At 42.3% G+C, this 72,089-nt stretch overlaps 1 protein-coding gene across 2 annotated transcripts; it reads right to left on the bottom strand.

Moving 5' to 3' along the window:
- Window positions 1-55,336: 55,336 nt before the first annotated feature.
- Window positions 55,337-58,348, bottom strand: LOC309355724 (vomeronasal type-2 receptor 26-like). 2 transcript variants are annotated; one of them, XM_081886806.1, is made up of 4 exons: window positions 57,485-58,348; window positions 56,906-57,127; window positions 56,504-56,630; window positions 55,337-56,409 (listed from the first exon to the last, which is right to left on the bottom strand). In XM_081886806.1, exons 1-4 carry the CDS (start codon window positions 58,283-58,285, stop codon window positions 55,508-55,510), a joined length of 2,052 nt encoding a protein of 683 aa, XP_081742932.1. In that variant the 5' UTR covers window positions 58,286-58,348; the 3' UTR covers window positions 55,337-55,507. The 2 variants fall into 2 exon arrangements, with proteins under 2 accessions (XP_081742932.1, XP_081742933.1); XM_081886807.1 differs by lacking the exon at window positions 57,485-58,348 and having other exon boundaries at window positions 56,906-57,141.
- Window positions 58,349-72,089: the final 13,741 nt, after the last annotated feature.

Genomic DNA, 72,089 nt, shown 5'->3' with positions numbered 1-72,089 from the left:
GTATAGACCTAAAATGTTCATCAAATTGAAAGAAATGTCAGAGCCCGGTCCTCCAATAACAGCTAGTTGGTTTAGTCTGTTTCAAGAGGCTGTGTTTAGGATTGGGTTGATGCAATATCCACTTTTGAAGTTGTATGCAATTGCTGAGAACTATTAAAGGACGCTTCTATGCTAATTTTATCAAATTATCGAAAGCTAATACTATTCCCAAAATTTTAATTTTTGTCATTAATATTGCTTCTTTCTGGCTCCTCAATCTCTCTTACCACTGATGAAAACTGATAAACAAATAGATGAAGAACCTAGCCACATGATGATGAAACAAAAAAACACCACAAGCACTATGCAAAAGAAGGAAAAATCATAACCCCCTCTTTCTCCCACCCCTCCTTCCCCACATTTTCTCCCCTCCACACATCACAATGGTTATGATAGCAATGAATCACACAAAATGTAACTGACCTGTAGATAGGACTCTATGAAATGAAAAAAAAAATGTTATATGCATCTTTGTTATCCATGAAAATAGTTCAATGAAAATGATTTTAATAATATTGCTTCTTTCTTGTAAACTTCCAAATTGAGTATTGCTATCCCCACATACCCCTGAGTACATAATACCTGTGGGATCTTGTAGAGACCAGTGATGTCCCTCATACGGAAAGAGGTGTCAGAACCAAGTCCTCCAATAATTGCTAGGAGGTTTTTTTGTGCCCCACATTCGTAGTTGGGGAGAAAACTATCTGACTTGAAGATCAGATCCAGTGTGGTGCGATAGGTCATCTTTGCATCATAAAAACTGTCAGAGATGTGGAAACCAAGTGTGACATTAGGTAGCATCTTGGGATTCTTGTTTATGTCATTTATTGCAAACACCAAGGCCAGAATATGCTGGTAGAACTTGGTAACGACACTGTCAATAATATTACTCTCATTAATTCAGAAGGTGAATATAAAATACACGAATTCCTTATTCTATAAACCTAGTAATTCCTGTTTGTTACTGAGCTGAATTCATTTGCAGCAAAAGCCAAGGGAAATTCATTCTGCTAGGACTTGGTCACCACCATGACAATAGACTTTTTTTCCTAATTCAAAAGATGTATCTCCAATGCATGAAGCTGTTATGGTATAACCCCATTAATCTATATGAGAAATTGAATTGAACAGGATTAAGAATTTCTTTTCCATTTGTTTCTGATTCCCTACAGTCAAGCATCACCATTATTGCCAGCCAAACCTTTAGTTATACTTTCTTACAGAAAATAATTTGATTTGTCATCTGTAATGCATAGTCTCTTTGTGATCTCTTGAGAAAAATATATCAATATATTTACTCTCTCTTTCCAGTGCATAATATACACCTAGAGTTGACTTCCTTGAATGCTGTATAACATGCTTTGACTTCTGTGGATTCTCCACACACACAAAGCATTACAACATTGGACACTACCCCTTATTTACTCTAAATTCACACAATTCATGCAAGTTAAGAGATCAAGAAAGGAAGATCCTTACTGTGGAATATCAAAGAGGTTCTGAGTAGGATGTTCCTTGAACGAAACTTCATGGAAAAAGTAAATGATCTGAGACGTAATCTCACCTATGAGGAGACCACCTGGCTGGTACCATTCATGTGGTATAGGCAGGGGATCACCTGTGAGACATTTCATGGGACCTACTTTGGACACAATAGAAGGCAGAAGAAGCAGTAGCCATGTTTTTCCTAACATGCTTCCCTCAAATCTTATTTCTAAATATGAGCTGCCTTGAACCTATCTCCTTACATCGAGCTTATAACAGGTAAAAGAAGAAGTGTGTCTGATATGGCCCAGCCAGCCTCTTGCACTTAATCCAAGCTTCCAATGGCACAGGTATTCATTCATAACCACTTTCAGACTTGTTTACTGACTGTTTCTTCCTGCCCTTTTCAAAGTCTCTGGAGATTTGACCATATGAGTAAATGATAGTGTTATGGATAATTGTGTGTGTATGTGAGGGTAAATTGCTTTCTAGGTTCTTTGATACTGAATGACACATATTGTAGGAAACACATTGTTTCTTGTCTTCCATTTGTGGCCAGAAGTCTTATCTGCTCCCTGAACAGATGGGAAATGGGACCTTGCTTCCAGATTTCCATGAGAAGCAGTCTCCAACAGGACTATGAGGCCTTATGAGCATTCTTTGTGGCATTCCCACTCCACAGTAGTATGCCTGGCATCTTCACGAAACAGCTTCTGGTGAATGCTGGAGATGCTCCAAAATACTGTTGCAAGATAGAAGGAAAGCAAATGGGAAATAAACAAGGGTTATATTGGGAAAGGTCCCTTGTTCTCCTCTGTAGGCAACTAGGAGGAACAATTCAGCATGCCATTTTGTTGTTGTTGCTGCATATGGCATGATTTCCTCCCTCCCTCCCTCCCCCCCCCTCTCTCTCTCTCTCGCTCTCTCTCTCTCTCTCACACACACACACACACAGAGTGTTTCTAACTCTTATTTTTCCTGCTAGCTTCTTTCTGTTTATCTCACATTATCTTATCCTAAAAGCCATTGTTTATTTTTGACTTGTAACTGTGCTCAAGGTTTCAAATCCGAACTCATCCATGAAGTTCACTGGGTGCATTACAAAGGCATCTAGGACTACAAACATATGCATATCTACTCAGATATAAAACTCATTGGGGCTCATTACCACATAGGTGTGATTGGAATTTCAACCTATACCACAGCATTGATTTCTTGCCATCTTATATCATGTCCCTCACTCAGACATCAGAGAGAGAAAGTTGATCGGGGTGGAGAAAATAAATTTTAAATTTAATTTTACTTTTCAAACAAAGATTTGAGGGAATGGATGAGTGGTCAAGAATGAGCACTCAAATCCAGATGGTTCTGCCCACTTTGGCCAAGAGGCTCCAACTTTAACAGAGGAGCACAGATAATTTCTGCCCTCCCTTCCCAACAGGTGGGCAGGGTTTGCGGCAGTTCTAAGTTTAAGCCGGTACCGCGTCGTAAGAAAAATAAGGCAGTAGACGTAGAGTGTACATTTGATAATTGGTTAACTACATACATGTCTTATATGGGGTTGGTGGTCGCTGCTTACCCTGATAGGGCTTGGCAACTGGCTAATTACCAAGCCAATATTTTGAAAGCTAGACAAATGGCGGGGGAGGCGACGGCATTAGCTTATGATGAAGAATTCCGCGAAAGGGCTGCTGAAGACCCAAAAGCATGCTGGGACATAAAAGATTTGGTCTGAGGTGGTGGCCCCTCACTTCCCAAAAAGGGCGCTGGGGGAAAAGTCAGCCAAGCCAGCTGCAAAGGTGCCGTGGGTGGTTTCCTCAGCCTGCTGGGAGTTTAACAATTGGTAGTGCAGCCAGGATAGGTGCCATTTCGATCACATTTGTGAGCTCTGTGATGGTTCACACCCATGTACTAAGTGGAACAGCGGGGCATGTGTTGGCTCACCTTGATGCCCATGCTGCTCTGGGCAGCATCTGTGCATGGCCCACCGAAGGTATTGGTTCTGCACCTGGGAGAGAATGACTTAGTGGTAGAAAAAGGCATTGCCCTGACCCTGGCTGCAAGGGCAGACGTCAAAAGCTTTCAGGCCATGTACCCAACAATGACCATCTGCTGGTCCAATCTCCTCCCCTGCCTGTGCTGGAGAGGGGTTAGCAGGCCCTCTCGCATCAATTATGCGGTGCAGGAAATCAACAGGGCCATGCACTATACCATGTGGCAACTTGAGCTTTGACTGCATGACTTGCTCCAAGGCCTCAAATATTGGGCAGACAGGTGTTTGTTCTTCAGCTATGGGTTTCTTGGCAGCAAGACCCCTTAGGGCTTTGGGTGGTGGTCTTTAGGCCCTGGCAAAGTATCCTTTAGTTTATCTTCGAGTTGGGGGGCATTTTCTGCACCCCCATGTAGCATTGTTTGCAGGGCCTGTTAAAGGGTGGGAGTCCCTGGCCCTAGAGCGGTGGCATGTAGGTCAAACTCCCAGCCAAAGTAAGGTGGGAGGGCACACTGTGTAAATTTGTGCTTTACAGTCCCTTCCCACTGCACTGCATTGCCCTGCACATCCTCAGTCCCAGTCGGTCTGAGAGGGTTACATGCCAAGGCCTATGTCAAGTTTCCCACATTCCGAAGTTCAATAAAGTTGTGGCCAATTTGAACCCATACTTTGGTCTCTTGTCTCATTTGGGGAGGGAGGGGGTAGGTTCCACCGACAGGGTTCAGCGCATGTCCTCGCAAAAGCCACAAGTACCAAAGAGATAACCTCTTTCCATGTGAAACGAGCACTATCGAGTGATGCATTCCATTGTTTGGTTGTGTGTTTGTTGAATCACATTAGGAAGCAGATGGAATACTAACTCCATTTAGCTGGTTATATGCCTTAATGAATTCAATGACCTGAGTAGACATGATGAGGATGACAGTCTTTGTGCAAATAGCATACCTCTGGCAAGAAAAAAGCAGCCATGCGGTTATCTAGAGATGCTGCTGGACTACAACTCCCATTATCCGTAGTCTTTGACTTGAGGTAATGGGAGCTGAGGTTGAAAAACATATTGTGCTGTTGCTGTGATTCCCCACCCCCACACCCTGTAATAATATTAATGGCAGATATAATGTCTCCCCTTAATCTCCATGCTAAGCACATCTAGCTCTTCCACCTGTTAATATTTGATATTGACCCATTTCCTTTAAGCTTGTTTTGTTTTGCTTCCTTACTTTATAATTCTGCCCCATTGTCCACTATTTTCCATTTTAGTGAACCTGATGTACATGGCAATGAGCACCAGAACTCTGCCCAAACTATTCCCTAGGAAAATGTTTCTTTAAAGAGATAGTTCATCTCGCAAAATGTCTTTTTTCAACAAAGGCAAAATCTGAGCATCAGCAGAAACTTTGCGTGCTGAGGTCCCCAAGACACCCCAACCCCAATAACTCAAACTTCACACATTATTTTTGTTTAAGGTTTTTGGCATAATTTTGGCCACAACTTTATTATCAATACAAATTGTGAGTGGTTGCTTAGGCATTGGTTAGACTATCTGTCCTCCCCGCCTTGGGGACAGCCCTGACTCCGTAGTCAGTGCGGAAGAGCAAGATCAGGGTCAACTGGAGCTGCGAAACAGACCCTCAGCTAATCCCCGCATGCTCCTTGGAACTTACACGGCCCGCACCCTGCACCAAGGGTTTGGACGAAGGGGATGGTAAGTTCCAGAATTCCTTTAACGGAATACCCGTGCAGCATTGGAGGGGCAGGCCCAGCCTATCCATACCCCTCCACCAACCAATTTTAACCAATGCCTAACCGCCACCCGAGCCCTTTACGCTCGCCGCCAACCACTCACAGACTAAACCACACCCTCAACTTGGATACCACTGCATCCAACCAGACATCATTCCCCAACGGGGAAAGATGCACCCCATCATCCCTGAATAATTCAGAGGCCCTGAACGAAATCAGAGGGTGAGGAATCACGAATCCGCCCAAACCAACCACCAATTTGCTTGCCGCTGAATTAATCCGCTTCCTAACTCTTTCGGTGGCCGCCGGGCAAGGGCTACCCCTCCAAATGCGGCGTTTCAGCAGCTGCGACCAAATTAGTGTGGTTGAAGGCACCAAGGCCGCCAAATCCCTCAAGTCCAGTAATATGGCAGCACGCAGCCCAAAGCAGGAAGAGGAAACCATATCATTCTCCCCCAGCTGCACAACTATCGCTGTAGGGGGGCCAGCGTGGAGGACCCGTCTGTGCATGAGAGGCAATAATTCTCTCCACTGCATCCCTCGTCTGGAAATCCAGGACACCTGCACGTGCTGCGGAAGGCCCAAGCCAGCTCCCAGACCAGATTGACGAGCTCTGACAGCGGCCCAGTGCACAATGCTGTGTCCCACTATCCAAATACGGATAGCGGCCAGACCTAGGGTTAAAACACAAAAATGTCAGTACACACACCACCATTATTTCCTCACATATACTTTGAATGCATCCGATCTCCAGCGACCCAGGTCCTTTATCCTCCTTGCAGACAAACCCCAATGGGCAGCTGTCGTTGCGGCACCAATACGGAAGGAGTGAGGAGCAAAGTCCGATGCTTTGCGGCCGCAGGCAACTACCACCTTACGCATCACCTTAGTGAACTGATGCCGGCCAAAAGGGTGCCCATTTTCATGAATAAACAAAGGCCCCTCGCCTGCCGGCCGCAAGGACAAGTATCTCTTAAGATCCTTTACGGGGCAAGGACCCTTCTCTCCTGTTGCCGAGAGCCGAATGACGGCTCCCCTACCCACCTGGTCGGTCTTCGAATTCCTGATATGCACCCTCAGGTCCGACTGTGACATGCTCACGTCCTGCAACAGCAAACCCCTGGAACCTCCATCCCGTTTTTGCTCCAGGACCACCTCGCCTACCCTCAGGGCCCCAAAGAATGCCAAGGAAAAGGCTGCTGAAAATAGACGGGCCTCAAACTTGGACCAACAGATACTCCGCAGTTTACTGCGCATCTGCATCAGCAACTCAAAAGTGATGGGACTTCTGGGAACAGTCCTCGATGGGGTGAGCCGTCCCCATCCCTCCAATGCCCGACGCACCACAAACTTCCTACATGGGTCCTTGTCAAAAGTGGCCCTGCTAAAGAAAGAAATTGCTGCCGAGTGAAGTCGCAGGGTCCTAGCTGCCCGGCGCATCTGGAACAAATGTGCCAGATACTTAAGCACCTGGGCAGTAGAATGAGGGGTGATGACCGCCCCCGCCGATTGGCCATTAAAGGACAGAAAATCAGCCCAGGCCTTCTTATAGGACCTTAGCGTGGAAGGGGCGACTGATGCTGCTACTCCCTGTGAAACTAAGTGTTGCCAAGGTTCCAGAGATGATCCGGGAAAATCTCCGGACGGTCTCGAGCCTCTGGCGCCAATGACCTGAATCGTTCCATCTGAAAACGGGACAGAGCATCAGCAATCTCGTTAGAAATACCCGGAACGAAGCGAGCAGAAAATACAATATTAAAACGCAGACAGTGCAAAACAAACACCCGAAGCAATGCCGAAACCCTAGGCGACCGGGATGACTGCTTAGCTAAAACAGTCACCACTGCCTGGTTATCGGACCAAAAACAAACCCGATGGTCCTTAAAATGCTCGACCCACAAGTGTACCGCAACCACTATGGGGAAAAACTCAAGAAATGTCAGGTCTCGAGTTATCGCTTCCCCACGCCAAGCCTGGGGCCAAGGTTCAGCACACCACCTGCCATCCCAAAACAAACCAAACCCCAGTGACCCTGCCGCATCCGAATGCACTTGAAAATCATTGTGGAGGTTCAAAGTGTCCTGCCACAGTGATACGCCATTAAATTCTTCCAGGAATTCCAGCCACACACGGAGGTCGGCTTGCACTTGGGCGGACAAACGAACCCTATGATGCGGTGCCTGCAGCCCCGAGGTAAGTTTGGCCAAGCGAGAGCAGAACGGGCGCCCCGGCGCCACCACCCTGCAAGCGAAGTTTAAGTGACCTAGCAACGACTGAAGCTGTCGCAAGGTAACCTTCCTCAATGGGAGCAGTTCTTCAATGACCTTCCTTAAAGCAACTAACTTATCTGGTGGCAAACTAGAGGTTTGGGCCACGGTGTCCAACAAGATACCCAAATAGGTAAGTTGCGTAATGGGACCCTCAGTTTTTTCTGCCGCTAATGGAACCCCCAGGTCTTCAGCCAGGGAAGCAAAGGCGCGCAGCAGAACCACGCAATTCCCCGTGTCCCTCGCGGAGGCCAGTAAAAAGTCATCCAAATAATGCGTAACCCCGCCCAAACCGGTTCTGTCGCGCAAGGCCCATTCCAGGAATGAGCTGAAACACTCAAAAGCCGCACAAGCTACCGAGCAGCCCATGGGCATAGCCTTATCAAAATAGAATCCCCCGTCAAACTGAAAACCCAGCAGCCAGAAATCCTCAGGATGAATTGGCAACAAACGAAAAGCCGACTCAATGTCGCACTTGGCCAATAGGGCACCAGGCCCAAACTTCCTTATCATCTTGATCGCATGATCAAGAGAGGCATACTTCACCGAACAGAGCTCCGGAGGAATTACGTCGTTAACTGACGTACCATTAGGATGAGAGAGGTTATGAATTAGGCGAAACTCCCCCGGGGCCTTCTTGGGAACTATTCCCAAGGGTGAAATGTGCAAATAAGGAAAGGGGGGGTGGCGAAAGGACCAGCCATACGACGTAAAGCCAGCTCCTTTTCAATTTTCTTACGCGCCACACCAGGCATGTCCTTAACGGATTTCTGGTTCCTAGGATTCTGGGCTACAGGGGCCACAACCACGGGGATCCTAAATCCCAGCGAAAAACCATTACTTAAATACGACGCTGACTCTCTGTCTGGGTAAGATTCCAGTAACGCCAGTAACGGCTGTAGCCGAACCGGAGTATAGGCCAAAGAAAAGATATCACTTTCCTGCTCCGGGAATAGGAGGCTGGGCAGGGACCTTGGGGGGCTGCTGGGAGCCCCCTCCCCTGCGAAAGGGCCGCCTGGCCGCGGAGCAAGCAGAAGCCGAGTGGCTCCCAGAGCATTTGTCACAAAGGTGTGCGAATTTACAGGCTTGACGTTGGCAAATGCCCTTATTAAAGTCCCAGCAGAACCACTTGCGCCCAACTTTTTGGGTGGCAGGCTTGAATTTTTGCAACTCAGAAGCCTTCTTCTCAATACGTGGTGCCACATAAGTGGTCCACACATCCAAGTCCTTCCTGTCCCAGCGGGCCGTTGGTATCTTGGCCGCCCTACGCCTAAAGTTCTGGTCATATGATAACGCAGCAGCCTCGCCAGCCATCGTAAAAGCTGAACGGACAATAGACAGATAAACCCAGAGGTGCAAAGACCTCCTGGGATACGCTGCAGAAATCACACCAGCAAAAACCTGGAAGCTATCCATCCAACGTTCAAAAGTCCTGTCAGCCTTTGCTACAATTGTCCGTCTTTTGGGAACGGAAAGGCCCTTGTCCAGCGGCTCCTGACCATCAAGCGGAGGAGCCAAGCTGAAAATATCCACGTAGCGGCCATCCAGAATCCTAGACCGCAATTTGGAAGACAAGTGGGCACCAGGAATAATATCCCTAGCAGAATTGGTGGAGACTCTTACGTCAGGCACCAGGACCCCTTCTCGACACTCCTGTACGGCGCCATACCTGGCCCTATGAGAATTTGCCCTACGCTCCCAAACCCACTTTGGCAGCCCCGACGACTCCCCGTAGCCCCAGTAAAGCTTAAGGGGGGCCCCCTCATCACTGCTAGAGCTGATGGAGGAAGTACCTGAAGTGGAGGACGATGTGTCCCTCCGTCTCTTCTTAGAGTGCCTCCTGGCGCCCCTTTTACGGCGACGATGCCCACCGGAAGAGGACCTTGGAGGAAGAGGAAGACTGTCTTCAATCGAAGAACCTGATGCTTCACCCTGTTGCACTGCACCTGGGGCTGACTGAACAGAGACAACTTGTGAATGAACTGGATTAGAATGCCCCAGCGCTGGGGACCGTACAGGTGAACCCCGTACAGTGCGGCCCCGGGTCGATGCGCTTCTTCTGGCGCCGACCCTGGCACGACCACGGCCCCTCGGCACTGCATCCTGCGATACAGGCAGCACCGAAGGTTGGACCTGCGGAGGATCAGGTAAGCCAACTCCGGCTGACAGTGGCTCCCCTTCTTCACTAGATGATGATGCAGGAGAGGAAACATCCACCGGGGGAGGTGGGAATGCTGATGACGTTGACGGGGTCGAGCAATGATGCAGCAGGCCATCCATCTCCGCCTCTACCCTTGCCAGTGTCGCCGGATCGCCAGACAAACGTGAAACCATAGCCTGGATGCGTTTCAAGGACTGACCAGGCTGCGGAGATCGCAAGGCCTGGGATGGGCCTTTTATAGGCCGCTTCGAGGAGCGGGCTGGAACAGGCCTTCCTGCTGCCTTCTTAGGAGCCATTCCTACTACTGGTGAGAAAAGAAAATAAAATAAAATTAAATAGAGAAAACAAAAACAAAAACAAAAACCAACTAAGTTCTTAAGATGCTAGAATCTGGAAGAAAATGAAGCAGAATGAATTAAATAGTTAATTAAATCTAAGACCTAGACCATAAAATGATGCACCAGTAGACAGGAGGCAACCACTTGCTTACAGAATATGCAACAGATCGGTAACCCAGGAGCCGCTAGGAAGAGCACCAGCCACCAAATCAGAAGCTGTCCAATACGGAAACAAACCACAACTTTGTGCTCTTTACCAGCACACACACCTACACTAGCCGTCCAGGCTGCGTGCAATTGAAGAAATTAATTGCCTGCAAACATATCAACTGCCACAAGAGGCCGCAGTAGTACCAATTATACACAGCCTAGGATAAAGCAACCACCAGGCCCTGTAATTACTAGGCCTGAACGCTAGAGGCCGCCACGTGGCCGAGAGGAATCAAAATGGCGCTCCCGCCTAGTGAGGCTGCAAAATGGAGGCCTCACAGCTCTCCGCTCACATCAATACACCTCTGGGGACAACCAGCGGCATCCAGCCCCCCAGCAACACCAGGCCGGCCTCCCAGGGCCTGCTCCAGGGCAAGGTAGGCCACCCCTAGCCAGGCAGCCAGCCGCAGGGAAACGAAAGCCCCGAATAGCGTTTACGCGGGGGGGGAGGGGGGGAGGAAAAGAAGGCCTGAAAACACAGGCCGCGGCACGTCGCGGCGCGAACGCGCCCACCCCCCCCACAAAGCGCGCACCCCCGGCTCTCACGGGGGATCGGGGCCCCGCTTGCCCCCGGAGGCCGATGCAGGCCTCTCCGGAGCCTCCGGAGGCCCAGGGAGCGCCAAATCGCGGGGAGGCCCCGGCGCCTGCAGGCCCGGGCGGCGGGCGGGGGGGGGGATCGCGCGAAAGCCGCCCAGGAGGCCTACTCCGGCACCAACAGAAGCCTGTGGGGAAGGGAGAGAACGAAGCAAGGACAAACTGAGAAAAAATGTTCCCCTGACTGGGGATCGACCCTGCAAGAGGGCAGGGGAATTGAGGGAAGCCCTCCCCACACGGCCCCTGGGCCCAGGCCGAGCACCCCCCCAACTAAATTAAAGGGTGTTAAAACAAACAGGAAAATTACATCAAGTGGGGGAGGATCTTTCAACAACAAATTAAAGAAAGAGGAGAAAATAGAGGAAGAAAAACAAAGGGGAGAGGTATACGACCCCAAACTTCTGCTGTAGTCACTCAGAGATCCGATGAGATCCGATGTCCACAGCAAAAGAGAAAGAGAAAGCTGTGGACCTTGCTTTAATAGCCACTGACCCCACCTCTAAGTTTGCAACATCAAATTTCCCCAGTAACCAGATCCTCCCAACTAAACAAGCCCTGGCTTTAACTTGCCTAGCAATCATGGGGTGCCTTGTATAGCCCCATCCGCAACCCGTGCTCTCCTTTTAGTGAGAACACGCTTTGCCAAGAGACATCGATATAATTGGAAATGAATATCTACCAATATTCTGCCCGCTCCTAAGGCATGTATAACTATGATAGAATGAAAATATAAGATTCCTTAATACTGTCTTCTTATTAGTTTCTCCCGGCTATTCAGTTCTGGTCGCAACACAATGATGTAACATTTCGGGCAAAAGATACAACCCAGTAAACCAGCAGTAGAGGCCAAGATGGAGAAGATCTCTACAGCCACCATGTCTTTCCCTTTTGTGCTCAGGTAAGTCGGAATAAAGGACAACCAAACACTGCAAAAGGCCAGCATGCTGAAAGTGATGAATTTTGCTTCATTAAAAGTGTCGGGTAACTTGCGGGCCAGGAATGCCACAATGAAGCTGATGATGGCAAGAAGACCCATGTAGCCCAAGACACAGTAGAACATGATGGCCGACCCTTCATTACACTGTACAATGATTTCTTCATTTACCGGATGCATGTCTAAATCAGGGAATGGGGGAAAGGTTGCCAGCCACACAGTACAAATACCTATTTGAACAAGTGAACAGCCAATTACAATTGAATAGGACACTTTCCTCCCCACCCATTTCTTCATTCTAGATCCGGGTTTTGTAGCCATGAATGCGAGAGAAACTATGGTGGTTTTGGCCAGCACACAAGAAACAGCCACTGAGAAGATGATGCCAAAAGCTGCTTGTTGAAGGAGGCAGATCACTTTCCCAGGATGGCCAAGGAATAACAAAGAAGAGAGAAAACAGAGCAGGAGGGAGACGAGGAGAGTGTAGGAGAGGTCCCTGTTGTTGGCTTTGACTATTGGGGTATCTCTGTGCTTAATAAACATTCCTAGCACCAGGGCTGTAGTCAGTGAAAAAGAAACTGAGGTTGAGGCCAAAGTCAGCCCTAGAGGTTCTTCATATGATAAAAAGGTTATAACTTTAGGGATGCAACCATTTTTATCTTTGTTTGCATAATGGTCTTCTGGGCATTTGAAACAGTCATCTGCATCTGAAAAACAGAAAAAGGTCTAAATTCAGAGTCAGTTAGTATGACACAACAAAATAAAAATAAACCTGATGGCAAAATTACATTACCCACCAATCTGGTTTGATATCTTCCCATCTAAGCACGGGACACAATCATAGCAACAAAACTTTTCCCCTTCCTTCATTTTCTTCTGATGACCAGGATGGCATTGTTCATTACACATCGAAAGAGGAAGCACCTATCCATAAACAGGGGGAAATTAGTATGAATATACTTTTGGTTAACTTTAACTGATCTTATTTACTTAAGCAGTAAATAAACTGTTGAAATAAATATTTAAGGAATATTCAAAGAACGTTTGCTGATATTTGCTGATATTTGAATAATTGCTGATATGGCCTAATACAAAAATTACAATAGATATGTTTGCAGAATAAATGATTTGATGTGAAACCTTCTTGGACAATTATAACATTGGATGTGTCCGTCACAGACTGATAGGGATTTAATTTGCTTCCCCTTTTGTCTTAAATCAGAACATAGCTTCTCCACATCAGTGCTTTTTTTTTTCTTTTAATAATGTTTAAGGGTGCTCTCATTTAACTGCTCATATTGAAATATGGCCCCTTCAGATTCAAAATATATTCAGTGGCATGCATACCCCCATGTCCCCCAGGAAAATAGCACTGGCTATAATATCTGAATTAGATGAAATTTCCTATGATGTGTTTACAGCGTGCTGGTTGTAGGATATTCCAAAAATGTAGGAGAGAGTAAGTGAATCAGAATAATTGAAATAAAATTTGAAGCTTTCATTCTGCTCAGTAGCCATGTCAAACTTTCAGAAAGTGGGTATTGCTGAAGGGATATGTCAGAGGCAAAAGGAATTCAGCAACCAGCAGTTTCCTAAATATCTCCTGCACTGATAATTGTAAATGGTTCTGTGAACCAGTGCCAACAGCAGAAAGCAGAGTGGCAGTGTTAACCTATTACTTCAGGGAAACAAACGTGAAGAAGCAAAGTGATGGAAAGCTCAGACTTGATAAACAATGCATAGAAAATTTGGCACAGTTTTCAAGTTAAGAATAAACAGAATCCATGCCTGATTAAATGCTCGAGGCCATACAATTGTATCTTCATTGACGGTGAATCGTTTTCCTTCATGGGCACTGGGATCAACCCTCCCAACTTTCACTTTCTGGAATGAGTTATTTGGCAAGATGACCAGGTTCATGATGTCAAATCCACCTCTCATTTCCCGTTTATCATTAAAGGACACAGTTTCTCCAGCTGAGTTGTTAAATGAAATGTCTTGAAGAAACAGGTGGAGCTAATTGAAAAAGATGGGGAGGGGGATGCATGGATAACAACGCTCTGCAAATCTCAAGCTTCAATTATAGAAAGAAATATGAACACAATATTTGCATTAATGACTTAAGGAGTAACCTGAATGTAGCTTCACATTGTACCACACTGTATTACCTGCCAAGGCTTCAGGTTCTGAAGTTCAATATTGCTATCAACCAACATTGGCCTGTGCTTGGATCTAGATGAGTACATGGCATGCAAAGCATGAGCCAAAGCATAGACAGCAATATAAATGCTGTAGCTGTGGCCACTCATGTGCATTTCAAAAAGTCCAGCAGGGAGACTTTCCAGACTCTCCTCTCCAGTACAGCTGTCATCATCCATTATAGGCACCCCTGGATCTGGAAAGAAACAGTCAAATGCTTGCTCCCAGAAATCCTTTAGGAACCCATCTCCTTGAGTCCAATTTGGCTTAATGATTTGAAGAAATTTTCTGAAACCTGGTGCCTCTTTTGTGTGAATTGTGAAGGAAATGGCACCCTGGAACATCTCAAAACCCCATCCTCTTGCAGCACCCGTTAATATAAAATCCATCTGCATTGTCATAATCCACACTTTCCCAAAGAATGTGTTTTGCATATTTCCTGAATCCTGTGAACATATAAAAGTTCTCAGCCACAAAATTGTTAAAGATTCTCCATACGTGATCATAGTAACAGTTTTAGGATCTAGGAAAGGTACATCAGTTGGATTAGCATAATTAATATGATTGATGAATTCTTCCATACGGATATCTTGTGGGATTCTTTTTGTGAAGGCTGAACAGATTCCATGCCTGGAAAACATTGGCTCCAATATTCTTAGGAATTGCTCTCCACTGTTATCATCCACAACAAAGAGCCCAACCCAGGTCCATCTAAAATGCTGAAGTAACCATATAATTCCCATATACTGAACGTTTTCATTTGGAACCATACGGTAAAAGGGAGGAGCACCCAATGTTTGGATCTCATCTGGTGCAAATGAACCATATATCAGCTGTAAAAAAATGTACAGTGACCATAGAGATTTGTTAATACCCATCTATTTATTCCAGAAGTCTGTGGCTGGGAGTGGATTTGTGCAACATTATTTCTAATTCTATCCTGAATTAAAGGTATATTATAATGTTCCCAAGATTTTACTACTTGTCATCAATATTACTGCCTTCTTCAGAACTCCATAGCTGAGTAATAAATAATTTCCCAACATCCACAGATATTACCTGCGGAATTTTGAAGAGGCCAATTATGTCCATCATAAGGAAAGAGGTGTCAGAGCCAAGTCCTCCAATAATGGCAAGAAGGGGTTTCTGTTTGCCACATTTGTAGTTGGGGAGAAATGTATTGGACTTGAAAATCAGGTCCAGTGTCGTCCGATATGTCATCCTTGCACTGTCATAGCTGTCGGAGATGTGGAACCCGAGGGTGACATTGGGCAGGATATTGGCATTCTTGTTGATCTCGTTTACCGCAAATGCCAAAGCCAGGCTGTGTTGGTACAACTTGGTTATGACCCTGCCAAGAGAGTTTATTTTAATATCTCAGAAGACACATCCATAATGCACAAATTCGTTATGCTACAAACCCAAAAATTTCTAAGTGCAACTGAGTCAGAATTTTGCAATACCCTTACTACTTTTTTTTTTGATATGTCACAATTTACTCTTTGAGAGCTCATCAGCAAAACAAAGCAATACATTTCCCTTTTCTCTGTCAAATCCACTGTGCATACCCACATCAATGACCTCTAATTTAAATAAACTTTATTAAGGTATTTGTCGTGGAAATTACATTTGTTTTCACAAAGAAGTAATAGTACTTGATTGAAAAAGACTATAGTTTCCATTAGCTGACCACCATCCAATCCCAAGTTACATTAGTCAGAGCTTTTATATCTCCCCTTTATGAGATTTTATTTTGTGTGTGTGCTCATTGTGTGAGTGCACACAAAGGGTTGTGCTGGTTTTGATATGTAGATTTCCCATGTGTATTTTGAAGCCTTGCAGTATTCAAGATCAAGATCACACCTTTTCCTTATTTTATTTAATGCTCCCTACTTGTCATTCCTGATGACTTTCCTGTACCAACACTGTGCTTTCCGAAACAGAAAAGGCTTTGATTTTGGAAGAAGCATATCCACATATACTCTTGATAATTATAAGATATACAGATTAGAAAATACAGATGGAGTGGGGAATCCTTACTGTGGAAAATCAAACAGGTTCTGAGAAGGGTGTTCCTCAAAAGTAACCTGGTTGACTATATAGGAGATATGAGAAGCCATTCCACCAATGAGGAGGCAACCTAGCTCGTACCATTCATGTGGAACAGGGAGGGGATCACCAGTGTGACATTTCATAATTTCTTCCTGAGACACTACAGGAGTCAGCAGGAGCATCAGCACTGCTATTTCTAACATGTTGGCAGAAAAGAGTTTCTGACTCTACAAATTCCCTAATTTGTAACTTGCATCCTTTGTGAGATTGCCAATACTAGAAGTCCAAGATTCAGAAAGGAGAATATCTCATAGGCAGACTTGTCTGCCTCTTGCACTTAATTATAGCCCAATAACACAGGAGTTAATTTATAATTACTTTCAGGCTCAATTACTGACTGTTGTCACCTGCCTTCTAGAAAGCACCAGAAGCTTCAGAAGGGTGAGCAAATTATAATTATTTGGATAATTGCAGAGGGAAATAAATGCCTCTTCAAAGCTTTGATAATTAGTCATGCTTTGGGTAGTGAAAAAGTTGGTTCATCTTTATGGAACAGGTCACAAGTCTTCTCTAGTCCCTAAAGCAGGTGCATTAATAATTTGGTGCTTTGTTGTACAACTTCGGTCAATTCCTGCCTGCAAGGACAAAGATTCAATGACATGTAAATGTCCACAAATATCCCTTCTCTGCCATGAAGCAATGAGAAAGAAAAGTTTGGTTCCTGATCTCTCTGAAAAACAAATTTCTGCCACACCTGCTTTCTTTGCTTGTGTGAGTAAGGAGTGCACATTAATGTAGACTGCGCGTGATTTTGTTAAGATTTCTGCAGTTATTGCTTCACTTTCCACACTAATAGATGGTTGATTGTCAGGATCTAGTTGGCTCCTCAGCTTAATTAGGCAGCAAATGGAATCCGTCAACTTTCAAGGAATTTCATTACATACAGTATTTACACTCAGAGCCATTCACAAAGCTGTCGGCTCCTTTCAAGACATTGACACTTCTGTGCTCTGATTTTGCAGCCAACAGGATACCTTCCAGGAACTCCCCTTTCGATTCTTTGATTGACATATTTCTTTGACCCTTGTTAAAATATGAGAGCAGAGGGATCCTGGTTGTCTTCCTACCCCATCCTCTGATGAATCACCCCCTTCTTTTGTTGCTAGAGACCGCTTATCAGTGTCTTAGAGGGTTGACAGACCTCTTTCTTCCTAGAAAATTTATCTCCTCTTCTCCAGCAAATGAGAAGCAGGGTTGTGAGGAGCTGTCTTCAAACGGTTCGGAAGGAAGGAGAACTACTCCTTCCTCCTCTTCTAACTCTCTCTCTCACTGGGGAGCCCTGGCTCTGGCATTCTCTGAGGCTCTGTCCCATTCATCGTCCCCATCATCCCTCTGGGGAGCCCTTTCTCTCTGACATCGGGGCAATAAAAATATAAATATCATGTCCATATCAAATGATCAATCAACAGAAGGATAGATAGAAAGGCATTTATTGTGTTAATGCAGAGCACCATTAAGAGTAAAAAAAGAAATCAATAATAGCCAGTGACATGGCTCAATATCTATTCACAACTTCCCCAAAAGCCGTAAAATCCCCCACCAGATGTTTCATAAATGGGGTGAGGACAATGCCAGCCTCAACAGCACAACACTTGGAAGTGAGAAGAGATGGGTAGTGCTTGGTTTAATAATAAATAATGTTTATGAGTTCTGTGTGCTGTGCACTGCATTTCCCCTGTGGGTACTCAAGGGTACTCAGTACCAGCTTCTTCTTTTCTCCCCAAATGTTAAAAGAGTGGAATTTACAGTAACAACTTCATAGAGATTAGTGGCACCTCCCCCCTTAATATAAAAGTACTGGTGTTGTGGAACTACTTGCATAAAATAGTTGTGCACTTATCCAGTTCAGCATATAAAAGAATATAATTTCCCATTCAAATTATGTGATCACATCATATTTAAAATCAAAGGGAACGAGAGAGAGAGAGAGAGGGGGGGGGTGAAAGGTGGAAGGTGAAAAGGAGGTCCAATGCACCTTCAGAAACTGTTGAATCTCTTAACAAAACACAGTGACTTTTTCAAGATCACACTTCCATTCTGGAAGAGTTCAGTTGAAGTTTTGGCCACTCTGGCTCCCTTAAGGAACTGTTCTTAAAATTAAGAATAAATAGAGCATTAGTATTACACAAAATTCTTCCTCTAATGCAGTAGGAACCCTTCTTAGCATTTTGAAAAGCTTTGCAGTTCTTAAACTCTTAGTTGCTGACAATTTATACATGTGTAGCTTCATTTGTCTGCTGGCGGTTAGTCTGCCCGCAGTTTATGTATTATTTTATACCACTCTCCTTGTAGCTGATCTGTACCTAAAATACTTGCCCATCATGCAAAGCAGTATGATTGGAGAAAAGAGGACAATTTTCTTAACTCTTACTCCTCATTATCTGTACCCTGCTGTTCAGTACAGGGATCAGAACAATTATGTAGCACTTAGGGGAAAAGATGCATCCCAGTAGCACAGAACTGGACATCAAGATGGAGAAGATTGGAACATTATACCATATGTGATGGTCCTGTCCAGAAATTAAGAAATATTGGAATATGAAACAAGAGGAAATAAAAAAGCTAATAAAAACATCACATAATAAAAGAGCAGAATCATATTTATTAGGAATTTTGAATGCTGACAACCTGAATGGCAAAATTAATATTTTCTTGTACGTGACAACAGCACCGAGAATGTAGATAGCCAATAATTGGAAAGGGAATTACGTTACAACCAAAGCTGAATAAATTATGTGAATACTTGGAATTAGTAAAGCTGACTGATTTGATAAGACAAAAACCAAAATATATAATTCAGAAACAATGGAAATGTTTAAATGATTATTTATGTAGACAAAGATTAAATGTAAGGTATTGGCTATGTTTAGAATAGATTTATGAAAGATTTAGAAAACTTAATGATTAGAGTATTTGTATGAGATTGTATGGGGAAAATACGGAATAACAGATACAACCTTACTTAAAATGTATATAGGAAGTGCAGTGTAAGCGATGTAAGTCAATCAATGAAATTTTATTATTGAGGTATTTGTAGAATAAATTTGGAAGAAATTCTTCCAGCTCTTCTTCTTTTTCTCCTTTTTTCTTTTTCTTTTTTCTTTTCTTCCTTTTTTCTTTTTTGTTCGTTTCTTATATATGTGTACTTATCTGAAATATAGATGTATGTATTTGCAATATTTTGCTCAAATTTTGTAATAATTGTGTTAAATAAAATTATATTTTAAAAAGAAATCTATCACATTTAATAAACATAGGTGCACGATGTTTTTGTCAGTGTAGGTTGTTTTGATTTAGTAAGTACAATAGTACTTTGGGTTAAGTACTTAATTCTTTCCGGAGGTCCGTTCTTAACCTGAAACTGTTCTTAACCTGAAGCACCACTTTAACTAATGGCGCCTTCCGCTGCCGCCGTGCTGCTGCTGCACGATTTCTGTTCTTATCGTGAAGCAAAGTTCTTAACCCAAGGTACTATTTCTGGGTGAGCGGAGTCTGTAACCTGAAGTGTCTGTAACCCAAGGTACCACTGTATTCTGTTTCCTCTTTCCCATTGTTTTGTGTCATATTCAAACTATAATTGCAGACAATATAAAGGATTCGAGTAGGCAATTACTTCACAAAAAATCACCCTCACAATCATTCCTGGTACTAATTTATTCCATCCTGGCATGACACTCAGGGGTTAATGATGGCAAAGAAAGTAAAATATTTGGGGATTAACATGACATCCAAAAATGTGAATTTATTTAAAGACAATTATGACAAATGCTGGACAGAGGTAAAGAAAGATCTAGAAATATGGTCGAATTTGAAGCTTTCCTTGTTAGGCCGAATTGCTGTTATTAAAATGAATGTATTGCCTAGAATGTTATTTTTGTTTCAGACATTACAAATTGTGGACAAACTAGACTGTTTCAATAAGTGGCAGAAAGATATATCTAAATTTGTCTGGCAGGGCAAAAAGCCCAGAATAAAATTTAAGATACTTACTGATGCAAAAGAAAGAGGGGAGTTTGCCCTGCCGGATTTAAGATTGTATTACATGAATCGGCAGCTTTCTGCTGGTTGAAAGACTGGCTACTTCTTGAGAACGCAGACATTCTGGACTTGGAAGGATTTGACAATAGGTTTGGTTGGCATGCATATATATGGTACGACAAGGTAAAAGTTCATAAGGGTTTTAAAAACCATATTGTTAGGAAAGCATTATACAATGTTTGGATTCGATATAAGGATTTGCTGGAAAATAAAACTCCTAGGTGGGTATCACCAATGGAGGCTAAGGAGGTGAAGAAACTTAATATGGAATCTAAATGGCCAAAATATTTTGAAATCTTAGAACAAGAAAGTGGCAAATTTAAATTACAGAGTTTTGAGAAAATAAAGTCCAAGGTACGAGATTGGCTCCATTATTACCAAATAATGGAGACTTTTAAACAAGACAGGAAAATTGGTTTCCAGGTGGAGAAATCGAAATTAGAAACAGAACTGCTAGAACCCAATACTAAGAATCTATCAAGAATGTATAATCTGTTGCTGAGGTGGAATACAATAGATGAGACAGTTAAGTCAGTTATGATTAAATGGGCACAGGACATAGGTCATGACACTATGTTTGCTGACTGGGAACAGTTATGGACCACCGGTATTAAATTTACGGCATGTAATGCCATAAGAGAAAATATTATGAAAATGATTTATAGGTGGTACATGACCCCAGTCAAGCTTGCGAAGATTTATCATCTGCCCAATAGTAAATGTTGGAAATGTAATGAGACTGAAGGTACTTTCTTTCACCTCTGGTGGACCTGCCCAAAGATTAAAGCCTTTTGGGAAATGATTTACAATGAAATTAAGAAGGTACTTAAATGTACTTTTCATAAGAAACCAGAGGCATTTCTCTTGGGCATGGTCGGCCAGTTGGTGTCAAGGAAGGACAAGACCTTTTTTATGTACGCCACTACAGCAGCAAGGATTCTTCTAGCAAAGTATTGGAAGACACAAGAACTACCCACATTGGAAGAATGGCAGACGAAAGTGATTGACTTTATGGGACTGGCAGAGATGACCGGCAGAATCCGTGACCAAGAGAAAGAGACGGTGGAGGAAGACTGGAAGAAATTTAAAGCATATCTTAAGAACTGTTACAAAATTGAGGAGTGTTAAAATGTCAAGGGGAAGGAAGATGTAGAATTACAGCTGAAATTGTTTGATGATTTAAGGTGAAACTGAGAAAGAGAATAAGTTTAAATTTAATTGGCAAAAAGGGTTGCTGAAAAAATGTAAAATAAGGATGCAAAAAGGGTGAGGTATGGGGAAGTCCGAGAAAAGAGGTTTATGAAAATGAGCTTAAGAAATTATATTTGTGTGTTTGTTTGTTTGTTTTCTTTTTCTTTTTCTTTTTGATGTTTGTATGTTGTTGTTGTCTGGTCTAAAAATTTGGAAAATTAATAAAAAATCATTAAAAAAAAACAAAAAAAGACACTCAGGGCATGTACACAGAACACCTGTGAGTACAAGATATGCATTTGGGGGCAGTTCTGCAGAGGGATTACTCTGAAACAAGGTGAACCCCACACCCCATAGTTGCCTTTCACTGGACTGAACTCTCCAGGGGTCCTTTACCTTACTTTACCTAGAGAAAAAGTTGATTAAATTTCAACATTTATTAAAAATCTATGGAAAAAGAACAATAATATTCAAAACATTTAATATTTGAAAGGAATTGTTGGGGAAGGTGATCAGGTTCATGGTGTCAAATCCACCACTCATTTCGCACTGATCGTTAAAGGCCATAGTTTCTGCAGCTGAGTCATTAAGGGAGATGCTTTGAAGAAGTTGGTGGAGCTATTTCCAACATAAACGGAAAGAAATCAAAACAAAATGACTAAATGCTGAAGATTTCAGAATGCCATTCATTCAAAGCATCAGAAATAGAAAGGAAAAGAAAACCCACATTTTAAAATAAAAAAAGATGTAGAATATTTCAATTATTTATTCATGGAAAACAAAAAGTAATGTATTCTCACCCTGTTGCAATCTTGGTGATTGAAATTAGTAGAGTTTGTTGAGAAGAAATTACCTGCTGAGGCTGCAGAGATTGAAGTTTGATATTCCTAACAACTACAGTGGTACCTCAGGTTAAGTACTTAATTCGTTCCAGAGGTCCGTTCTAAACCTGAAACTGTTCTTAACCTGAAGCACCACTTTAGCTAATGGGGCCTCCTGCTGCTGCCATGCAGCTGGAGCCCAATTTCTGATCTTATCCTGAAGCAAAGTTCTTAACCTGAAGCACTATTTCTGGGTTAGCAGAGTCTGTAACCTGAAGCATATGTAACCTGAAGCGTATGTAACCCGAGGTACCACTGTATCTTTGATCTGCCTTTGTATTCAGAGAAGTCTATTGCATGCAAAGCAACTTGTCATCTAGTTCTGCCAAGTGTTTATTGCAGCATTTGGAAGGTATGGTGCACTTGGTACATCATGGATGGGGGCAATATGAGAATACTTTTTTTTTTTTTAAGCCAAGATATGTATAGAACTAAACAGCCTTATGGTTTCCTAGAGATGCTGCTGGACTACAACTCCCATCATCCCTCGTCCTTGCCTGGAGGTAATAGGAACTGGAGTTGAAAAACATATTGTGCTGTTGTTGTGATTCCCGCCGCTTTGCCCCCTGTAATAATAATAATGGCAGAAATCATGTCTCCCCTTAATCTACATTCTAAGCATATCCAGCTCTTCCAACTGTTGATATTCGATATTGACCCATTTCCTTTAAGCTTGTTTTCTTTTGCTTCCTTACTTTATAATTCTGCCCCATTCTTTACTATTTTCCATTTTAGTGGACCTGATGCACATGCAATGAGCACCAGAACTCTGCCCAGAATACTCCTTAGGAAAATGTTTCTTGAATGAGATATTTGAAAAAAAGACATTTTGCGAGATGAACTTAGGCAAAATCTGAGCAGGAACAGAAACTCTGCCAAGAGACATCTCTATAATTGGAAGTGAATATCTACTAATATTCTGACCTGCTCCTAAGGCTCTTTTCCAACTTGTATTACTGTATGATAGAATGAAAATATAAGATTCCTTAATAATTTCTCCTTATTAGTTTCTCCCTACTATTCAGTTCTGGTCGCAAAACAATGATGTAACATTTCGGGCAAAAGATACAACCCAGTAACCCAGCAGTAGAGGCCAAGATGGGGAAGATCTCCACAGCCACCATGCCTTTCCCTCTGGTGCTCAGGTATGTCGGAATAAAGGACAGCCAAACACTGCAAAATGCCAGCATGCTGAAAGTGATGAATTTTGCTTCATTAAAAGTGTCGGGTAACTTGCGGGCCAGGAATGCCACAATGAAGCTGATGATGGCAAGAAGACCCATGTAGCCCAAGACACAGTAGAACATGATGGCCGAACCTTCATTACACTGTACAATGATTTCTTCATTTACCGAATGCATGTCTAAATCAGGGAATGGGGGAAAGGTTGCCAGCCACACAGTACAAATACCTATTTGAACAAGTGAACTGCAAATTACAATTGAACAGGACACTTTCCTCCCCACCCATTTCTTCATTCTAGATCCGGGTTTTGTAGCCATGAATGCGAGAGAAACTATGGTGGTTTTGGCCAGCACACAAGAAACAGCCACTGAGAAGATGATGCCAAAAGCTGCTTGTTGAAGGAGGCAGATCACTTTCCCAGGATGGCCAAGGAATAACAAAGAAGAGAGAAAACAGAGCAGGAGGGAGACGAGGAGAGTGTAGGAGAGGTCCCTGTTGTTGGCTTTGACTATTGGGGTATCTCTGTGCTTAATAAACATTCCTAGCACCAGGGCTGTAGTCAGTGAAAAAGAAACTGCAGTTGAGGCCAAAGTGAGCCCTAGAGGTTCTTCATATGATAAAAAGGTTATAACTTTAGGGATGCAACCATTTTTATCTTTATTTGCATAATGGTCTTCTGAGCATTTGAAACAGTCATCCATATCTGAAAAATAGAAAAAAGTTCTGAATTCAGTGTCAATTAGTGTGACACAACAAAGTAAAAAAAACCCTATGTGATGGCAAAATTACATCACCCACCACTCTGGTTTGATATCTTCCCATCTAAGCATGGGACACAATCATAGCAACAAAACTTTTCCCCTTCCTTCATTTTCTTCTGATGACCAGGATGGCATTGTTCATTACACACCGAAAGAGGAAGCACCTATCCAAAAACAGGGGGGAAATTAGTATGAATATACTTTTGGTTAACTTTAACTGATATTATTTACTTGAGTGGTATATAAACTGTTGAAATAAATAAATAAATAAATAAATAAATAAATAAATAAATAAATAAATAATAAAAAATTCAAAACAAGTTATTCTCCAATTGCTGATATAGCCAAATATCAAAAGTTACAATAGGTAAGTTTTATGTGTTTGCAGAATAAATTATTTGACAATTATAACAGTGGATGTATTCATCTCAGACTGATAGGGATGAAATTTGCTTAACTCAATGTCTTAAATTAGAATATAGCTTCTCCACGCTATATATAATAGGAAATCATCAAATGGCTATAATCACTGCTTCCCCCAAAAAGTAACAATGTTTAAGGGTACTATCATTTTCCTACTCGCATTGAAATACTGCCCCTCAAAGAGGTCAAAGTTAGATTCACTAAATATTTCGGGGTATGCAAATCCCTGCACCCCCCCCCCCCAGTAAAAAAGCACTGGCAATAACATCTGAATTAGATAAAATCTCCTATGTCATGCTCAAAGGGTGTTGATTATAAGATATTCAAATATGAAGGGGAGAGTAAGTAAATCAGAATGAATGAAATAATCTTTGAAGCTTTCATTGTGCTCAGGTTCCATGTCAAACTCTTAGAAAGTGGGTATTGCTGGAGGGATATGTCAGAGGCACAAGGAATTCAGCAAACCAACTTTTCCCCATAAGTCACAACCTTATTTATCTCCAGCACAGTGACTTCTAAAAGGTTCTGTCAACCACTACCAACAACAGACTCTTTGCCATCAGAGTGGCAGAGTTAACCTATTACAGTGGTACCTCGGGTTACATACACTTCAGGTTACGTACACTTCAGGTACGTACACTCCGCTAACCCAGAAATATTACCTCAGGTTAAGAACCTTGCTTCAGGATAAGAACAGAAATTGTGCAGCAGCGGTGCAGCAGCAGCAAGAGGCCCCATTATTTAAAGTGGTGCTTTAGGTTAAGAACAGTTTCAGGTTAAGAACAGACCTCCAGAACGAATTAAGTTCTTAACCCGAGGTACCACTGTATTTCAGGATCACAGATATGAAGAACCAAAGTGATGTAAACCTCAGAGTTAATAAACAATGCATTGAAAATTTGACACAGTTTTCAAATTAAAGACAAACAGAATCCACACCTTATTGAAAACTCTGGGCCATTCAATTCTATCCTCGTCAACGGAGAATCGTTTTCCTTCATGGGCACTGGGATCAATCCTCCCAACTTTCACTTTCTGGAATGAGTTATTTGGCAAGATGACCAGGTTCATGATGTCAAATCCACCTCTCATTTCCCGTTTATCGTTAAAGGACACAGTTTCTCCAGCTGAGTTGTTAAATGAAATGCCTCGAAGAAATGAATGGAGCTAATTGAAAAATATGGGGGGGGGGATTCATGGATAAACACATTCTGCAAATTGCAAGTTTCAGTTATAGAAAGAAATATGAAAGCCATATTTGCATTAATGACCTAAGGAGAAACATGGATGTAGCTTCACATTATACTACACTACATATTGAAATACTTTCTGGTAAGACGTTACCTGCCAAGGCTTCAGGTTCTGAAGTTCAATATTGCTATCAACCAACATTGGCCTGTGCTTGGACCTAGGTGAGTACATGGCATGCAAAGCATGAGCCAAAGCATAGACAGCAATATAAATGCTGTAGCTGTGGCCACTCATGTGCATTTCAAAAAGTCCAGCAGGGAGACTTTCCAGCCTCTCCTCTCCAGTACAGCTGTCATCATCCATTATAGGCACCCCTGGATCTGGAAAGAAACAGTCAAAGGCTTGCTCCCAGAAATCTTTGAGAAACCCATCTCCTTGAGTCCAATTTGGCTTAATGATTTGAAGAAATTCTCTGAAACCTGGTACTTCTTTTGTGTGAATTGTGAAGGAAATGGCACCCTGGAACATCTCAAAACCCCATCCTCTTGCAGCACCCGTTAATATAAAATCCATCTGCATTGTCACAATCCACACCTTTCCAGATAATGGGTTTTCCTTATTTCCTGAATCCTGTGAACATATAAAAGTTCTCAGCCACAAAATTGTAAAAGACTCTCCATACATGATAATTGTACCAGCTTTATTATCTTGGAAATATATATCAACAGGACTTGCATCATTAAACTGATTTATGAATTCCTCCATATGAACGTCTTGTGGGATTCTTTTTGTGAAGGCTGAACAAATTCCATGCCTGGAAAACAATGGCTCCAGTATTCTGAGGAATTGCTCTCCACTGTTATCATCCACAACAAAGAGCCCAACCCAGGTCCAGCTAAAATGTTGAAGTAGCCATATAATCCCCTTATACTGAAGGTTTTCATTTGTAACCATGCGGTAAAAGGGAGAAGCACCCATTGTTTGGATCTCATCCGGTGCAAATGAGCCATATATCAGCTGTAAGACAATGTGCAGAGACAACAAAGATCCATTAATGCCCATCTATGTATTTCAAAAGTTCGTGCCTGGGAGTGGATTTGTGTAACTAGTATTTTTGCAGTATTTTTAAATCTATCTTGAGTTAAAAGGCTATTATAATGTTCCCAAGATTTTGCTTCTTGTCATCAATATTACTCCTTTCTTTCGAACTTCAAAGCTGAGTAATAAATAAGTTTCCAACATCCACAGAATGAATGAATGAATATTTGCATAAGCCATTGGCCATAGCAATGAAACAACAATACTATACACAAAGAATAAAAATAAAAAGTCAGTTATACAAAATACATATTAGGGTTTTCAATCAATAGTCAAATACCGGATCTTATTCTAACTGCATCAGCTAAAAACCTTGCAATCTTTGCTGTCACCTGCTCATTTTGATCTGCCAAGAGAAAGGACACTGTTACAGTGGCTGGGCGACCCAGAATGGAAAATAAACGAGGGGTGATAACCTCATTCCTCAAGTCTTTATAAAGAGTGCAGGCCAGAAGGACATACGCCACAGATTTGGTACTGCGATCTCCACAGGGACATAAGCATTTTTCATGTTGAATCTGTTGGAATCGTTCCTCAAGTACAGCCGAGGGCAATACATTTAATCTTGCAAGAGTAAAAGCATATCTATATTTTAGAATAGCTAGGTTATCCATATAGGGTGCAAGAGAGTTGAAATGGGTAGGTGGGAAATAACCATACTACGGGCAAAATTTCCTTATTGTGGCCAAGTTGTTCTGATACTCAATATCATTTAGGCGCTGACAAATTAGACTGTTTACTTTACTAAAACCCAAAGCAAGTAGCTGTTGTGGTGATAAACCACAAGAGTGAAGCTTCTGATAGACAATTTTAGTCCAGGTCCTCTTGTGACGATCTTGCAGCACTAGGGATATTAGACTTGCGGAATTTAAATTTAGGCGAAGCCCATAGTTAAATGTTCTATGCCAAATCCATAATTCTATGTACAGAAGATGAGCCTCTAGACAGAGGGAGGTATAGAGAAAATTTGCCTTAAGAACTTTGATTGGACAGCTTCCATAGATCCAAGGTGACTGTCTGTCCAAATCTGAGCCCCTTATAATAACTGTGCTAGGGGTTTAGCATGGAACACTTCCATGATTGATCGCATATATTTTCAACCTTTTGTGTAGAAAAGGAATGGCAGAATTTTGTCTTTTTGGGACACTTTTTCTTTTGCACATTTCTGGTGTGCTCCCCATGACCCTGCGGACTGGAAAATAAAGCCAAGATATTTGAAAACTTTGACCTGTTCAATTGGCTGGTTGTCCATATGCCATCTATGGGCCCTATAGTTTCTTGAAAAAACCATGGACTTGGTTTTCTTGTAATTCATGGCCAGCTGTTCTCCCTGGCAATATCCTGAAAATACCCTCATCAGTCTTTTTACCGCTACTTTTGTTTGGGATAGAGGCATATAATAGCATTGATATAGGTTTTATGGTCAATTTAGGGGCATGATACTCTGGAGATGTTAGACACTGGACAATATCATTCATATATAAGTTGAATAGTGCTGGGGCTATAATACACCCTTGCTTGACTCCCTTTGTGGCTGGTACAGATCCTGTAAGTTGTCCATTTGTGGAGCAGTGCACTTTCAACACAGTATCTTTATATAAGCATTTAATCAAGTACAGTACTCTTTTTTCCATACTTGAGGAGTTATGTTGAGTTATAGGGATATTATAAGGTTCCCAAGATTTTTCTTCTTGTCATCAATATTACTCCTTTCTTTGGGACTTCAAAGCTGAGTAATAAATAATTTTTCAACGTCCACATGCACAGATATTACCTGTGGAATTTTGTAGAGACCAATGATGTCCATCATAAGGACAGAGGTGTCAGAGCCAAGTCCTCCAATTATGGCAAGAAGGGGTTTCTGTTTGCCACATTTGTAGTTGGGAAGAAATGTATTGGACTTGAAAATTAGGTCCAGTGTCGTCCGATATGTCATCCTTGCACTGTCATAGCTGTCAGAGATGTGGAAACCGAGGGTGACATTGGGCAGGATATTGGCATTCTTATTGATCTCGTTTACAGCAAATGCCAAAGCCAAACTGTGCTGGTAGTACTTGGTTATGACACTGCCAAGAGAGTCTATTTTAATATCTGAGAACATGCGTCCATAATGCACAAACTCATTATGCTACAAACCCAGAAATTTATAAGTGTAACTGAGCCACAATTTTGCAATAGCCTTCTATTTGTTTCTGATGTGCCACAATTTATGAATAGCATCTTCTTCAACAAATTTTTAAGCTTACCAATCTATGAAGAGTGAAAAGTGTAGTATTCTGTTGCATCATAGATTGCATCTAGATTGTCAATTCATTCTTCATTATACTATCTAAGCACATGTTGATTCAATTATTTGCAGCCCTTTATCATTAAGTGATTGTGTGTCCGTGTGTGGGCATGGACACATGCAAAATAGTGCTGCATTTCACCTCTAAAATCAGATTGTTACTTTTTACATTCTTCCTATTTGTTTCTGAGATCCCCACAGCTAGTAAAATCTTCTTCAGTTGAAAAAATATAAACAATCTATGCTGCATCAGATCATATTTGTCATATGCAATGCGCATGTTGTGACATACTTTGAGAGCTCATCAGCAGAACAAATCAATACATTTTTAGTTTCTCTGTCAAATGCATTGTCGAATACCCACACCAATGACTTCTAGTTTAAATATTACTTATTAAGATATGTGGTGGCTTGAGAAAGAGTATGATCTGAGGTACTTAAGAGTTCACCAAGAAGAATAAATATAACCTGTTTTCCCAAAAAGGCAATTATACTAGAGCTGAAAAAGACTATAGTTTCCATTAGCTGACCACCATCCCATCCCAAGCAACATAAGTCACTGCTTTTATATTCCCCCTTTTTGAAATTTTATTTTTGTGTGCACCCATAGTTTGAGTGCACAGAAAAGGGTGTCCTGGTTTTCATATGTAGAAGTTCCATGTTTATTCTGAAGGCTTGCAGTATTCATGATCCAACACCCTGCATTCCCAAAGAGAAAAAGTTCTCACATTTAGGAGAGTATCCACATATACTCTTGATAATTATAAGGTATACAACTTAGAAAATGCAGATGGAGTGGGGGATCCTTACTGTGGAAAATCAAACAGGTTCTGAGAAGGGTGTTCCTCAAAAGTAACTTGGTTGACTATATAAGAGATATGAGAAGCAATCCCACCAATGAGGAAGCAACCTAGCTGGTACCATTCATGTGGAACAGGGAGGGGATCAACAGTGTGACATTTCATAATTTCTTCTTGAGACACAAGGGGAGTTAGCAGGAGCATCAACAGTGCTATTTCTTATGTGCTGGAAAAAAAGTAATTTGACTCTATCAATTTCCTAATTTGTAACTTGCATCCTTTGTGAGATTGCCAATCCTAGAAGTCCAAGTGTGGCTTATAAGATTCAAAAAGGAGAACATGCCATAGATGGACCTGCCTGCCTCTTGCACTTAATTATAGCCTAATGGCATAAGGAGTTAATTTATAACTACTTTCAGGCTCGCTTACCGACTGTTTTTGCCTGTCTTCCAGAAAGCACCAGAAACTTCAGAATGGTGAGCAAATTATAATTATTTGAATAATTGCAGAGGGAAATAATTGCCTCTTCAAAGCTTTGATACTGAGTGACACTTTGGGTAGGAAAAAATTGGTTCATTTTATGGAACAGTCCACAAGTTTTCTCCATTCCCTAAAGCAGGTGCATTTGGTGCTTTGTTGTTGGAGACTTCCGTCAAACCCTCCCAGCATAAGCAAAAATTCAATGACATGTAAATGTCCACAAATATCCCTTCTCTGTCATGAAGCAATGAGAAAGAAATGTTTTGTTCCTGATCTCTCTGAAAAACAAATTAAATCGAGAAAATGACACTCTCTGGTAAAGCCATTAACTAGACTGAATAACCCAAGCAGTGATAGTCCTGCAATGAAGGCGGCTCTGTCTTAGAATAAGAGTTTCATCTTACCCACCTGCCAATCACTTGCCATCAGGCTATTTTGCTAGCATGACTTACTAGCAAACCATAGGTTAAAGGAATAGGGATTTGGAAAGGCCAATGATTGGCTGTTGGGGGGGTGCCTGCCAGCCTTCCTTTCTTTGCTTGTGTGAGTAAGGACTGCAGATAAACTCAGACTTTGGGTGGGTTATAGAAACTATGGATAGTACTGATAAGTTTAGATTACTGTAGTTATAGCATCACTTTCCACTCTAATTGCTAGCTGGTTGTCACCATCTAGTCCTCGGCTTAATTAGGCAGCAAGCAGACTCCATCAACTTTCAAGCAGTTTTATTATATACAGTAATTACACTCAGAGCCATTCACACAGCTACCAGCTCCTTTCAAGACATTGACACATCTCGGCTCCGATTTGGCCACCAACAGGATACCCTTGAGGAACTCTCCTTTCGATTCTTTGATTGATGTCTTTCCTTGACCCTTGTTAACCTACGAGCACGGGGGGATTCTGGTTGGCGTCTGTGATGGGATAATGAGCTGCTTGTGCGTAAAAGCTTGATCCCTCTGGTGTTTGGCTGGTCATCCAAACCGAGACACTAACGGAGCCTCCCAAGGCGTGACTCCGTTAGTCGCTGGTAGAATCTGACAGTGGGCGTCTACGAAATTTACTCCAACATAAAAGTTGTTTCACGGACATGCGCCTTCGTGACTCTCTACGTGACAGCTTCCGGCGAAGGGTGGGAGTTGCCAACGGGGGTCTTGTTACCTCTGCACTATTCTCACTAGAAGTATCCCAGAGCCCTCCCTCCTCCGACTCCCCTTCTGCCGGAGCTTCTGCTCTCCCCCTGCTGGTTCCCTCCTCCGCTGCAGAATCTCTCCGAGTCTGCTGGAGCCCCGGCACCAACTCTCTTTCCGATGGCAGTTCCCTGACATCCACCTCCCCCTCAGGGCCCCCTTCACCCCCCGCGTCCTCTCCCACTGGCGGTGAAGGCGGAAAGCCCCTAAAGGAACTCTCCTCGTCGTCCGAGGATTCAAACACTTCTAACCATGGCGTACCGTCTCTCTCCCCGTCTTCCTCTTCTTCGTCGGAGTCGGCTTCCTCACCCACCCCTGACTCTGGGAACCCTCCAAACTCTCCTTCCTCATCAGTGGTCCCAAAGTGTTCCCTTCTAAATCGTGCCACGGGTTGCGGTTTCTTTGGGAAACGCCTATGAAATGTTTCTATTAAAACCTCGTCATTGACTACCTCAGCGGGTACCCAAGTGTTTTCCGACTCTACTTCCCCCTCCCATTCTACCAGATATTCCACCTGATCCCCCTTCCACCTGGAATCAATGATTCCTGCCACGTTCATGTCGCGTTCTCTCTCTTCTATCACGGGCGTTCGGGAGACCTCTCTCTCACGCTCCCCCCCCCATTCACGTCCCTCTCGGTACGGCGACAGTAATGACCTGTGAAATACTGGGTGCAATTTCATGTGATTGGGCAGTCTGAGTTTGAATGCTACTGGGTTCACCTGCTGTATGACCTCAAAGGGTCCCAATCTTTTGGGTTTCAGTTTCTTACAACCCCCCTTGAAAGGTAGTCCCTGGGTGGATAGCCACACCCGGTCTCCCACCCTTATAGTTTCACCTTCCCTCCTATTTTTGTCTGCTTGCTTTTTATATTCTTCCTTGGCTCTCTCTAAGTTAAGTTGTAGCTGACGGTGGATGGCTTCCATCTCTTCAACAAAATGTTCCGCCGCCGGCACACTCCACCTCTCCCCTCCTTCTCCTGGAAATGCCCTGGGATGACACCCATAATTTGCCAGAAAGGGACTCAGCCCTGTGGACACGTTCTCAGCGTTGTTGTAGGCAAATTCTGCCAGAGGTAACTTATCTACCCAATCATTTTCTCGGTCCTTTACATAACACCTCAGGTATTGTTGTAAAATCCCGTTTGCCCTTTCCGCTTGCCCATTTGTTTCCGGGTGCCGGGCAGTGGAGAAATTGATTTCCACGTGCAGTAAGCTCATAAGTTTCCTCCAGAACCTGGAAGTAAACTGTTTCCCTCTGTCGCTGACCACCCTCAAGGGGGCGCCATGCAACCGGAAAATATGCTCTACGAACAACTTGGCGGTTTCCTCCGCTGTGACCGCATGTGAACAGGCTATAAAATGACACATCTTAGTTAATAGATCTACCACTACCATGACCGCCGTTTTGCCCTTGGATTTTGGCAGGTCCGTCATAAAATCTATGGAGACTGCCTCCCATGGCCTTTCTGGTGTGGGTAAGGGTTGTAAGAGCCCCGCTGGCGCCACCCTCTCCCCTTTCGCTCGCTGGCACCTGTCGCAACCTCTGACATATTCCCGTACATCCTCCCTCACCTTGGGCCACCAAAAATCCCTGGTAACCAACCACATGGTTTTGTGCTGTCCAAAATGCCCCGCTGTGGGGCTATCATGCAACTGCTTGAGTACTCTGCCCCTCAGTTCCCCATCAGGTATGTACAGTGCCCCTTTGTAATACAACGCCCCACTCTTTTCTTCAAACCCCCCTGTGTTCTCCGCTGTCCTCCTGAGTTCTCTGAGTTTCTCTTGGGCGTATTCGTCGTTCTCCGTGCCCTCTAACAGTTCTTTCTGCCCCACCAAAGCCGCCCCACACACCCAGCGGTCTTCAGGGATTACGTGCCTTGCTTCCGGCGCGCCCTCCCCCTCTAAGTACTCAGGCTTTCTGGAAAGAGCGTCCGCTCTTACGTTCTCGGACCCTGGCACGTAACGAATCTCAAAATTGAATTTGGAGAACTCCTGGGCCCATCTCACTTGTCTCTGGTTCAGCACTCGGGCTGTTCTCCAGTACTCCAGATTTTTGTGGTCAGTCCGGACTTGAACCTTGTGCTGCGCCCCAATCAGCAAGTGCCGCCATCTCCGGAATGCTTCATGAATGGCGAGCAGTTCTCGGTCATATACTGTGTAGTTCCTCTCGGATTTGTTCAACTTCCGCGAGAAGAATGCACACGGTCTCCATTCAGACGCATCTTTCCCCGGCTGGAGAAGCACGGCCCCTACCGCTCGGTCTGACGCGTCCGTCTCCACTCGCATTGGTTGCCGTAGATCCACGTGCAAAAGTTGCTCCTCCGACGCAAACGCTGCCTTTAAGCGTTCGAATGCCCCTTGCGCTTCTTCCGTCCAAGCAAATTTTTTCTTGCTGCTAAGACAATCCGTGATGGGCGCTGTTAAATGGGCAAAATTCTTGATGAACTTCCTATAGAAGTTTCCGAAGCCCAGGAACCTTTGCACGTCCTTCTTGGTCTTTGGTGTTTTCCATTCCAGTACCGCTTGAACCTTGCTGGGATCCATAGCCAACCCCTTGTCAGACAACCGGTACCCCAGGAATTCCACCTCCCTGCTATGAAACTGGCATTTCTCCAGTTTCACCCACAGCCGATTTTCTCGCAGCTTGCTCAGTACTTCTCTAACATCTCGCACATGCTGCTCCTCATTCTCTGAGTACACCAGGACGTCATCTAAGAACGCCACGCAGTTCTTGTAAAGCAATGGCCCCAGGACGTGATTCATGAATGATTGAAAGCAGGCGGAGCCCGCTTGTAATCCAAAAGGCATAACGAGGTACTCAAACGCCCCCAAGGGGGTGAACATAGTGGTTTTCCACTCATCCCCCTTCCTCACACGTATCAAGTTATATGCCCCCCTAAGGTCCAGCTTAGTAAAAATCTTCCCTTTTCTCACCCGTGTCAGAATGTCATCAATTCTGGGCATAGGGAAAGTCACTGGTTCTGACACAGCATTTAGGGCCCTGAAATCACACACAAGCCTGGGTTTGCCCGTGTTTTTTTTGTCCACAAAGAACACTGGGCTGCCCCCCACCGCTCGTGACTCTCTGATGAAACCTCGCTTGAGGTTCTTGTCAATGAACTCCCTTAACTCCTGCATCTCACGGTCTGACATGGCATACAGCTTGCCCACTGGCAATTGTGCTCCTGGGAGTAAGGTGATTTGACAGTCAAAGGGTCTGTGCGGGGGCAGTTTATCAGCTTCCTTTTCACTGAAGACGTCAATCAAATCAGCGTATTGTGGTGGCACCTTCCCCTTGTCAGTCACTTCCATCCCTGCTAGAGTGGCTCTGGCCCCTGCCTGACCCTCTCCCTCCTTGCAGTGTTCTAGGCAATGTGCTGAACCAAAGGAAACAACCCTCTGATGCCAGCCTACTAGCGGATCGTGTAGTGCCAGCCAGCTCATTCCCAGAATGATGGGCGCTCCTCCCAAGGTGGCTACATTAAACGCTATCAGTTCTGTGTGTCTTGCCACCCTCATAATCATTGGTACAGTCTGTTGGCTCACTTCTCCCCCCAACAGTTCCCTCCCATCAATCGTGGTTACTTGCAAAGGCTTACTTAATGGGAGAGTTTGTATCTGGTGTTCAGCAGCAAACTCCTTACTCATGAAATTACAGGAGCTGCCTGAATCCAATAGCGCTTTTATCTTTAGTGGGTGTCCGTTTGACAGTTCCAGCAACACCTCTATCACAAGCGCTGGTCTTGGAGGTTCCGGCGTGGGCACATTCATTACTCCCTGGCCTGGCTGCTGTGCCCTGATGTTGGCAACCAGGCGTTGGCTTTTACTGGCTCCTCTATTTCTCCTTCCTCCTTTCCCCCAACAGTTCCCGCCATGCCCTGCCATTCCTTCCTTTGCGGACAAACTCTGGCAAAGTGCCCTGGCTGTTGGCAGAGATAACATCTCTTGGCGCTCTTTCCCTCCTTCTTCCGCCCTTCACTGGTGTTTGAAACTGCACGCGCGCGCGCGCGCTGTTCCCAGCTCCATCGGCTCGGCGGGCGGGAAAGACTGCTCCGGAATCTCTGGAATGCGGAAGTCCTTCCAACGTTCCCCCTTTCCTTCCCGCCTTTCCAACGCTCTTGCTTCTAGGCGCGCTCCTATGGACAGTGCAGATTTAGTCAGCTGGTCCATAGACTCCGCCCTGGGCGCCCGGAAAAGTTCATCTTTCACAGTTGGGGAGAGCCCTTCTTCAAATAACATTTGAATTGGTTCACTTGCTAGATCCCACCCCAGTCTATGAATAAGCATAGTGAACTCAGTCCAGTACTCACGTACAGATCGGCTCCCCTGTTTGCACCCCATCAACTGCCTCCGCACCACCCCCAGCTCAATCTCGCTGGAAAACATCAAGTCCATGGCGCGAAAAAACTTCCTCGTGTCCTTTAAGATATCATTATTGGCTGCCATCAGAGGTCGAACCCAGTCCCTCGCCCCTCCCTCTAGATGGCTAATCACGTACGCCACTCTAGAGTTCTCATCGGTGAAGTCATCAAACAGTATATTGAGAGCATATTGCATCTCCGTTCTAAAGGCTTGATAGTTCCTGGGATCCCCCCCAAATCGCTGCACCAATCCAGGCACCTTTCTGGCAAGTGGGGCGGTTTTCCCCTTATCCGCATCTTGAGCCCTCCTCTCCTCCAGCCTCGCCGTTTGCAGCGCGAGCTGCACCTCCATCGCCCTGTACCTTTCCTCCAGGCTAGGACTTGCGCCAGCTCCAGCTCCTGCGGTTCCGGCTGGTTCGCTCATGATGCTCTCTGCTTGCACAAGCAGCTTACAAAGACTGTCAGATTGCTGTGATGGGATAATGAGCTGCTTGTGCGTAAAAGCTTGATCCCTCTGGTGTTTGGCTGGTCATCCAAACCGAGGCACTAACGGAGCCTCCCAAGGCGTGACTCCGTTAGTCGCTGGTAGAATCTGACAGTGGGCGTCTACGAAATTTACTCCAACATAAAAGTTGTTTCACGGACATGCGCCTTCGTGACTCTCTACGTGACAGCTTCCGGCGAAGGGTGGGAGTTGCCAACGGGGGTCTTGTTACCTCTGCACTATTCTCACTAGAAGTATCCCAGAGCCCTCCCTCCTCCGACTCCCCTTCTGCCGGAGCTTCTGCTCTCCCCCTGCTGGTTCCCTCCTCCGCTGCAGAATCTCTCCGAGTCTGCTGGAGCCCCGGCACCAACTCTCTTTCCGATGGCAGTTCCCTGACAGCGTCCTACCCCTTCCTCTTACAAACCACCCCCTTTCTGTTGTTGCTAGAGACCGCTTATCAGTGTCTTGGAGGCTCTCCAGACCTCTCTCGCTTCCCTGAGAATGTATCTCCTCTTCTCCAGCAGATGAGAAAGGGGGGGGGGGAGCTGTCTTCAAATGGCTGGGAAGGAAGGAGAACTGCTCCTTCCACCTCTTCTAACTCTCTCTCCCTCTCTGGGGAGCCCTGGCTCTGGCATTCTCTGGCTCTCTGTCCCCTTCACTATCCCCATCGTCTTTCTGGGAAGCCCTTTCTCTGACATTGATGTAATTAAAATATAAAGATCATGTCCATATCAAATTATCAATCAACAGACAGATAGACACAAAGACATTCATTGTGTTTTAATGGAGAGCACCATTAAGAAGAAGAAAAGAAATCAATAATAGCCATCGCCATGGCTCAATATCTATTCACCACTTCCCCATAAGATGTAAAATCCTCCACCAGATGTGTCATAAATGGGGTGAGGACACTGCTGGTCTCAACAGCACAACACTTGGAAGTGAGAAGAGAAGGGATAGTGCTTGATTTAATAATGAATAGTGTTTAGGAATTATGTGAGTTGTGCAGTGGGGTTTTTTTTGGGTACTCAGGGGTACTCTATACCAGCTTCTTCTTTCCTCCCCAAATGTTAAAAGTGTGGCATTTACAGTAACAACTTCATATAGATTACTGGCACCTGCACCCCTCCTAAAAACAAAAGCACTTGTGCTGTGGAACCACTTGTATAAAATAGTTATACACTTATCCAATTCAGCATATAAAAGAGTATAATTTCCCATTCAAATTACGTGATCACATCACATTTAAGATTAAAGGGAACAATATCTAAAAAGAGAGAGAGAGAGAAGGGGTTAAATTAATAAAGGGTGAAAAGGAGGTCCAATGCATCTTCAGAACACGTTGAATCTCTTAACGAAATGCAGAGACTTTTTTCAAGATCACACTTCCATTCTGGAAGAGTTCAGTTGAAGTTTTGTCCTCTGATCAGTTGGCTAAGCTCTAGCCCCCATCATAACTGATTGCCTTTTGGCCACTCTGGCTCCCTTCAGGAACTGTCCTTAAAATTAAGAATAAATAGAGCATTAGTATTACACAAAATTAGGGACGCAGGTGGCGCTGTGGGTTAAAGCCTCAGCGCCTAGGACTTGCTGATCGAAAGGTCGGCGGTTCGAATCCCTGCGGCGGGGTACGCTCCCGCTGCTCGGTCCCAGCGCCTGCCAACCTAGCAGTTCGAAAGCACCCTCGGGTGCAAGTAGATAAATAGGGACCGCTTACCAGCAGGAAGGTAAACGGCGTTTCCGTGTGCGGCTCTGGCTCGCCAGAGCAGCGATGTCACGCTGGCCACGTGACCCGGAAGTGTCTCCGGACAGCGCTGGCCCCTGGCCTCTTAAGTGAGATGGGCGCACAACCCCAGAGTCTGTCAAGACTGGCCCGTACGGGCAGGGGTACCTTTACCTTTACCTATTACACAAAATTATTTCTCTAATGCAGTAGGAACGCTTCTTGGCATATTGAAAAGCCTTGCGGTTCTTAAACTCTTAGTTGCTGACAATTTATACATGCATAGCTTCATATGTCTGCCCGCGGTTAGTCTGCCCACAGTTTATGTATTATTTTACACCACTGTCCTTGTAGCTGATCTGTACCTGAAATACTTGCCCATCATGCAAAGCAGTATATTGGAGAAAAGAGGACAATTTTCTTAATTCTTTCTTCTCATTATCTGCTCCCTGCTGTTCAGTTCAGGCCTCAGCACAATGATGTAGCACTTAGGGAAAAAGATGCATCCCAGTAACACAGCACTGGAAGCCAAGATGGAGAAGATCTCCACAGCCACCATGTCTTTTCCTCTGGTGCTCAGGTAAGTTGGAACAAAGGACAACCAAACACTGCAAAATGCCAACATGCTGAATGTAATGAATTTTGCTTCATTAAAACTGTCAGGTAGCTTGCGGGCCAGGAAGGCCACAATGAAGCTGCTGATGGCCAGGAGACCCATGTAGCCCAGGACACAATAGAACATGGTGATGGACCCTTCATTACACTGAACAATGATTTCTTCATTCACTGAATGCATGTCTAAATCAGGGAATGGGGGAAAGGTTGAGAGCCACACCATGCAAAAACACATTTGAAGAAGTGAACCAGAAACAGCTATTGAATAGGACACTTTTTTCCCCATCCATTTCTTCCCTCTTGATCCTGGCTTTGTGGCCATGAATGCTAGAGAAACAATGATGGTTTTGGCCAACACACAAGAAACAGCCACTGAGAAGATGATGCTGAAAGCTGGTTGTCGGAGAAGGCAGGTCACTTTCCCAGGTTGGCCAAGGAATAGCAAAGAGGAGAGGAAGCAGAGCAGGAGGGAGATGAGGAGAATGTAGGTGAGGTCCCGGTTGTTGGCTTTGACTATGGGGGTATCTTTATGCTTAATGAAGGTAGCAAAAACCAAGGTAGTGATGAAAGAAAAAGAAGCTGCAGTTGAAGCTAAGCCTTTCCCTAAAGGTTCTTCATAAGACAGAAAATGTATAACTTTGGGGTTGCATTGATTTCTATTCTTGCTTGGATACTGATCTTCTGGGCAGTGGAAACAGTCTTCCATATCTGAAATTTAGGTTGGGGGAATTTGAACTCAGTGAGAATTCATTGAATACAGCAAATTCTTTTCAGCCTGTATTACGGCAAAATGACATGACCTACCCGTTTGGTTTGAAATCTTCCCCTCTGGACATGGAGCACAATCATAGCAGCAAAATTTTTCACCCTCCTTCCTTTTCTTCTGATGACCCGGGTGGCAATATTCATTGCACACAGAAAGTGGAACCACCTGTCCATATACATATTGATTGTTTTTACAATTAGTGATATTTTAAAAAATACACTTCTTACTTGTTGATGTAGCCCCAAACCCCATATCACAGCGACGGAGACAGCCCTGCAGCATGTTCACACCAAACAATATCTATCACATTTAATAAACATAGGTGCACGATGTTTTTGTCAGCGTAGTTATTTATTTATTTATTTAATAAGGATATTCAAACTATCATTGCAGAGCATACAAAGGACTTGAGTAGGCAATTATTTCACACACACAAAAACAATCTCACAATCATTTCTGATTCTATTTTATTCCATCCTGGCATGGCACTCAGGGCATGTACACAGAAGACATGTGGGTACAAGGTATGAATTTGGGGGCAGTTCTGCAGAGGACCTGTTTTGAAACGAGATGAGCGCTGCATCCCATAGTTTCTTTGACTGGACTTAATTGTCCAGGGATCCTTTACCTTATTTTACCTAGAGCAAAAAGTTAATTAAATTTCAATGTTCATTAAATATGTATGGGAAAGGTAAAATAATATTCAAAACAGGAATAGTATTATATGGATGTATGTACTTGTTTCTGAATGTGAAAGGAATAATTGAAATCATTCAACAGCTTTATGTGCCATCGCAAGATCAGAATATATTGGGGGGGAAACAATCTTAGTTCATAGTTTAACACAATGGCTTTACAAAGCTAGAACTAGAATCAATACCTCATTAAAATATCTGTGCCACACAATGTTATCCTCATTAATGGTGAATATTCTCCTATCAGCAGCATAGTGATCAACACTTCCAATTTTTATTCTTTGAAAGGAATTGTTGGGGAAGGTGATCAGGTTCATGATGTCAAATCCACCACTCATTTCCCACTGATCATTAAAGGAAATAGTTTCTCCAGCTGAGTTGTTAAAGGAGATGCCTTGAAGAAACTGATGGAGCTATTTCAAATATAAAAGGAAAGAAATCAACAAAAAATAACAGCACGCTGAAGATTTCAGAATGCCATTCATTGCAAGTTTCAAAAATAGAAAGGAAATGTAAACCCATGTTTTAAAAGAAAAATGGTGTAGAATGTTTTCATTATTTATTCAAGGAGAACAAAAAGTAATGTATTCTCACCCTATAGCAATCTGGGTGATTGAAATCAGCAGAGTTTGTTGAGAAGAAATTACCTGCCAAGGCTGCAAAGATTGAAGTTGGATATTGCTACCAACTATCTTTGATCTGCGTTTGGATTTAGAGAAGTCAATTGCATGCAAAGCATGAGCCAAAGCATGAACAGCATTATAGATACTGTAGCTGTGTCCAGTCATGTGCATTTCAAAAAGACCTGCAATGAGACTTTCTGGCCTCTCTTCTCCAGTACATGTGTCATCGTCCATCACAGGCATACCTGGATCTGGAAATAAACAATCAAATGCTTGCTCCCAGAAATTTTTGAGAAAACCATCTCTTTCAGTCCTGGTAGGGTTTATATTCTGAAGGAATTCCCTGAAACCTGGAACCTCTTTTGTGTGAATAGCAAATAAAATGGCACCCTGGAACATCTGGAAATCCCATCCTCTTGCGGCACCTGTTAATATAAAATCTGTCTGGGTTGTCACAATCCACACCTTTCCAAATAATGGATTTTCTGATTCTGGTGAATGAATAAAAGTTTTCAGCCGCAAGATTGTTAAAGATTCTCCATACATGATCATTGTACTGGCTCTATAATCTTCCCGAGATAAATCAATTGGACTTGACTTAGAAAAATGATTTATGAATTCCTCCATACGAACTTCTTGGGGGATTCTTTTTGTGAACGCTGAACATATTCCATGTTTGGAAAACAATGGCTCCAGTATTCTTAGGAATTGCTCTCCACTGTTATCATCCACAACAACAAGCCCCACCCATGTCCACCTAAAATGCTGAAGTAACCATATAATTCCCATATACTGAAGGTTTTCATTTGGGACCATGCGGTAAAAGGGAGGAACTTCCATTGTTTTGGTCTCATCTATGGCAAATGAGCCATATGTAAGCTGCAAGAAAACATACAGATACTGCAGAGATAGGTTAGGAGTAGTTTACTTTTTTAGGTGGCTGTTGTTAGGAACTTCTGCATGACAAAATATATTCTCCAAAAGAATTTTTGAAGTTGGTCAGAGATAGGGTCTTTTTCTGACTGAATTTTCTTAAGTTATTCAGATCTTATCTTATTTGCAAATACAGCCAAATTCTAAGTCACTAGTTTTTTCTTCTGAAAGATAACAGAAAAATATAATATTACCATCAGCACCCATGCACATATCCTACCTGTGGTATCTTGTGGAGACCTAAAATGTTCATCACATGGAAAGAAGTGTCAGAGCCCAGTCCTCCAATGATGGCTAGGAGGTTTTGCTGTGTTCCACACTTGTAGTTGGGGAGAAATGTATGTGATTTGAAAATCAGATCCAGGGTGGTGCGATAGGTCATCTTTGCATCGTAATAGGTGTCAGAGATGTGGAAACCAAGTGTGATATTAGGTAACATCTCGAGATTCTTGTTGATGTGATTTACGGCAAACACCAGGGCCAGAACATGCTGGTAAAACTTGGTAATGACACTGCCAATAGTGTTTCTTTCATTAATTCAGAAGATGAGTCTATCATGCATGAATTCTTTATGCTACAACCCTCATAGTTCCTGTTCGTAATTGAGTTGAGTTCACTTACAGCAAAAGCCAAAATAAATACATTTTGCCTGAACTTGGTCACCACCCAGACAATAGACACCCCCCCCCCAATTCTGATTATGTATTTACAATGCATGAAGCTGTTACTCTCTAATCCCACTAATCTATATGAGCAATTGAAACTCTTTTCAATTTAATATATTTTCCATTTGTTTATGATTCCCTACTGCTAAGTATCACCATTCTCACCAGCCAAACCTTTATTTATACTTTGTTACAGAAAACATTTTGATTTGTCATCTGTAATGCATAGTCCACTTTGTGATCTTTTGATAAAAATATATCAATATATTTAATCTCTCTTTCCAATGCACTAGAAATACTCATAGAGATTACTTCTATGAATGTTTGATAACTCCCCATGCACAAATCCTTAGAGCATTGGATACTATCCCATATTTATTTTATATTTACAAAATTCTTGCAATATTTGAGATTCAGGGGGGAAAGGATCCTTACTGTGGAATGTCGAAGAGGTTCTGAGTAGGATTTTCCTTGAAGAAAACTTCATGGAAAAAGTAAATGATCTGAGAAGTAATCTCACCAATGAGGAGACTACCTGGCTGGTACCATTCATGTGGTATAGGCAGGGGATCACCTGTGAGACATTTCATGGGACCTACTTTGGACACAATGGAAGGCAGAAGAAGCAGTAGCAATGTTTTTCCTAACATGCTTTCCCCAAATCTTACTTCTAAATATGAGCTGCCTTGCACCTATTTCCTTATCTCGAGCTTATAAAAGGCAAAGGGAGAAAAGTGTCAGAGATGGCCCTGCCTGCCTCTTGCACTTAATCCCATGGCACAGGTGTTCGTTTATAACCACTTTGAGGCTTGCTTACAGATTGTTTCCTCCTGCCTTTTTGAAAGTCTCTGAAGCTTTGACTGCATGAGCAAATGATTATGCTTTGGATAATTGCAGGGGGACAGTAATTGCTTTTTCAGTGTTTTGATACTGCGTGAGCTTATTGGTAGGAAATGATGTTGTTTCTTGTCTTCCATTTGTGACCAGAAGTTTTCTCTGCTTGCTGAACAGATGGGAAATGACACCTTAGTTCTAGATTTCCATGAGGAGCAGTCTCCAACAGGACAGTGAGGCCATACGAGCACTCTTTGTGGCATTTTGAACTGTGGCATTCCCTCTGCACTCTAGTATGCCTGGCATCTTCACCAAACAGCTTCTGGTGAATGCTGGAGATGCCCCAACATACTGTTGCAAGATAGAAGCACAACAAATTGGAAAGAAACTGGGAAACAAAACAAGGGTTATGTTGGGAAAGTTCCCTTGTTATTCTCTGTAGGCAAGTAGGAGGGACAATTGAATACACCATTTCCCCCCTGTTGCTGCTTATGACATGATTTCCTATCCCGCCCCCCCCCCCAGTTTCTAATTCTTATTTTCCCTGCTAGCCTGTTTCTGTTCATCTCACATCATCTTATCTTAAAAGTGATTGTTTGCTCAAGGGTTCAAATCCTAACTCATCCATGAAGTTCACTGGGTGACCTTGAGCCAGTCATTCTCTTTTAGCCTAACCATGGATGTTTGGCAGGATAAAATGAAGAGGAAAATATGTAAGCTACCTTGAGTTCCTTGGAGAAAAGGTGGGGTTAAATGCAATCAGTCAATCAATCAATCAATCAATCAAGCAGTGCTTTTTTTCTGGAGGGACGCAGGGGTATGCATACCCCTAAACTTTTTGTGTATCTAATGGGAGAAGAAACTAAATTTGTTTAAAATTTTAGTTTCTTCTCTAGCACAGTGAATCGTCAGTTCCATTGCTACCTCCAGTGGTGGCCTCATTTCCCGTCATGGTGTTTCCTGAATCTCAGACAGAAGCGAGCCTTTAATGTGTGAAGTTGGAATCTAGCATGGTGATTGGTCAATTTAATTGTATTTGTATTTATTTTTCCTGATTCAAACTATAAAATGGTGATTTTCTTAAGTCAAAATGAGAGCACTTTTTTTTTAAAGGAAAAAAGCACTGCAATCAACACTGACTCTGCTTAAGCAGGGATTTTTCTTCTATAAACTCAACATGCATTTTGCAAGCTATGGCTGGAACACCAATGAGAGCTGTTCTTGCACAGTGATAGTCTGGCCACAGTGACCCATGGTTGAGTAATACCAAGATTCAATTATCACAATGCACTCTATGTGAGGCTACCTTTGGACCTTGTCTGGAGGCTTCAACATGTGCCAAAAGCTGTGGTTAGACTATTGATGAGGGAAAGACTATCACCAACACATATGTTCAATGCTAGCACTAGCTGTTAATGTTTTATTAGGCTGGGTTCAAGATTCTTTAATTAATTACCTTACCAATGGTGGTTGAAAGATAGTTGTTCCCTGCTATTCAGTTTGGGACTTAGCACAATGATGAATAGGATATCCCATACCTTTAAGCCTCTTCTCTTATGCCTCTGAGGTCTTTGAGGGAGTCACTATTAGTGGTCCCTCAAGCCTCAGGTACAAAGCCCATGGCCATCAGATTTTATTTTGTATCTTAGGGGGTTTATTTGTTGTTTGTTTCTTAGTTCAAGTGCAGACATCTGCCCAATATCTTCCTCTGTGAAGACAAATGGATTTATGAAGAAAGCTTTATTGTCTCTAACATCTTCCAACTATACTTGGTAACCACACCAGCACCCCCTTGGTCCTGATAACACCTCCACAGATCGGCAGTATACTGTATAAACCAGCTGATTCTCCAATACTGTTTTTTTGACAACTCCCAAGCATTTGGAGTAATTTCATTGACATTGCTTCCCAAATTCTTTTTTTTTTTTTAACCAATCCCCTCTTTTGGAGGGAAGGTTCATTTCGGAAGTAGAATTTGACAGTAATGGCTTTTCTTGGCCATTGGCCATTTATATTTATTTCAGTAGCACTATGGTCACTGCTTCCAACTGGTTAAACAAGATGACATCTTTCAACAAGTTCTGATTGCCACTTAAGATAAAGTCCAAGGTCATTTTCTGTCTAATCCGTTCTGTGACCAACTGTTCTAGGGTATAGTCTCTGTAAGCATGGTTGAAGTTACCCATTACTACATCAGTTCCTGTTTGGAATGATTTTTATTAGTATTATTTCTGCATCTCAAGTTCTCGCTAAGCATTGTTTTTAGGGGGAAAGAGTACACCCCAAGTACTAAATTACTCTTGGGGTTTTGTATCACCACTCAGAATGGACTTCCGGGTAGGAGTCTGCCCCCTTTTGGATTTATAGCTTGCTGGACTCAATGACCATTTTGACATACAAAGTGACATTCTCCTTCAGTACTATCTTACCTGCCCTTCCTAAATAATTTCTATACAGTGGTACCTCGCGTTACAGACACTTCAGGTTACATACTCTGCTAACCCAGAAATAGAACCTCGGGTTAAGAACTTTGCTTCAGGATAAGAACAGAAATTGTGTGGCAGCGGTGGGAGGCCCCATTAGCTAATGTGGTACCTCAGGTTAAGAACAGTTTTAGGTTAAGAACGGACCTCCAGAACGAATTAAGTTCTTAACCCAAGGTGCCACTGTATAATTAATCATACCTTATGTTATGCGAAGGTATCTCCCCATAATACGTGGACTTCTGATAGTCTTCTGTTTGGCCACTGTGTGAGAAGGACTATGACTCGATGTTGTGACGTAGCGGCTGAAAGATAGAATGCTTAATGTTTTCTCCTAATTAGATGCTCCCTGCTGTTTAGTTCAGGTTTCAAAACGATGTAGCATTTAGGGGAAAAGATGCAAACCAACAGCCCAATACTAGAGGACAGCATGGAGAAGATCTCCACAGCCACCATGTGTTTGCCACGTGTGCTCAGGTAGGTTGGAACAAAAGAGACCCAAACACTAGAAAATGCCAACATGCTAAAGGTAATGAACTTTGCTTCATTAAAGCTGTCGGGTAACTTGCGGGCTAGGAAGGCCACAATGAAGCAGGTGATGCCCAAAAGACCAATGTAGCCCAGAACAGAGTAAAAGATGGCAACAGAACCTTCATTACATTGCACAATAATTTCACCCATTACTGAGTGCATATCTAAATCAGGGAAGGGTGGAAACATTGCTATCCAAAAAGCACAGGTGGTTACTTGAATGAGGGAGCACGAAAGGACAATGGAGGTGGACAGTTTTCTGCCCACCCACTTCCTCATGCTGGAGCCTGGCTTGGTGGCTATGAAAGCTGCAACTACAGTGATGGTTTTGGCTAAGACACAAGAAACGGCCACTGAGAAAATGATGCCAAAAGTGGGTTGTTGGAGAAGGCAGGTCACTACACAAGGTTTACCAAGGAATAAGAAAGAAGAGAGGAAGCAGAGAAGGAGGGAGATTAGGAGAGTGTAGGTGAGAGCTCGGTTGTTGGCCTTCACAATGGGGGTGTCTTTGTATTTAATAAAAATCCCTAACACCCAGACTGTGATGAGGGAAAACCCCCCAGCAACTGATGCTAAAGTGATCCCCAAAGGTTCTTCATATGACAGAAAGTTCATATGTTTTGGGATACAATCATCTCTGTTTATGCTTGGATATTGATCTTCTGGGCATTTGAAACAGTCATCCATGTCTGAAAAATATAAAGAAGCAGCAGTTCAGTCCCAATTCATCTTTAAAACCACATTGAGTTAAGCATATATGATGACAACATTTTATAATGAGGACAATACCTACCAGTCTGGTTTGAAATCTTCCCTTCTGGGCATGGGGCACAATTATAGCAGCAAAACTTTTCCCCTTCCTTCCTTTTTTTCTGATGACCGGGGTGGCAATTTTCATTACACACAGAAAGTGGAAGCACCTAGCCACAAATATGATAAGAGTTTTAGGTGTGAGATTTCGAAATGATTTTTAAGTTGCTTACCTCCAGAAACATACCATATTGAAGCAAAGTATTCAGAGAAAAAGAACCATGATTGCTAAGCTTACTCAGGAGTCCTGGGTGCATTACATTGTCAATATGCTTGTTTACTCAATAAAAGATATCTAATAATTTAGTGATATGGGAGCTGCCGTTGCAAAAGTCATGCTGGTTTTGCTTCAGGAAGTCTTGTTTTTCTATCTGCTTGGTTGCTTATCTTTAACAATACTTTCCACTAGTTTTACATTGAACATTGAGCTAACTGACCTGTAATTTCCAGGATCAGCCTTCCATTAAAAAAATTGGTGTTACATTGGCCCTTTCTCAATCCTTAGGGATGATTACATTTTTTTGTTAGAAGATAATTCATATTTGAATCCTTTGAGAGTTGTCGAGTGGATTCTATCTCTACCTGATGATTTCTAACTTTCTCATTTATCCAGTAAGGCCTAGAACATGGCATTCTATCGCCAACATCAGTCTTAGTTCCTCAGGCTTCCTTCCAGCACCAAGAAGCCTAGTAAATATTATTCAGATTAGCAGGATTTATTTGATGGCTTTCAGGGCTGCATTTGGTACCCAGATTACCCAAAGCAGGAAGAAAGTCCATCAGGAGACCTCACTATCCCTACCTGATTAAACCTTTTATGCCACACAATTATATCTTCATTGATGATGAATTCTTTTTCTTCATTGGCATCTACTCTTCCAACTTTTACTCTCTGGAAAGAGTTATTGGGGAAGGTGACCAGGTTCATGATATCAAATCCACCTCTGAATTCTCCTTCATCATTAAAGGAAATCGTTTCTCCAGCTGAGTTGTTAAATGAAACAGCTTGGAGGAATTTGTCAATCTAGTTTAAAGAGAAACAGAGAGCTAAAATACTTCAAGTTTTAGACTCAACTAGATTTTATGCTGAAATTACAGGATGAAATAAAAACCTAAAAAAAACTGTAGTAGTATTAGGTTAAATAACAGGTTTTGATGCACAAAAAAGCTGGGTGTGATCTTGTCTTGTACTAATTTGTACATGAAAAGAAGACTTTGATGGGGAGACATTACCTGCCAAGGGTATAATGACTGAAGTTCATCAACTCCCCACCGCCTCACACTTGCTCTTTCTTTGGCTCTCGATGAGTACATGGCATGTAATGCATAAGCCAAAGCATAAACAGCATTGTAGATAATGTAGCTTTGACCGGTCATGCGCATTTCAAAAAGACCTGAGGTAAGACTCTCCAACTTTTCATCTCCAGAACATGTTTCATTGACATTCACAGGGAACTCTGAATCTGGAGAAAAGCAGTCAAATGCTTGCTCCCAGACAACTTTGAGGAAACCATCTGCTTCATTCCTCTGGGGTTTTATGTTCTTCAGAAACTCTTCAAAGGCAAGAAGCTCTTCTGAATGAATTGTGAATGAAATTGCACCTTCAAACAGCTGGAAATCCCAGTTTTTCTGCAGGCCAGTTGATGTGAAATCTATCTGGGTGGTCATAATCCACACCTTTCCAATAAATATATCTTCTTTATATTCATGGTGTTGCATAACATTTACATTTCTTAGCCAGGAAAGCATCACTGATTCTCCATAGCAGATAAATGTATTGGCCTTGCTGTCCCTGAGAGTTACATAAATTTCTACAATGTCATAGAAGCTTTCTACTAGATTATCTATACCAATTTTTCGTGGGATTCTTTTAGTGATGGATGAACAGATTCCATTTTTTGAAAACAATGGCTCCAGGATCTTCAAGAAATGTTCTCCAGTTTTATTATTGGCAACAAAGAGTCCAACCCATATCCAACTGAAATACTTAAGTAGCCGGATAATCCCTAAATATTGATGAGCTTCATTTGGGACCATGCGATAGAACGAGAAGCCTTGCATTGCTTGTTTTTCTTCTGAGGAAAATGAACTATATGTTAGCTAATGGAAAATATAAAGTTATTGCAGAAAACCAGTATGTTAGACCAATGGAGTGCAAACATATATTGCTAACCATGTTACAGTAAAATTGTAAAGGAGAGATAACATAATTAACATAAGGTTATGGTATGGGATAAACACAGGAGATTTTTAGCATGAATTGTTAGCATGGTACATCATGTATAGCACCCTTACTGGGAGATGAATGATTTAATATTGATACATATTTAGGGGATATTATAATCTGTAAGATTTATGGGATGGGAAATTGTTAGGACTTGAAGGGCATAAGTAAATGTGAACAAATAAAACCAAAAAAATGTGAACAAATTCACTCCTTTATTGGTGCATAAAAATAAGAAATTTCCTGTGTAAGTTGAAATGGAAACATGATTTGAGAGCAGAAAGTTTGAAAAATGGATCGAGGAGATGTCCATTAAACGGTTATTACAAAAGATGTTGATTTTTTGGAGGTAAGAAGATAGATTCTATACCACCTTGGTGAAAGTGCTGGCAGGTTTAAAGTATCTGGGATGTCGTTCTATCAATTATCTATGAAATAGATGGAAGATTAATAGAAAGATGGGGGGTGAAGAGAAAAATGTATTTATGGTATCGAACAGTAGCTGCTAAGTTGATACTTAAGATAAAAGCAACAGTGAAATTATCAGGAATCTTAGATAGTTGGAGGCTGGTGATGCAGTATACAAAATGAAAAATTGTGACTTAGGGAATTGAAATAGATTTGTTGTTATAAAAAGCATTGGGCAATTTGGGCAAAAGATTCCTGCATGGTAGGGCGTTAGAATAGATGTTGTTATTACAAGAAGCAATGGCAGAGATAGCCACTCTGGAGCGGCACACATAATGTGCCGGGGGGTGGGGCGATCCTCCTGGTGGGGTTCCAATCGCAGTGTGGTGGAGTGATCCTCCGGGGGAGAATTTTGGCACCCCCTCCATGGGATGACACCTGGGGCTGATGGCCCCACCGTACCCCCCCCCTACACCCCTGATGAGAAGAGTTACAAAAAGAAAAACACACACACCAATAAATAAGATCACACAATTAACAGGATTTTGTCTTTCTACACACAATTCTTTTGCTTACCAGCCAGGCATTTACTCTGATAATGAAAAGAGAAAAGTGTAATTTCAATTCCCCTTCATTCCCCAGTTCATAGATCCTACCTGTGGTATCTTGTAAAGATTCAAAATGTCTGCTATGTGAAAAGAGATGTCAGAGCTCAGTCCTCCAATAGCAGCTATGAGGTTCTTCTGGTTGCCACATTTGTAGTTGGGGAGAAATCTACGTGATTTGAAGAGCAGGTCCAGAGTGGTCCTGTAGGTCATCATCGCTGAATAGTAACTGTCATAGATGTGGAAACCAAGGGTGATATTTGGCAAGATCTTCAGGTTATTGTTGATCTCTTCAATGGCAAACACCAAGGCCAGGACATGTTGATGGAACTTTGTCACTACACTACCAATGGAGTTGACATGTTATTTTAGGAAAGTTGATGCTTAAACACATTATTATGTTACCACATTCATTTCTGTACGTCTATCCTTATATTTATTCCTGATGTTCATAAGTAATAACCACTTTCATTTTAATCATCATTTATTCTGGCTCCACATTGTAAAGTCACACACATCTTCACCAATATAGTGAGCCAAGTTTCCTGCAGGTGCTATACTAGAAAGCAACATCAGTTTCCTGAATTAACCTCAACCATCCTGTTCCATGAAACTGATTGCTTATAGGAGCTGCTGGACAACTTGCATTTTAAAAAAATTGCACTTCTCTTTTAACAACTGCCTGCAACAATAACATACCAGGGGAGCTTTTTCTGGCATGGATGTAATAGGTGGGCTAAGCTTCACCATCTACGGTATATGTCTATCGCAAGGTATAATAAATGACAGGAGCAGGGCCGGATGGTTGGGGAAACTGAATATCCCTCCCTATAGGGCATCATTGTGTGACGGAGCAATCCCAAGCACAAGAAACTGGTGTAAAGCAAGCTGCTGTAAACTAAGCCAGGGGAAATCTTAATCTGATCCAAGCCTAGTTCAACGGCGAGATTGCTGCTGCTGTTCTGCATAAGTCTTGCAGAGGGAAAACAATCTGCTAACATTATATGGTGGGATACTGTTTTGCAGCAGACTTCAAAACCATTTAATGTTACTCATGCAGATATCATCTCATGCAGAGGTTCATCTGCACATACAATATGGGACTTCCTCCTTTAGTGCGTGGTGACAACTACACTTTAAAATGCCTCCCCCTTAAATGTTAGATAAGCCATTAAAGCAGGGCTTTTTATTTCATCTGCATTGGAATTGTTTGAATGAATGGCATTATTTGTATTTTCAATGCATAGTTGTGGAACTTAAAAAAGTGTCTTTATTGCCACATTAAGTGGAGAGGGAAAGTATAATAATATATGTATCATCTCACTCAAACACACACACACACACACACACACATCTATAATAACTTACTGTGGAATCGCAAACAGCTCCTGAGAATTATGCTGCTTGAAATCAACTTCAGGGAAAAAGTAAATAATCTGAGAAGCAATCTCGCCAATGAGGAGGTCACCAGGCCGGTACCATTCATGAGGAACAGGGATAGGGTCACCTGCAGGGCACTTCACACTATAGGCTTTGCACGCAATGGCAAGAAGCCGAAACAGTGTTAGGAGCCTGGAAGCAAAGCCTCTCTCAAAGTGCACATTCACCAACTGCATGACTTTGGCTGCACTGAATGCTGCCTGAATCTAACAATGCACCTCTTACATTGAAATGCATCAACCTGGCTAATACAAGGAAAAGAGAGAGTTGTGATAAGTAATATTAACAAAGCCCTGCCAGCCTCTCTGTACCCCACACTGCCAACTCTCACTGGCACAGGAGGTTATTTATAACCACTTTCAAGCTTCCTTATTGTTTTCTAGTGCCTTTCGGAAAGCCTTTAGAAATCTGGTCAAGTGAGCAAATTAGTGTGATTTAGATAATTGCAGGGGGAGATAATTACTTCTTCATACATTTTGAGACACTTCAGCTAGGAAAAATGAAGACCCTTCTTTTGAGATTTGACCTCACATCTTCTCTGTTTCCATAGTGAGCAGATCCCATCTGGAAAATGCATCTAAATTGGAACTTCTTGCCTAGGGACATAAGTGGTAAATTCTGAAATCGTGTGTAACGTTAAGAAAATCTGAAAGCAAAATGATCGCTTTATTTGTTTTTTTATCTGTATTTTTTATTTCATTTTATTAACTTTATTTAATGAAGTTATATCTCATTTTCCGAGAGACCATCTCTGCACTGTGCAACAATATTTAAAATTACAGTTGCAGCACAACATGAACCAGCAACCAGTGCAACTTGTGTCCTGTTTGTGAGATAATTTCCCATCTCCCAGCCTCAACTAAAAACCATGTAGCTGTAACTTCACTCATTATCTAAGGATATAGGTAGGAAGGAAAAACCAAGCTGGCTCATTTCACAGAAATTACTTAGAATATTACCTGCATAGTTTCCTTAAGAATATTTTCTTTCTTTCTTTCTTTCTTTCTTTCTTTCTTTCTTTCTTTCTTTCTTTCTTTCTTTCTTTCTTTCTTTCTGAAAAGCCTCTCCTCCTTCTGGAGGGGAGGGATTGTGAGCGGGAGACAATTCCCGCGTCACGCAGGGAGCGATCTGCCCCCTAACCTGTCATCATTGCTGGTGCACCACGCCTCCCGGTTGGGCACCCAATCGGGTGACACCGCGGGGGCATGGCTTAGCCGCTCAAATGCGGTCGCACCAGCTCTCCCCGCCATTTCGATCCTGTTTTTCCACAAGTCACCCACCCACCACTCCCTACAGGGAATAGCTTCTTGCTTGGCCTTGCTATGGACCCATGGTTGGTCACCCTGGTTGCCCAAGGGGCCTGGTAGGAGTTTTTTTCCAATTGGCAAATTGGCACCAGCCTCTTGGTTTGTTTTGCCTACCTCGTAGCAATAATCATAACTTTCTTGGTATTTGGCGGTTAGGCATTGGAATGTGTTGTTGGTGTATGGAAGGGCAAGGTGTGGCGATCACCTACCCCTTCACTTATGGATATTCCTTTAAAGGATCCTGTCCGATGCCCTGTGTGGCGGGGCGCCATGGCACGACTCCGGTGACATCAGGAGACAGCTTATAGTTGTATTTGCATCAACAGGCTCCCTCTACTGGTGGTTAACCCCTCATCAGACTCACCCCTCTCCGAGTGGGTGGAGTCAAATTTTCTGTGGTCAAATGCCTAAGCCAATACCTTCTCACATGCTGTAATCAATAAAGTTGTGGCCTTTTCTTGCCCATTAACCTAATATACTGTCTCCACGTGTCTTCATTCCCCAAGCGGGGATCAGGTCCTCCAATCACAAATTCAGAGCCTGGGGGAAACCAGTGTGGATTATCATAGTTTCCCAGTTGATTACTTACTCCTGTGCCAGGTTACACTATTGACATTGTGTAAAGATCCTTATTTAGACAACTCTTACAATGTATATACAGCAAGTGTCAATGGGAGTCACTAACAAATTAGATTCAAAGACCTGCTATGCCAAACCTTGGCCTAGCTGTTCTCCTGTGCTCACCTATGCTTTGTGAAGGGTTTTATTTGTATTTGGTTAAAAGTTTGTATTTGATGCCTAGATCCAGGTTTAGTGTAAGTAATCTTTGATGAGAGAGCCCCCTCAGAGATTTTTTAAAATACAGCAAAATGAAGTGTGGAAATGTAGTCTGTTAAAATACCCCATTCTAAGTTGCTTTCAAAGTTCCCCACATGCCTAAGCATAGAAAAAGACCACACATTTGGTAAATTAAAAATGTTTTACTTCAAAGATTGGATTCATGTCTTATAAAATAAACTGTGTTATTTAGGTTCCAAAATGTTTATTCATCATCATCATCAAACCTTTTAATGGCATCACATTCAAACATCCAAACATCCAAAACAAATCAATACCGAATTATGACTTCCCCAGTGGCACAAAACATTAGCTAAAAGAAAGGAGGTAGAGCAGTCTATCATCACAAAAATGTTTATTAAATTATTTGTACAGAAACACAAATATTGCTTGGTCAAGTCAAGCTGCAAGCCTCCTTCCTGTTGCTATAGATAGTCACTTCAGAGGAACTGCTCAGCTCAAATCAGAATCAATTTTCCATTAGGTAAATTCTATTCTAATCCCCATCTCCCATCTGAAACGAAGCCTCTCCAAACACTATCACTATCTAACCCCTCACCTCCAAAACTCTCCCTCTCAAAGTGCAGCTCAATATCCTCTCAGAGAGAGGCTCCAGAACTCTGGTGGGATTCTGAGGAACTGCATCAACAGACTCTGATCTGGCTATGCTGTTTGTCACAGAGGCTGATTTGTCCCACATTGTGTACAGCACTTTGAAACTTTCCGCAATCTAGTGTTGTATATATTTTATGAAATAAATTACTAAAATAATGAAAACCAAATTGACCTGCATTTAAAATGCTTGCCTAACTCACATGTCAGTATAACAACAAGACTTTCACTATTGAATGCTTCTTTGATTTCTGCCTCACAAGATTTTCCTGAAAAAACAAAAAAAAAATCCTTCCAGTAGCACCTTAAAGACCAACTAAGTTAGTTCTTGGTATGAGCTTTCGTGTGCATGCACACTTCTTCAGATACACACTATCTGAAGTGTGCATGCACACGAAAGCTCATACCAAGAACTAACTTAGTTGGTCTTTAAGGTGCTACTGGAAGGATTTTTTTTTTTGGTTTGACTATGGCAGACCAACACGGCTACCTATCTGTAACAAGATTTTCCTGAGCATTGTTATAAGGTGCACAATAGCACATCCCCAAAACTAAATTACATTAGAGGTCCTGAATCACCCTGCATAATGTTTTCCCTTTTTGGATTTCTAGCTTGCTGGACTCAATGTTCATATTAACATACAGAGTGGCATCCTTTACTGTCCTTCCTATAGAAGGCATATATAAGTAAATACCTATAACTAATGTTATATGAATGTATCTCTGCCCCAAATATCTGGACTTCCCATAAATATCTGGTTGGCCACTTTGTGGGTAGGATGATGACTAGAATGTTGGTAATAAGAGGTTATTCAACATTGTGTAGACCAGTTTGAGATTTCCTACATTTTTATGAAATAAATTAATGAAATAATGGGGGGGGGGGCAGGAATGATCTGTACCTAAAATGCTTGCCTAACACATGTGTCAGTGTAACCAAAGGGACAAATCCTTTAATGTTTTCTTTTTATTAGCTGCTCCCTGCTATTCAGCTCAGGTCTCAACACAATGATGTAGCATTTGGGGCAAAAGATGCAGCCCAGTAGCCCAACACTGGAGGCCAAGATAGAGAAGACTTCCACAGCCACCATGTCCTTTCCTCTTGTGCTCAAGTAAGTAGGAACAAAAGAGGCCCAAACACTACAAAATGCTAACATGCTGAATGTAATGAACTTGGCTTCATTGAAGCTGTCAGGTAACTTGCGGGCTAAGAATGCTACAACAAAGCTGGTGATGGCCAAGAGGCCCATGTAGCCCAAGACACAGTAGAACATGGTGACTGACCCTTCATTACATTGCACAATAATTTCTCCACTTACTGAATGAAAGTCCAAATCGGGGAAGGGAGCCGAGGTTGCCAGCCACATAGTACAAATGCTTGCTTGAACAAGGGAGCAAGTTAAAACAATGAAGATGGCTAGTCTTTTCCCCACCCACTTCCTCACACTGGACCCTGGTCTGGTGGCCATGAAAGCTGTAACCACAGTGATGGTTTTGGCCAGGATGCAAGAAACAGCCAATGAGAAAATTATAACAAACATTGGTTGTCGGAGAAAGCAGGTCACTATACAAGGTTGGCCAAGGAATAACAAAGAAGAGAGGAAGCAGAACAAGAGGCAGAGGAGGAGAGTGTAGGTGAGGTCCCGATTGTTTGCTTTGACTATGGGGGTGTCTTTGTGCTTAATAAAAATCCCTAGCACCACAGCTGTGATGAAGGACAAAAAAACAGCAACTGAAGCTAAACTGATCCCCAGAGGTTCTTTATAAGAAAGAAAGTTTCTAATTTTCGGGATGCAAGCATCTCTGTTTCTGTTTGAATATTGGTCTGCTGAGCACTGGAAACAGTCTTCTGTATCTGAAATACAAATAGAAGAGACATTTTAGGGGCAATTCATTCACCACATCATATTGAGTTAATCATGTAGGTTGACAAAATTTTAGGAACCTACCTTTCTGGTCTGAAATCTTCCCTTCTGGACATGGAGCACAATCATAGCAGCAGAACTTTTTCTCTTCCTTCTTCTTCTTATGATGACCAGTGTGGCAGTGCTCATTACACACAGAAAGTGGAAGCACCTACGCACAAACATGGGAGGGTTTGAGATTTGGGGTGAGAGATCGGTGGAGAAATTTATGCACGTCATCTCCAGAGCTACAGGATATTTTAGCAAGGTTCCACAAGTATTAGACATTCACAAATATAGCTATTTATTCCTCTGTTTTGCAGCCTACAAACCCTACATATGTGGGGTTATTTGCAAGGCTACATTAGGTAGGCATAGTAATTTTGGACATCCTCAGTGCCTGTTTGCCCAACAGAAAGTCTGCTAAGAAATCCCTCTCATCTCTACCTGATTAAATGTTTTATGCCAGACAATTAGATCTTCATTAATGATGAAGTCTTCTTCTTCACTGGGGTCCACTTTCCCAACTTTCACTCTCTGGAAAGAGTTGTTGTGGAATGTGACCAGGTTCATAATGTCATATCCACCGCTCAATTCTCCTCTATCATTAAAGGACACCATCACTCCAGCAGAGTTGTTAAATGCAACATCTTGCAGAAATAAGTCAACCTAGTTTGAAGAGAGAGAAAAGTTTTAAGAATGAACTTCATTACAGTGGTGCCTCGCTAGACAAAAAGAATCCATTCCGCGATTCTCTTCGTCTAGCGGTTTTTTCGTCTTGCGAAGCAAGCCCATTGACAGCTTAGCGGATTAGTGCTAGAGCTGTCAAGCGGCTTCCAGCAATCAGCTGTTAAGCAGCTATAGATGCAGTGACTGAAGGTCATCAAGTTTCTCCAAAGACATAGTTCTTTGTTGTATCTAGATGTGTACATGCCATGTAAAGCATATACTAAGGGATTTATTTATTTTGCATCCATAAGTTCTACTTATGCAAAGAAAAGAATGATTTCTTTATGAACACATTACCTGCCAAGGCTGCAGAGACTGAAGTTCAAAATTGCTACCATACACCTTTGCTCTTTGTTTGGATTGGGATGAGTAGAAGGTATGCAGAGCATGAGCCAAAGCATAGACAGCATTATAGACACTGTAGCTATGGCCTGTCATGTGCATTTCAAAAAGACCAGCAGGGAGACTTTCTAGCCTCTCCTCTCCAGTACAGCTGCCATCATCCATCATAGGCATCTCTGGATCTGGAAATATACAGTCAAATGCTTGCTCCCAGAAGCCCTTGAGAAAACCATCTGCTTGGGTCCTGGAAGGCTTGATGCTCTGGAGAAATTCTGAAAAATTCAGAAGCTCTCTTGACTGAATTGTGAAGGAAAGTGAGCCTTGGAAAAGCTGGAAATCCCAGTTTCTCTGAGGACCAGTAGATGTGAAATCTATCTGGGATGTCATAACCCATACCTTTCCAAATGGAGCACTTTTGTTATGTCCAAAATCATTAAAAATATTAACCATTCTCAGCCAGGCAATTGTCAAAGATTCTCCATAGCTGATAAGTGTTCTGGCCTTGTTATCTGTGAGAGCTACAAAAATTCTTTCCATTAAACTAGTTATTTCATCTAGATTTTCCATGGAAACTTGCTCTGGGATTCTTTTTGTGAAGGCTGAACAGATTCCATGCTTGGAAAACAGTGGCTCCAGGGTCTTCAAGAAATGTTCTCCCGTGTTATCATCCACAACAAACAGCCCAACCCATGTCCATCCAAAATACTGAAGTAAACGGATAATGCCAATATATTGATGGCTTTCATTTGGGACCATGCTGTAAAAGGAAAAGCTCTGCAATGCTTGAATCTCTTCTGCAGAAAATGAACCGTAGGTGAGCTAAAAGAAAACATATCTGTATTGCAGCAATAATATAATATAATTATATGTGTGCCCATTTTGCTATGAGAATGTGTCTTTATAACAAAATATTTATTTACAAACTTTGTGGGTTCCAAAAGAATGACAATTAATTTTTTAAAAAAAATTGAGAAAAATATGCATTTTCCAGTACAATGGTACCTTGGTTTGCATACGTCTTGGTTTGCATTTGTTTTGGATTATAAACAAGTCAAACCCGGAAGTGTGTGTCCTGGTTTGTAACATTTTATTAGATTACAAACAATTTTTTTTGGGGGGGGGGGATTACGAACAATTTTTTTTTGAAGGCCCCATTGGCGAAAGTGCGCCTTGGGTTACAACCTATTTTAGTTTACAAACAGACCTCCAGAATGGATTATGGTTTTAAACCAAGGTACCACTGTATATTTCTTCTGCTTTATTTACCTAAGCCTATATTTCTTCTGCTTTATTTACCTAAGCCTGGCAGAAGGAATATAGACACTAATTAGTGTTACCTGAACAGGTAACAAACTGAACAGGTTTAGGATTCAACTTACGCCCTGCTTCTATCCCACCCTGCCTCTGGAAGGCCTTTTGAGTGCAGGACTTACACCAGTAGTGGCTAAACCATAGCTGAGATGGGATGAGCGAATTATAGCAGCAGATCCTCAGCTGATCCAGGATTGGCGACTTAACACTCTGAACCTGTCTGAGCCTGGAGTTCCTCTGCATCATAAATCGCTCATCCCAGAATATCTTGCCACAGGATTCCTCACCCAACTCTGCCTTAAAAAAATAAGCATTCTCTTTTAATTTGCATTCTCCCTCGTTTCCCAATGCACAGATCCTACCTGTGGAACCTTGTAGAGGGTTAAGATTTCTGCCATATTGATAGATATGCCAGATGTAAGTCCTCCAATTATAGCTATGAGGTTTTTCTGGCTGTCACATTTGTAGTTAGGGACAAATCTGTGTGATTTGAAGAGCAGGTCCAAAGTGGTACAATAGGTCATCCTTGCATCGTAGTAGCTGTCATGGATGTGGAAGCCAAGTGTAGCATTTGGCAAGATCTTTTGATCATCATTGATCTCCTTTACGGCAAACACCAAGGCCAGGATGTGCTGATAGAACTTAGTCACTATACTGCCAATGGAGTCGACACATTAATACTTGAATTCACACTTAAGCATTTGATACCATCTTTCCTCAATCCCATTCATTTTTGTTAGAGTAGTCTTTTATTTCTTGCTGTTTTCATTGGTTTTCTTTTTTGAAATCCAGCATCATAGTGTAAACTTTATAATTTTTTTGCAAGCAATTTCCTCTAATGCAATTCTATCATCAATATATTTTGTCTTCTCATTTATTTATTTTATGTTGTGAACGCCCCTGTAATCTTTGAATGAAGGGTAGTATACAGAATTAATTAACAACAACAGCAACAGGTATGTGGCAGTGATGTTGCTGCTGGATGGGTATTGCTAGCCACTCCTGCTTCACACAAACATGCAGCCTTGTAAAAGACAATTGCTTTTTAGGGGGGGGGGGAGTGAGGAATATAAGTACTTACTGTGGAACCTCAAGTAGCTCCTGAGAAGGATCTTCCTTAAATTCAATTACTGAGGAATGGTAAAATATATGAGAAGCAATCCCACCAATCAGGAGGTCACCTGGCTGGTACCATTCATGTGGAACTGGGATCGGATCACCTGCAGGACACTGCATTGTATTGACTTTGCACACAATTGGTAGCAGAAGCAGTAGCAAAAGGCTCTGCATAGTTGCAATAAATCTCCTCCTAGGGGGCAGATTCCTTGGTGTTCATACACACCAACTGCCTGACTTTGACTACGTTAAATGTTGCCTCACTCTCACAATTCACTTCATAAGGTGAAACATATCACCTTTGCTTTTAGCATAAGAAAAGTTTAAATACTAATTTAAATAGTTAATCCTTCTCTCTCTTTTTATGCTGGGTGTTCAATATGAAAAAGTGGCGCTATGTGTAATCATTATCACAGGCTACCTTCTGTCCCCCACTCCCAACTGTCAGTGAGCACTTTGTTTCCTTAATACTTTTCCAAGCTGTTTATTGACTCTTTTCTAGTGTCTTTGTGAAAGCCTTTCGATATTTGGGTGACTGAAGCAATTATTTTGAATTGGCTAATTGCAGGGGGAGATAATTACACCTTCAGACTTTAGAGTCAGAAGTAAGTGCAAATAAGTTTCCTTGTTTTTGTAGATGAGAAAACTTTAGATTTCCCTGAAGATCAAAGCCCTGCAAGAAAATCAGGACCTGACACAGAGCCATAATCTTACCTACGGAAACCAACAAGTGCTAAATCCTAAAATGAAATCCACTGTCCAACTCCAATTTTGCAATAACATGGTAACCTTGAACGTATTGACATGGGATCAACAAGAGGAGCAGTGACACTTGATTTAATCTAAAATTGTTCCTCTAGTCTGGTGTGAGCTGTTTTGTTGAGCCAGCTCAAGAATATCAGGCTCATGTAGCCCAGAACTGGCATCGAGAAGCAATACCACTGTGGAGGTAGAACATTGTCATTATACTTAGTAGCCAACTGTTCTCTGCCTACTTCACAAAGGGAGACACCCTGGAATAGAATACAAAGCACCACTAGCCACAGTGAAAATCAAATGGGCAGATAATAGGGCTGCATTTTTAATTGTGAACCAGTGTAACCTCTGCAACATAGCTGGGACATAGCTGCATGGTGGGTTATCTGCTTTGCAAGTAAACAGTACCAAGTTCAATAGCCTCCATTTGCCAGTTGAACTGGGAGATGCCCAAAAGACCCATGTAGCCCAGAACAGAGTAAAAGATGGCAACAGAGCCTTCATTACATAGGGCAATGACTTCACCCGTAACTGTGTAAATATCTAAATCAGGGAAGGGTGGAAACATTGCTATCCAAAAAGCACAGATGCTTACTTGAATGAGGGAGCATGAAAGGGCAATGGAGGTAGCCAGTCTTCAGCCCACCCACTTCCTCATGCTGGAACCTGGCTTGGTGGCTATGAAAGCTACATCTACAGTGATGGTTTTGGCTAAGACACAAGAAATGGCCACTGAGAAAATGATGCCAAAAGTGGGTTGTTAAACAACAACAAACCTATGGTTATGTGAAACATACTCAATAAACACACAAGACGTAACCAGATGCACTTTTGAATAAATAAGGTATACTATTCATTGTAACAAATGGTAGATATCAACGGTAGTCTCATAAAGTTCAACAAAAAATGTAGAAGACCCAGTGGATCAGTTCATTCTCTAATCAGTCCATGCATAAGGTCCAAACACATATAAACAAAAACAAGGTGTAGCTATGGGCTTGAAATGTGCTCCCAGTGTGGCCAATATCTTTATGAAAAAATTTGATTTAGAACACATTGTTCATAATAACCCATTTAGTGAATGTATTTTGTTTTATGGGCAATATATAGGTGATTTGATATTTATATTTTCTGAGGATATTTTTGAACCGTTTAACCATTGGATCAATAGTGTAATTCCACATTTGACCTTTGAAGAGACTTCAAGTCCACATCATTTTCTTGATCTAGAATTTTTTGTGGATGAGTCAAGAATTAAAGTGCGGCCATATAAGAAAAGCACAGATAGAAATTCCTTGTTATATTATAGATCTAATCATCCCAAACATCTCCATGATAACCTTCCCTTAGGTCAGTTTCTAAGATTAAAACGCAATTCATCAGACCCACGAGACTTAAAAGACCATTCTAATTTGCTTTCTGCATCCTTATTACAAAATCTGTAAAAACTGCCTTTCAAAAAACACAATTAAAAGAGAGGTTGACCCTTCTTACATGTGGTTCACAAGTTAATAAAAGATCTTCGTATATTTTTGCTTCCTTAGAATACAACCATATGACTTTCAGAATTGAGAATTGAATTCTTTACATTTTAGCTAGTGCTGTGGGCACATTGTAAAATGGCTGTTCTAGGTACAGTATCCTCCAGCTGTTCTTAGTTTACAATTCCATCATCCTTGATCACTGGTCCTGCTAACTAGGGATGATGGGAGTTGTAGTCCAAACACAGCTGGAGACCCAAGTTTGGGAAACACCGTTCTACAGCAAAGCCAAGGCTGCCATCCTCTACTCACTTACTTGAGACTAAACCCGGTTTAAAACTGAGACTTACTTCTGAATAGATGTGCTGTAAGTTAACGATATAGTAAATTATTAGTAGGTGCCTGGTCTTTAGCTGCTTCCAAGCAGGAGACATATCTTTTGGGGAAGAGGGCAATGGCAGCAATTTCTCTCAGAAATGAACCATTTCTTGAATCCAGGAATGAAGGAGAGTTTCAGTGAGTTTGCTTTTTCAAGTGAACAAATGTATTTCATACCCCTTTAACTGATACGCAGATAAGATAGGAACATAGATTTATACTTTGGATTTTGCACATTTCTGAATTTTGCAGAGCTTTCAGAGACTGTTAAAGGTTTAGGATTTTCCCCCACAGATTAACAGAAAAATGTGCTAAAGAAATGCAAGTTTGACACGTATTGATGTGCACACCCCAAACTTGAATGACAACAAATACACACTGTTTTTGAAGCCAAAAACACACAATGAAGAATGACAGGGAGCAAACTGCCTTCTTCCCTGAATCCCAGCTCCAAAAAGCAGAAGAGGGAGATTTTTAAAATCAGAACAAACTTAGTTGGTCTCTAAGGTGCCACTGGACAATTTTTTATTTTTTAAATTTAATTCGACTGTGTCAGACCAACACAGCTACCTACCTGAATTTAAAACCTTGTTCGCCTCATGTCTCCTGGAATCCTGTTGGAGCTGTAGTCTGCTGCCTTAATTACAACATTTGTAAATATAGAAGAGACAAAAATACCCTTGAAGAGATTTGGCTCTTAATGAGACCATTGGCAGGAGGGGTGACATTCCTTCCCCCACCCCGGGAGATGCAAAACTAATAGGAGGCATATTTGGACTCATACAAAGAATGACACAATTGGTGTCATACTTAACCACCACCATCCCACTCTAAATTCTCAAGTTCACATGACACTCTGCAATGAAAGCATTTCACTTCAATGAAGACACTGAAGACCCTTGATGAATCAGGCCCAAGTCCCATCTGGTTTAGCATTTTGATTCTTTCAGTGGAAGCCTGCATTCTCTCCACTTGTGATTAAGAAAAGGCTATTGATGACTACTAGCCATGATGGCTAAGGGCAGCAATGCTTCAGAGTACCAGCTGCTGGAAACCACAGGAGCAGGGAGATCTCTTGTGGACAATTCTTGCTTGCTGTATTCCCAAAGGCATCTGGTTGGCCACAGTAAGAACGGGATGCTGGACTAGATGGGTCATTGGCCTAATGCAATAGTCTCTTCTTATGATTTCCAGCACTTGATACTGAGAAGCACATGACAGTGGCAAAATACAGCCATTGTGGCTAATATGTGCACTTTTTAATTTATAGGTGTTCAAACTGTCGTTAATATTGTGTTTTACATTGTTGTAACATGATAATTTATATCCCTGTGTCCTTTGCTTTTTAAATCTGATTGCAATACCAAAAAAATGAACAGAAACAGGTCTTAGCCTTCATTGATAAATGATATTTTATTTCTTAAATTTGTTCAGATATGTGACAAAAATGAAATGAATCAGCTGATATGGTATCCTGAACTAACTGATAGGGTAGGTCCACAGCTTTCATTGCCACAAACACTTCAGAATAAATGCAAATTTAATATCAGATTAGCATTACAGTAATATCAGTGTTCAAAACTCCCATTGTTCTAGTTGCATTTTGTGACAGGGGATTTCATTAGCACAAGCAGTTTGTGATCTCTGGGCACAGTACAATGCCTAAGGTTTTAAATAAAAAACTGCAGAGTGGGAGGAAAGGAGGACTTTTTACTGCCTCCCCACTTCCAGCTACTCTCTAAAGACTGGAGAAGAGACCGTCTTAAGAATATTAGGGGGGTGGGCAGGGGAAAAATTAGACAGTGTGAAAAATGAACATAATATTTTAGCTACAGTTCATTCATTTTCAGCTTTGAATTCTTGTTATAAAAAGTGTGCCTAGACATTGCGTTTCTGAACCCATAACCTAGCTTTAAGGTGCCATTTAGTTCCTAGCATTCATATCTCAGTTTCAAACACTGAGTAGAAAGTAATTAAATTATTACATTCCTTAATTATATCTCCTTGCTAGTTGCTCTTTGATGTTCAGCTTGGGTTTCAGCAGAATAATGTAGCATTTAGGGACAAAGATACAACCCAATAGCCCAGCACCAGAGGCTAAGATGGAGAAGATCTCTACAGCTACCATATATTTCCCCTTGGTGCTCAGGTAGGTAGGGACAAAGGACATCCAAACACTAGAAAACATCAACATGCTGAAGGTGATAAATTTGGCCTCATTGAAAGTGTCCGGCAACTTCCTGGCCAGGAAAGCCACATTGAAGCTGATGATGGCTAGAAGGCCCATGTAGCCCAGGACAAGATAAAACATGAGGACAGAACCTTCGTTGCATTCAACTATGATCTCCACAGCCTGTGAGTACATGTCCAAATCTGGGAATGGGGGAGAGATTGCCAGCCACACCACACAAATGCCTGCTTGAATAAGAGAGCTTGAAAGCACAATGGAGTTGGCCAGTCTTTTGCCCACCCACTTCCTCATGCTAGACCCCGGTTTGGTGGCCATAAAAGCAACAACCACAGTGATGGTTTTAGCCAACACACAAGAAACAGCCACAGAGAAGACAATGCCAAAAGTAGTTTGACGGAGAATGCAGGTCACCTTCTTAGGTCTTCCAAGAAACAGCAAAGAACAGAGAAAGCAGAGGAGGAGGGAAACAAGGAGAATGTAGCTGATGTCCCGATTGTTGGCTTTGACTATGGGGGTATCTCTGTGCTTGATGAAAAGTCTTAGCACGAAAGTGGTGATGAGTGAAAGAAGAACAGAAACCGAACTAAGGCTGATCCCCAAAGATTCTTCAAAAGAAAGAAATGTCATAAGCTTGGAGATGCATCTATCTCTACTCTGTTTAGGATATTGATCATCTGGGCATTTAAAGCATTCATCCATGTCTGAAAAAGGAAAGATGATTCATCACCCCTGTGCCAATTTATACAAAAATTGTATCTGATTCTAGGACTGTATACTCCATTGTTTCAGTGGTTGGTCATTCTTTAGCCAATGAGTCAGATCTGTGATTGACAAGTGACTTGAAAAAGAAAAACACATAAGCAACAGAAATCCATGTTGGCCTCTCCAAAAACAATACTACTGTATTCCATCCCCTTTAGTGCACTTTTTCAGCTTCTGTCTCATTTTCTAGTGCTTGGAATCTCAGCAGTTTGCCCTTCGCTTTTTCGTAGCAACAAGGACGCATATTTCCTTTGGTGAATTTGTCTGAAATCAGGTTACTTACTATAAATCTTTTTTTTTTCCTCAAATACAGCTATATAATAGCTACAGTGGATATTAAGAAATCCTCTGCCCTCACACAGCAAAAGCAAAATTAGAAGAAGAAAAAACCCGCAAAAATGGCTTAGCCTGTCTCCTACTATACAGGAGCTAAAGTCTAGGCCCTACTTAAGAATTCATTGTACTTACACGAATCTTATACAATTTGCAGATCTGTGATCTGTTTTATGTATGAGCCAAGGCCAAATATACCTACGGTCTCCTGAGCCCATAACATCCTGTTGGCATCCCAGTCTGCCCCTGCCAAAACAATGACTGGAAGAGGGCAAAACTCAACCCACCACTGAACATATTCTCGATCCAAAAGTGTTCCGCCGTGGGTTGCATTCTGTCTCCCATCAGCTACTTTAAGGGGCTGTCATTTCTAATTCAGCTTAACAGAGACACAAGGCCTCATTTGGCTTGAACAGGCAGAGGTCAATTCTGTTGTAAAATGGCCTGTGTGCCCAAAGTTTAAGTGACCCTTTCTTCCAGAGTATTTGCAAAATTGCTTACAAAATTTGGGCAAAATTTGAACCACACAATCCCATGTTCTGTTTAATCCACCAGAGTATAACAATTGGTGAAGTGTATTACTTACCCATTTGGTCAGAGATCTTCCCTTCTGGGCATGGAGCACAATCATAGCAGCAAAATTTCTCACCTTCTTTCTTTTTCTTCTGATAACCAGGGGGGCAAGAATCTCCACATACAGAAATAGGTGTTACCTATGCAGAGCAATAAAGGGAGTTTAGGGGTGGATAAATTGTGGGGTGGAGTATTGATTTACTGTCACACAAAGAAAAAAACATAACAATTGGCATGCCTAAATACAGAACATGACATATTATGATGGGGCATTGAGAGCCCACCTTCAAGCTACAAAATTGTTGAAAGAAATTCTGGGGTGGACTGGTAAGTGTCTTACAAAATTTAGGGTGTGGGACTTTGAAATCTCTGCAAAACAGCAGCAGTGATCCTATACTGTTCCATTACTCAATCAAAGACATTTTGCTTCACAATATTATAAGGTTTTTCTTATCTTCCAGCTGTCTTCTTGAAAAATGTCATGACTACAGCCACATCACTCTCTCCCACAATTCATCTGAACATTCTGTTTATCTCAGCCATCGATATAACTGAATTCTGAAAAGAGAGAGGTGTTATGTGTGCAGCTTCTCAAGTCCAGCAGATATGAAAATAGCCATTTCTGGACTGAGTTGCTCTCCCCTGGATGGAGCTGTTCATAGCTTGTGGGGTGTACTCCTGGATCATTTAGACCTCCAATCACATACCCTGAAAATGGAACTGTTGCCCAGAGTATCTAAGAATCCACACCTGCTTAAAGCTCCTGTGCCACACAATGATATTGTCATTAATAGTGAATTGTTTTCCTTCCCCAGCACCTGGATCCATCATTCCAACTTTCATTTTAATAAAGGAATTGTTTGGAAATAGGTCCATGTTCATGATATCAAATCTGGCCATCAATTCCCCATGGTCATCAAAAAACATTTTTTCTCCAGCTGAGTTGTTAAAAGAAATTCTTTGAAGAAAGGAGTGAAGCTGGGGGGAACAAAAAAATTAAAGAAGAAACATGATGAAGTTTTTTTGTGAAGTTTTATGAACATGGATAAGACCTGGATAAGATAAAATCTTTATTGGTGTCAGCCACAAGCCATAGCAAATGACTCAAATACAATCAAATACAGATATAGCTAGATTATTCACTATAATACTTCCAAACACAGTGGTACCTCTGGTTAAGTACTTAATCCGTTCTGGAGGTCCGTTCTTAACCTGAAACTGTTCCTAACCTGAAGCACCACTTTAGCTAAAGGGGCCTCCTGCTGCCGCCGCGCCATTTCTGTTCTCATCCTGAAGCAAAGTTCTTAACCCGAGGTACTATTTCTGATTTAGCGGAGTCTGTAATCTGAAGCGTATGTAACCCGAAGCATATGTAACCCAAGGTACCACTGTAGTTTTATTATTGTGTAGTGGTTGAACTTGGATCTGGGAGACCAAGGTTAAAATCACAACTTGGCTATGAAGCTCACTTAGTGATCTTGGGCCAGTCACAGACTCTCAGCTTCACCTGCCTTTTAGAGACATTGTGGGACCGAACTGAGGAGAACTATGTATGCTACCTTGAGCTTCTTGGATAAAAAATGTGGAATATAAATGCAATTTTTTAAAATCGTTAAGGCTTTTATGAAATTGGAATGCTCCCTCCCCCAGCACCTCCCAAAATTAGAAGACACGAGATTCTATTTCTGCATAGCATTTAGTCAGGATAGGAAACATCAACATTATTTCTCAGTAGCTTTAGTTGCTTCAGGAGGGTTGATCTCAGAAGGTGATGCTGGGAGACTGCTGTTCCACACAATTAATACTGTGAAAACATAATAATCGCCTATATGCCAGTATCACATTGGCCAACACAGTACCTTTGAGAAGTTCACAATCAAGTCCTGAATGCAAAGGCGTGCTCCCCATTAATGATTCCCAGTGCCGGGCATTCAGAGGCATACTGAAATGAACATGTGAGGAAGCATAAAGTGTCATCTACCTGACAATTCTGGGAAAAGTCATCAGGATTGTGATTAAAAATCAATTTCAGCACCCATCATCTGATTACGAGGTGTTTGAAATTGGTGTTAGTTTAGGAAAGGAAAAGATTGAATAAGCTGAATCTTTTCTGAGTCAAGAACTGTCCAAGAACTATCACCCACAATATCTGAGAACCCAAGGTTGAAAAACATTATCAGGTAGCTTGGGCAGCAGCTGACAATGATCATAATAAGTAAATCATTTTACATGGGTGTGAGTGATAGGTGCTATTTCACTTTCTACTTTACCAGAATAAAACCATTTAATTTGGGAGACATTACCTGCCAAGGTCGAACACTGTGAAGGTCAAATCTTTCAAATACCTTCACCGCTCTGTACTTGACCCAAGAGGAGTACATGGCGTGCAAAGCATGTGCTATAGCATAGACAGCATTATAGACACTGTAACTGTGGCCAGTCATGCCCATTTCAAACACAGACCTGGGAAGGCTCTCCGGTTTCTCATCTCCAGTACATGTTGCATTCAGTATCTCCGACAACATGGAATTTGAAAAAGAACATTCAAACGCCTGCTCCCAGAAAACCTTGAAAAATCCATCTTCATCTGCAGAGTTGGGTTTTTTGTTCTGGATATATGTTTGGAACCCATTAGGTTCATTTGAGTGAATTGTGAAAGATATGGCTCCATGGAATAGTTGAAAATTCCATGTCCTTATCATGGATGTTACAGAAAAATCTATCTGAGCTGTCATAATCCACACTTTCCCAACAGATGTGTCTTCATTATATTCACGAAAGAACAGAGCTACTATGGTGGTCAACCACATTATGGTCATAGTTTCACCATAAGTGACAAACGCTCTGGCTTTGCTCTCCATGAAAGGTGTGTTAATACTCCACCCCATATCAATCAATTCATCAAAAGAAAGGAAATTGCCTTGGTTTGGGATTCTTTGTATGAAAGCTGGACAGATTCTATTCCGGGAAAGCAGGGGCTCTAAAGCCTGCAAAAAATGGTCTCCACTGTCATCATCCACAGCAAAGAGCCCAATCCATGTCCATCCAAAATGCTGAAGCAAATGGATAATCCCCATATACTGCTGGGATTCACTGGGCACCATGCGGTAAAAGGAAGAGGCATGTTTTGTATGACCCTCTTCCAGGGCAAATGATCCATACGCAAGCTGAAAGACCAAAATAAAACTAAAGATTGCTTGTATAGAGCTTGGATATTAGGAATACCTGAGTGCATTCTTATGTGATTGTATACCGCATATGTGGAGGTAAAATTCTTTTTTTAATTTCTACCTTTTCTTAAATACAACAGTGTTAACTTCAATGGCTCATTTGGATATTGCATTTGTAAGAAATGTGGTAACATAATGTAATCTATACTAGGGTTACCAGACGTCCCTGTTTCCCGGGGACAGACCCCGGATTTACGAATAAGTCCCCGGACAAATTCCATCCCCAGAATGTCCCCGGATTTCATCTAATGTCCCCAGGAAACACAGCGGCGGCAGCCTCAGCAGCCCGGAGCAGTTGGCTCTGGCTGGCTTCAGGTGCTGCTAAGAAGTCCCCATAAGACCGTGGTGCAGGGGCTCTAAGATGCAGCTTCCAGGCTGCCTCCACCTTCCCTGAGCCCAGCAACTAAGCTGTGAAGGGAGACTTCATGCTGCCTATCGGAGCAGCCTCCCAACTCCTACTTGCTTGCAACAGGAGCAGGGCGGGGATCTCTCAGCTGGGAAGGGAGGCTTCACGCTGCCTATCAGAGCTTGCGTGCAAGCAGGAGGGGGAAAGGATCTCTCAGGCAACGAGAAGCCTCCTGCCCCAGCTGAGGGATCCCTGCCCCTTCCTGCTTGCACACAAGTAGGAATGGGATTGGGGCTGCTGCAATGGGAAGGGAGGCATCACACTGCCTGAGGCTCACCGCGGCTGCTGCTCTTGGCCCTCCTTCTCCACCTTCCATGCCTGAGCCACCGTGCACCGCTTCCCCACCACCACCAAAGAACCAACAACTCAAGGGCTGCCCAGGCTCATGAAGAAAGGAGATAGAAGCCTTGGAGGAAGGGGAAACGTGGCAGCTGAGGTCAAGGTGGCGGTCACCCCTCTGCCACCGCCATCACTGCAGCATCAACGTCCCGAACGTGTAGTATTTATTGATTGATTTATTTAGTCCCCAGATTCATTGAAAAAAAATCTGGTAACCTTAATCTATATACAGTATTCATGATAAAGGGGGGAAATGTGCTAGACTCCCCTTACTCTGTCCCCCCCCTTTTTACTAGTTTTGATAAGCCATTCCCCATTTGGTGAAGTTCTTTAAATATTGTATATATATATATATATATTTACAGCCAGCCTTTCCTCTGTGACTTTCATAGCCCCAGCATCACCCCCAGAATTAGAAAACATGAATTACATGTAAGATTAGACCACCAGTCCACCCCCGTTACCTGTGGGATCTTGTAGAGGACTAAGATGTCTGCCATGTGGAAAGAGATATCAGAGCCAAGTGCACCAATAATGGCTACTAGGTTCTTCTGGGTGCCACATGTATAGTTGGGGACAAACCGGTGTGATTTGAAGAGCAAGTCTAGCATAGTACGATAGAACATCTTCTCCTGGTAGTAGCTGTCATAGATGTGGAACCCAAGTGTGACATTGGGCAAAATCTTGGGATTCTCATTGATTTCACTGATGGCAAATGCCAAAGCTAGGATGTGTTGGTAGAACTTTGTCACCATGCTGCAAGGAGTTATACGTCCTTTCAGAAATGAGTTCTGGACTGTGTAAAATGGAGTTTTCAGAACTCAGGAATGCTATGACTTCCAAGACTGCATAAACCCAATCTGAATTTGAAATGCTCCTATTTAAATATAGTATGATAGTCTTTTGGTGTTTTTGAATAGATGGAGCGAGTGGGGGGGGGGGAGAACAATCACAATGGCAGTGAAAAAGAACTATAGTCAATAATTTCAAAGCTGATCAGAGACAGAGAGGGAGGACCACAAACAGATAGGAAAATATGTGGTATATTTGTCCCTTCAACACAGTTTGTCTATTAAGTCTTTTACTAATTTTCTGCCCCTGAAGCTAAGGTCTTATCCATGGAAATCCAGTGCTTTATTATAAAGTAGTGATGAATTCTTTTAAGGCTGGTTGATAATTGACAGCTTAAATTGGGAGGGATTTTAAATCATTTTTTTTATTAGGGAGGGGAAATTCTTCCAAAAGTTAAGTGGGGTTACTACTGGCTCAAGGGATCGTTCTTGCTTTCTTTGTTCCCCAATTACCCAAACCTCTAGCATGGAACACTTGCTTACCAATTGTGCTGCCCAGAAAAAGTTAAAGAAACCTGCTACATTAGATACATCCCATATGTATTTTTTTTTAAAAGAAATACTATGTCTTATATTTTATAATCCCTGGGCTTCCCAACTCAAATGTTATCCAATGTGGAAATGGAAGAGTTTCTTACATTGGAAGATCAGTGCCCAGCTCCTGAGAAGGATATACCTGGAAGGAAAATTTGGGGGAAATGTAAAGGATCTGAGAGGCAATCCCACCAATGAGGTGGTTCCCAGGCTCATACCACTCATGGGGAACAGGGAGGGAGTCCATTGCAGGGCACGTCGCAGAATGTATTTTGCACCCCGTCAGAGGCAGCAGCAGC

This window comes from Podarcis melisellensis (genome assembly GCF_964234715.1).
Source record: "Podarcis melisellensis genome assembly, chromosome: 13".
Taxonomy (NCBI): domain Eukaryota; kingdom Metazoa; phylum Chordata; class Lepidosauria; order Squamata; family Lacertidae; genus Podarcis; species Podarcis melisellensis.
This window is presented reverse-complemented; position numbering and strand designations above follow the sequence as displayed.

What these genes read in the sequence shown, in the direction of transcription:
- LOC309355724 (XM_081886806.1), bottom strand. Translation starts at nt 58,285, where the DNA reads ATGGTCCCAAATGAAAGCCATCAATATATTGGCATTATCCGTTTACTT. An exon ending in AGTCTCTGCAGCCTTGGCAG is followed by an intron (nt 57,128 to 57,484) that starts GTAATGTGTTCA and finishes TCTTCAAACTAG; the next exon opens with GTTGACTTATTTCTGCAAGA. An exon ending in GAAGATTTCAGACCAGAAAG is followed by an intron (nt 56,410 to 56,503) that starts GTAGGTTCCTAA and finishes TTTGTATTTCAG; the next exon opens with ATACAGAAGACTGTTTCCAG.